Source organism: Marmota monax, unplaced genomic scaffold (assembly GCF_021218885.2).
Source record: "Marmota monax isolate L192 unplaced genomic scaffold, Marmota_monax_Labrador192_F-V1.1 WCK01_AAM20220418_F8-fsc00036, whole genome shotgun sequence".
NCBI lineage: Eukaryota > Metazoa > Chordata > Mammalia > Rodentia > Sciuridae > Marmota > Marmota monax.
In genome coordinates this window covers 6,537,614-6,609,702 of record NW_026694491.1, presented here as the reverse complement: position 1 = coordinate 6,609,702, position 72,089 = coordinate 6,537,614, and the positions used below count along the sequence as shown (strand labels likewise).

The following is a 72,089-nucleotide window of genomic DNA, read 5'->3' as shown; positions in this document are numbered from 1 at the left end:
GTAGGGCCTGATATCATCCCTGTTTTACAGATTGGGACATAGGTGTCAAGCAAACTCCCCTATCTCACTCAGCTAACTTGTGGCAGAGCTGGGCTCTTCTGGCCAAACCCTTCTGGCCTCAGGATGAGTTTATCTTTGAGGCATCCTGGAATGATAGGAGAGCTCTCCTGCAAATGGTTAATGGTGTCCTCTTCCCAAACTCTTTATAACAGTCCATTGTTTCCCCCAAATCTTGTAAATCAGAGGGGTCAAATTCAGCCCCTTAAATAAAGTTAATAAAGTTTCACTGGAATCCAACAAGACCTACTCATTTACATATCATTGATGGCTCTTTTCAGAGTTGAATAGTCATTACAGAGACCTTGTGGCCTACAAAGTGTAAAATATTTACTCCCTGGTCCTTTACAGAAAAAAAATTTGATGAATGCTACTCTGAATTTTAAAAAGAAAATAAAAAATATTTCTCATATTGTATACTTAATTGTATTAGACTTAGTTGTAGGGGGGGACGGGGAATCTTTAAAACTTCAGCTATTGGGCTAGGGTTGTGGCTCCGTGGCAGAGCGCTTGCTTAGCATGTGTGAGGCACTGGGTTTGATTCTCAGCAATACATATAAATAAATGAATAAAATAAAGGTCCATCAACAACTAAAATAATTATTTAAAAAAAAAACTTCAGTTAAAGAATCTTCTAAAGATAAGAAAAACAATTGCCTAGAAAGTTCCTCAAAAACACAGAGACACCCAAAATTTCATAGAAATTTTCAGTTCTCTAAAAGTAGAGAAAACATCTCTCCATAATTCTGTCTCTCTGATAATCAAAATATCTGCTAATCAGCCCTTTTTAGCTTATTTTGAGATAAGGTCTCACTAAATTATCCAGGCTGGCCTCAAATTTACAATCCCACCATCTAGTGGAAAATTCCTTTTATTTTTTTAAGACCATTCTTCTTGATTTTATTTTAACACTGTCTGAATACCTTAAACATATCAGAACTATGCTTAAGAACACTGAGAATGCATCTTAAATTTGTAACTCATGACCCTCATAGGCTGAAAATCAATGTTCAGATTATTCACAATATAATAAAAATACCTTTATATACAGTTATCATTTCATGAGGTTAAGAGTATTTTTAAACTAGAATATCAAATCCTGTGGAATCAACTCAAACATATATATATTTCTAAGGATTTTTTTCCTTAATAACTGGTGGAATCATTTTAAAATAAAACAAGCCAGGCGCTGTGGTACACACCTGGAATCCCAGCAGCTCGAGAGGCTGAGGCAGAAGGATTGCAAGTTCAGAGCCAGTTAGTGAGGCCCTAGGCAACTTAACGAAATCCTATCTCAAAATAAAAAATTAAAAGGGCAGGAAATGTGGCTCAGTGGTTAAGCACGCTGAGTTCAATCCTTGGTATCAAATACACATATATGATATGATATACACACACATACACACACACACACACATACATGACAAACATCTTTTCCAGGCCTCAATCCTTAAGATAGAGAGAAAAAATCATTTTAAAAGCCTAAGAAGTGTCAAGCCAATGGGACCTTCTTTTTAAATGACTGCTTACATGTATTGATGACAAATACTTAAAGAGATTAAGTATCATCATTGGATTTTTGTCCCCAGTTTTACAGTACCAGAGAACATTTTGTCCTTGAAAACTTCAGAGTATTTTTCTGCTTGACTGCAGCTGACATTTCTCGGAATCTGAGGCTGAATTGCTCTTTAAAAAAAAATGATTCATGTGTGGAAAGAGTGCTTTCCTCCTAGACATCACCAAAACCACAGATATCAAGACCTTAGATAGCGTACCTTGAAAGCCTTTCTGGGGATTGAAAAGGGTCCTTCTTGGGTTTAATACTTTTGGTCTTACTAAGGAAACCTTAGCATCTTGAAAAGAATCCAAGAGCTTTTGTATAAAACCTTTCTTATACTCAGTGAAAACTAAACTGAATATTTTATGCAAACCACAAACTTGACCTTTCATAGGTTCTGAATGTTTATGTTCCCTCAAAATTCACATGTTGAAATTCTAACCCTCAAGGTGAAGGCTCCGGGAGGTGGGGCCTTGGAAGGGTGATTAGGTCACCAGGGCAAAGCCCTCTTGAGGAAGGCCTGAGGGAACTCAGCTTCCCTTCATCCACCACAGGAGGACACTATAAGGAGGCATGAGCTCTGAGCCAGAAAGTAGACCTTCACCAAATGCCCAGCTGGCCATGAGCTTGATCTTGGATGTCCCAGCCTGTAGAACTATGAGAAATAAATGTGTTGGTTATAAGCCACCCCACTGGGCTGGAGTTGTGGCTCAGAGGTAAAGCGCTTACCTCACATGTGCAAGGCCCTGGGTTCAATCCTCAGCACCACATAAAAATGAATAAATAAGTAAAGATATTGTGTTCATCTACAACTAAAAAATATTAAAAAAAAAAAAAAGCCACCCCATTGATGGCATTTTGTCCTGAAAGGATGAGGACAACCTTGGTGTCTGAGAATCAGCTGATCAGAGCATTCTTGATTCTCAGCTTTAGCTTTGGAAAATTCCCAACTTACCCTTGAAGATCAAGTGTCTCTCTCTTAACTTTCTTAAACAGAACAAATCTCAAAGCACATGAACATTCCAGCTCATCTATTAAAATTGAGTTGGGAAGGAAAACAGTACACTGATCACCCATACATTAAAACTGACCAAATCTTGTAATGGGCAATCACTTGTTGACAATCATGATGTGACTATAGGGCCCATATCACTTAATCACCTTCAAATATACACAGTGACAAGTGATTTTATTTATTTTATTTAGTAATTTTATTTTCCTGATTCTGGAATGGATTTATCATCTTCTGTCCCAATTTCCATTATTGCTTAATCACGTGATCACGCATTAATAGATAATTCTATAGAATGTTTTGCAAAGGGTGCCCACTGACATCAAATTTTCATGGGATGCCTGTTAAAAATCCAGATTCCTGGTCCCCACTCCTTATACTAATCAGGGGATCTGATTTGTTCATGAATGCTAACATTGAGCAACCACAGGACAGATTTTTCCCCATTTTTGCTCCTCAGTGATCAGCAAAGATCCTGACACTTCGTAGGAGCTTCACAAATGTGGTTCAACAAATTAGCAAATAGTGTCACCAGTTTACCCCTGGGTTCTCCTGTGACATTTATAAAAATCAGAATATTAAACTTGTGGTCTTGATCTGTTTCCTGTGCTGACCCACCACCACGTGATGGTTTGGGATGTGTCAGCCCACTGGGCTGGGAAATTCCTTACACTTGGTCATTCTTGTTTTCCCAGAACCTAGCCCGGTCACTGGCATAGGTTGGGTGCTCAGTAAATGCTTTTTAAATGAATAGATGGACAGGTGAATAGATGGGCAGAGGGAGCCCCCTGAATACAGCCTACCCACTGCACTGCCTCGTGAATTGCGTATATTTTTCACTTTCCAGCCCTGAGTTTTCACAAGTTTCTTATCCTATCTTAATTTTTAGTGGGTGTCTCAGATATTATACAATTATCATCCCATTTATGTGAGGGCTCTAACTCGTATGAGAATCATCCAAATTAAGTCCTTTTGAAATGTATTATCCTTCCTCTTCTCTTACCTACCTTACCATCCACATCACCTAAGAAATCCTGACAAACCTCTCCTTAGGCCTCACTCCTACTGGTCTTCATTCTCAGTTTCAGAAGAAGGCAGCCAAAAAGCAAATTTACCGTTACATGTTAAATATCTTTTATCCAAAATTCTTGGGAACAGAAGAGTTTCCAATTTGAGAACATTTGCATAGACGTTACCAGTCGGGTATCCCTAGTCTAAAATTCTGAAATCCAATTTTTTTTTTCCCTGTACTGGGGATTGGACCCAGAGGCTCTCTACCGCTGAGTTACATTCCCAGCCACCACCACCCACCTTTTTTAGACCCCTCCAAGGATGAAGTTTATTTCCCAGTAAGTACTTTAAACAAGGCCTCCATGGCTCTTCACTTAGAGGCTTCCTTTTTGGGCATCAGATTTTTTTCTAGTGTTGCTTTTTTAAAAAAAAATTGTTGTTTTCAGCTAAATCTGACAGTAGAATATCTTTGGGCACATTATAATACGTGGAGTATAACTTATTTTAATTAGGATTCTATTCCTGTGGCTGCATATGATGCGGAGTTACCCTGGTCGTGTATTCAAATACAAAGATAGGAAAGTTATGTCAGATTAATTCCACTGTCCTCCCTCCCTCCCTTCCTTTCCCTTTGTCTAATCCAATGTATTTCTATTCTTCCCCTCCCAACCCTCTCTGTGGGTTAGCATCCACATACCAAAGAGAACATTCAGCCTTTGGTTTTGGGGGACTGGCTTATTTCACTTACCATAATATTCTCCAGTTCCATCCATTTACCAGCAAACACCATAATTTCATTCTTGAGACAGGATCTTACTAATAAGTTGCTGAGGCTGGCCTCAGACTTGCAATCCTCCTGAGATCACTTTGCTGGGATTATAGATATGCGCTATTGCACCTGGCAAGAAGTGTTTTAGATGTGTGTGTGTGTGTGTGTTTTATACATATATACATATATTATCTTACTTTGGGTGATGGTTATGAGTGTATTATCTGTTCAAAATCTCTGAATTAGTCACCTAAGATCTATGCATTTTTCTGTATGTGAAATATATCACATTTTTAAAACTTATGTTTTTACGTTGGCCAAAATATCAAAGTATATAAATCTATCTTTCATGCATTATGCTTTCATTTTTAGGACAATTTGGCAGATATGTAAGATCTGTCCATTTCAGAAGTGTCACTATCATGTTAGCACGGAGCCTCCTTCTTCCAGTCATTATAAAACCAAGGGATTACCAAACAACACTGTTCAATAAATAATTTACACAGTGCCTGATATCATCTGGCTTTTTTACATTTGCTAGTTCATTTAAATTGGACTTTTGAAAAATTTGCAGTGAGAATATTTAATACATGAGACTCAAGGTTCAGATAGGACAGATAACTTTCCCAAGGTCACACATGAATGATGTCACCAGAACTCAAACCTAGATCCCAAGCCCACACCCTTTCTCAGTGAACACAAAAACACATACCTGTGTATGCACATATGAAATAGCCAAATCACAATTCATAGGTTTCCCATTGTTTTATCATGGACTTATTTTAACAGTTCTTTCTGTGATATTCAAAAACAAGAGCCTTCATAAACGGCTCTAGAGCACATGGAAAGTTTTAAACCATCACTTGACTCACCACCCCTGACTCTCATTCTTAAACCCCTGTTTGTTCTGGAAACCAGGAACTGGAATAATCTACTGAAAGTAAAACTAAATGAACTTCAGAGTATTTGTAGAGCTTGCCAAGGACAAAAAAGGAGTTTCTTTCACTTTGCTTAGGTGTTAAATCATGATTCTTCATTATTCCAAACACTAACATCCTTCAGTATCTTTAGAAGGGAAATACACAGGTGGGCATAGTGGTACGTGCCTGTGATCCCAGCTACTTTGGAGGCTGAGGAAGGAGGATTGCAAGTTTGAGGCCAGCCTCAGCAACTTAGCAAGGCCCTAAACAACTTAGCAAGACCTTATCTCAAAATAAAAAAATAAAAAGGGCTGGGGTTGTAGCTCAGTGGTAGAGCACCCCTGGGTTCAATCCCCAATACCAAAAGTAAAAATAAAAAATGTGAACACCTTGTTTGCATTTTCAAATTTAAGAACTAAAAGCAATTAGTAGAAGGAAGAGAAAAACGTCTACTCTTTTTAGCCATGGACCTTAGGATATGATTTCTTACAAAAATTTTGCTCTCATTAGTTTTACTTGTTTTATAGTACTGGGAGTTGAATCCAAGGCCATGGGCACATACAAAGTAAACACTCTACCAGTGAGCTATATTCCCAGCCTTTTTTATTTTATTTTGAGACAGGGCTTCACTAAGTTGCTGAGGCTGGCCTTAAATTTGTGATCCTTCCAAGTTGCTGGGATTATAGGCATGCACCACCACAACCAGCTTGCTTGTGGATTTTAACAGTGAATTTTTCAAATACCCATATCTATTTCAAATTGATAATTGATCCTTAGAATTAAACTCACCCAAAAATGCTAGGAAAATTCAAGTGACTTCCATGCATATACTGAGATGAATATTCCCCAGAAATGCCCCCAGAATATTCCCCAGAAAATTCATTTCCCTGGCAAGGTTAAAAAAAAATCCCTGGGGGGAAAAATGATATGGTGTAAATAACAAAACAGAAGTAAACTGAATATCTGCTAATGTTTGTCAATGAGAAACTTGTTAACTGATGAAGAAAAAGAAAAAAGAAAAGGGGGTTTCTGATCCAATACCTTGTGTGTGTGTGTGTGTGTGTGTGTGTGTGTGTGGTGCTGGGAGATCCAATCTCTTTCCATAACCACAATGCTCTGGAAGTTATTTTGCATCAACCACATGAAGCCTTCACATATATCCTGTCAACAAACAGAAAGCTGGTTTTCAAGCTCAATTTTCCCTAAAAAAAATAGATCACACTTTAAAGAGCTCAGGACAGTAATTTCCTTTGAGGACATTTACATCTGTGACTGGCTTTTTGTAACAGATACAAACCATCTTAGATGTCAGCTATAAGCTGAAGAATCATATTCCTTTCTGTGGCTACAGAGCAGAAAAATAATAAAAGTGTGTCCCCAGATCCTATGGCCTTCTGAGTTCCAACCAGCAGGGAAGATGATTCCCAGGACTACAAATGAGTCTTACAGATCTTACATTTCCTAACAGATTTAACTTTTCAGCTACTAGCAATACCAGAACTATGTGCCAGTGTCCTTAAGATTTGGGCAAAACCGTCACAGGATTCAGAGATGCCATTCCTATGGACAGATGGCTTATCATATGGCTAGAAGTGGAAAAGCAATTCCAGGAGCATGGCAGGAATAAAGAGGAACAACTCAGCATAATAGAGGTAAAGCAGAATCATGTAGTAAAAATGCTAAGTTTAAAGCACATGATTTTTGACATGCAGGCAAATTGGGCCATGCAAGCCAAGGTATTTTTTTGTACTTTGGATTTCTCCAAAATGTAGAGCAGCGAAGGATAAAAGGAAAAGAGCTGGGAGGGTAGAAGGGCTTGGATACAGAAAATCTGGGTTTTCCATCCCTGTTCCGCTCTTCCTAAACCAAGAAAAGTGGGCAATAATAACAAGTAGTCTCTGAAATGTTAAGTTGTGGTAGATTATTCTGTTATATGGGTATGAACTCATTTAGTTCTATGAAGAAGAGAGATATGTACGTACAAGAAATTTAAAACTCTTTCCAAGTTACTAAGTATAGTATCCTGGGCAAGTTTCTCTTCTGTATAATGATTCTACAATGGTGGCTACCTCTTAGGTTGCTTGTAAGATATGATAAGTATAAATACTTAAAACAGTGTTTGGCACCAAGTAGTTACTCAGTTAATTGTTTGCCATTCGTACTTCCATCTTACAGTGAGGAAAGTGGTACAGAAAGTCTATTTGCTAAAGATGCAGTAATTAAGAGCTGGGAACATAGCTCAGTGGGTAGAGTGCTTGCCTTGCATGCATAAGGCCCTGGGTTCAATCCCCAGCACACACACACACACACACACACACACACAAAAAGATGCAGTAATTAGCTAGGCACAGTGGTACATACTTTTAATTCCAGCAGCTTAAGAGGCTGAGAGTTCAAAGCCAGCCTCAGCAGCAAGGGCCTAAGCAACACTTTGAGACCCTTTCTCTAAATAAAATATAAAAAATGGCTGGGGATGTGGCTTGAGGCTAAGTGCCCCTGGTTCAATCCCAGGTACAAAAAAAAACCAGTAATTATTATCTAACTAATGAACCTATAATACCTGGCACTTTTTAAATACTTCACACGAGGCAGTTATTTTTTTTATTCTATAATAAACAAAGAGATCATTGTTAAAACAGCTCTCCCAGGCTGGGGTTGTGGCTTAGTGGTAAGGTTGCTTGCCTGGCATGTGTGGGGCAGCCTTGGGATCCATCCTTCGCACCAAAACATAAAAAAATTAAAAAAAAAAAACTAACAAATAAACAAAACAATTCTCCCTTTGTTAATTTAAAATTGTTGTAAATAGCAGAAAGATCAGCAGAGTAGGGAGAAGAGAACAGGTGGAAGGAGGAGGGGAGGGGAAAGGGAAGTTTGGGGACAATTAGAGGAAATTATATTCCATGTTTTTATAATTATGCTGAAATGAATCCTGTTGTCATATATAACTAAAAAGAACCAATTAAAAAAAGAAAATATACACCTAGAACTATGTGAAACATAAGAGAAGATATACTTCCAGAGAGTAAACATCTGTAAATATTGTAGTAAAATTTTATGTAATGTTTATTTTTTATATATAACTTTATTTTGTTTATTTTTCTTAATGTGGTGCTGAAGATTGAACCCAATGCCTCATGCATGCCAGGCAAGTGCTCTACCACTGAGCTACAGCACCCCTCTGTTTAATGTTTCTTTATAATGTCTCAGCATTATCTACTAAATTAAGAATTTGGTGTATCATTATGGTAGTTTCATTTTCCTTGACAGAGTTCTACATTTAGCATTTTTTAAATATTTATTTTTTACTTTTAGGTGGACACAATATCTTTATTTTACATTTATGTGGTGCTGAGGATTGAACCCAGTGCCTCATGCATGCTAGTCGAGCACTCTACCACTGAGCCACAATCCCAGTCCTACATTTAACGTTTTTGTAGTTATTTTGTGACTAAAAATAAAGGAGATAATATCTCACCAAAAAAAAGCATAATAAACATTCAAAATTAAAATTGCACTTTGTGCAAACCTATCATAAAGAGTTCCTAGGAGCCTGGGGATGTAGCTCCTAGGTAGACTGCCTGCCTAGCATGCATGAGGCCCTGTAAAACATTAAAATATTTGTCAAGTTTATTATCTTACCCTTTATCTTGCATTCCTGGTCATAAATCCAGAGCATATTAATAAATTTTCCAGATGAATGGAGACCTACATTCCATAACTATTATCATAACTATTATTTCAAGGCATCCTTTCTTTTTCTTGGGGGATTGAATCTAAGTGTGCTTTATCACTGACCTTCATCTTAAGGCCTCTTTCTAATAATCAGTTTACTGATCTGTAAAATGGGAGACCCAAACATCCCCACAGTAGAGCATTTCCAGGGAAGATTCTTTCCCATTCAGCTTCTGCCTCACTAGATTCACAAGTTTGAAATTAAGCAAAACCCCAGCTGTCTCTTAGGGAGAGACTCTGTGTAGGAAGCCACAGTGCTCCATAATGGATGCATTTACATGGAGATGTAGCCACTAATGGAGACCTTAAAAGCAAACTCACCCCCTGCCCTTCTCCTGCCCCTCTGTCTCTTGCCCCTCATTCTCCTCCAAGGTAAATCATAGAAACCACAAGCCCTTTCTCCCAACACCAGCCATAAATCCTAGAACTATTACTCTACCCTTCCCCCTGACTTTCTGTGTAACAGTGGCCATAAAGAAATGAAGACCCTCATCCCTAAGAGTCCCACCACCACACCCACGAGAAACGCATGCCACACCAAGGGGCCAAGAAGAATCTGGACAGACAGCCTTGCTCAATCTCTTTCCATGGGCTCAGACCCTTTTTTGTCTTATCATATCTCTTTCCTTTTTTTTAAAGTATTCAGGATTTTTATGTTTGGAGAAATATTAATTTTCCCACATACAAAATATTTCTTTTTTTATCTGTTCTAATTAGTTATACATGACAGCACATATGTATATAGGGTAATAATGTCCTTTCATTCATCCCCTCCCCACTCCTCCTCCCCTCCCCTCACTCTCCTCTGCACAATTCAGAGTTCCTTCATTCTTCTTTCCCCGCCACCCACCACCCCAATTTTGGATCAGCATCCACGTATCAGAGAAAACATTTGGCCTTAGTTTTGGGGGGATTGGCTTATTTCTCTTAGCACAATATTCTCCAGCTGCATCCATTTACTTGCAAATGCCGTCATTTCATTCTTCTTTAAGGTTGAGTAACATTCCATTGTATGTATGTACCACATTTTCTTTATCCATTCATCTGTTGAAGGACATCTAGGTTGTTTCCATAGTTTAGCTATTGTAATTGAGCTGCTATAAACATTGATATGGGCTGCATCACTGTAGTATGCTGATTTTAAGTCCTTTGGGTGTAAACTAAGGAGTGGGTTAGCTGGGTCAAATGGTGGTTCCATTCCGAATTTTCTGAGGAATCTCCATACTGCTTTCCATAGTGGTTGCACCAATTTGCAGTCCCACCAGCAATGTATGAGTGTGCCTTTTCTTTACATCCTCGCCAGCACTTATTGTTGTTTGTATTCTTAATAGCTGCCATTCTGACTGGAGTGAGATGAAATCTTAGAGCAGTTTTGACTTGCATTTCTCTAAATGCTAGAGATGTTGAACATTTTTTCATGTATTTGTTGACCATTCATGTTTCTTCTTCTGTGAAGTGTCTGTTCAGTTCCTTAGCCCATTTATTGATTGGGTTATTTGGTTTGGGGGTATTAAATTTTTTGAGTTCTTTATATATGCTGGAGATTAGAGCTCTATCTGAGGTATGTGTGGTAAAGATTTTCTCCTGTAGGCTCTCTCTTCACATTATTGACTGTTTCCTTTGCTGAGAAGAAGCTCTTATTGATTCTTGATTTTATTTCTTGCAATTTAGGAGTCTTGTTAAGGAAGTCAGGTCCTAATTTGACATGATGAAGATTTGGACCTGGTTTTTCTTCTATTAGGTGGAAATTCTCTGTTTTAGTGACAAAGTCTTTGATCCACTTTGAGTTGATTTTTGTGTAGGCTAAGAGATAGATAGAGGCTTAATTTCATTTTGCTACATATGGATTTCCAGTTTTCCCAGCACCATTTGTTGAAGAGGCTATCTTTTCTCTAATGTATGTTTTCGGTGTCTTTGTCTAACATGAGATAACCATATTTAGGTGGGTTTGTCTCTGTGTCTTCTATTCTTTACCATTGGTCTTCATGTCTATTTTGGTGCCAAGATCATGGTGCCTCATCACATTTCTACAGGGCTGTCCCTGTTTCATCAAATCTGAGCATAAAATCAGAGCGCTTCCCCTGTGCCCTTGGGTCTTTACTCTGAAGTCTCCTATGATATATAAATTTTTGGTTTATTTGTTTGTTTGTTTTGGCACCAGGGATTAAACCCGGGGATGTTTAATCCCTGAGTCACACCCCCAACCTGGTTTATTTTTTATTTTGAAATAGGATCTTGCTAAGTTGCTTAGGGCTTCACCAAGCTGCTGAGGCTGGCTTTGAACTTATGATCCTCCTGCCTTAGGCTCCTGAACTGCTGTGATTACAGGCATGAGCCACCACACCAGGTGATATATAAAATTTTGATTAAATAAGTCTGTTGAGTTTTTCCTGTTCACCTGCCTTTTGTTATAGGACCTTCTGATGGTGGAGGGAAGATATCGTACACCCACACCCCACAACACCAACCAGGCCTGAAACGAATGAGTTGAGAGTTGTGTTCACTCCCTTCAGACCAAAATGCATGAGCTACTGGATTGTAATTAGAAGGTTACTTGGTGAATGTAAAAGCAGAAAGAATTATGCTGCTATAAACAGTGATGTGGCTGTGTCCCTGTAGTATGCTGTTTTTAAGTCCTTTGGGTATAGACGGAGGAGAGGGATAACCAGGTCAAATGGTGGTTCTATAATAAAATCATGGCATTTGCAGATAAATAGGTGGCACTGGAGAAGATAATGCTAAGTAAAGTTAGCCAATCTCCAAAAAACAAATGCCAAATGTTTTCTCTGATATAAGGTGACTGACTCATAGTGGGGTAGGGAGGGGGAGCATGGGAGAAATAGACAAATTCTAGATAGGGCAGAGGGGTGGGAGGGGAAGGGAGGGAGCAGGGGGTTAGCAAGGATGGTGGGAAGTAATGGACATCATTATCCAAAGTACATGTATGAAGACACAAATTGGTGTGAACATACTTTATATACAACCAGAGATATGAAAAATTGTGTTCTATATGTGTAATAGGAAATGTAATCCATTCCGCTGTCATTTTAAAAAATCAATAAAAATTTAAAAAAAGAAAAAGGAAAATAAAAGCAGAAAGAAGGTAGACTCAGCCAACTACAGAGTAAATCAGAAACACACGATTTGTAAGAAGGCCCGGTAGGGCTGATTTTTTGCTCTGCGGATAGTACTTCTCAGACAAAGGTGAATTTACTCCTTTCACCAAGGGTAATGAACCTCTTTCTGAAGGACACATTCTTTCTTTGTCTCTGTGAATAACCTGAAGTCAAGTCTTTGGGGCTGAGAAGTCACTCCATCCTTTAAGATAATAAAACTATATAATTTGATGCCTTTTGTGTTTGCTTCATAGATTAGCTCTCCCAAAAAGCAAAGTCTTCTCCAAAGCCCATAGAAAGGTACATCCCTTTTTCTCCCCAGTACCAAGAGTAAGATAACCACTTAGTCTAGCACAAAACAAACACTCCAAAAATTTAATCTTCTTTCTTAGTGTACCCTTCCACAAATCAGCTACAGTTGTATTTTTTTTTAAATTTTTTATTGTGGGTTGTTCAAAACATAACAGTTGTATTTAACTGTGGATTTTAGAAGTGCTTGTGGGAGGCTGGGTGCAGTGGCACATGCCTGTAATCCAGATGGCTTGGGAGACTGAGACAGGAGGATTGCTGGTTCAAAGCCAGCCTCAGCAAAAGTGAGGCACTAAGCAACTCTCACTAAGCAGTGAGACCCTGTCTCTAAATAAAATACAAAAGTAGGTTTGGGGATGTATGACTCAGTGGCCAAGTGCCCCTGAGTTCAATCCCTGGTACAAAAAAAAAAGAAGGAGAAGAAGAAGTGCTCGTGGGAGTCAGTGGTGGACCTAAGGGTGAGTTCATTGATTCATTCATTTAACTGATACTTACTGGGTGTCTCCTATGTGCTAAGCGCTGAGCCATGTGATATGAGTCAACAGAACATGCAAAAGATGTGGGCAATGCCTGCCTGCATCTCTAAAGTCAAGGAGATGGATACCCATCATTTCCTGAAATCCCACCAGAGAAGGTAAAATTAAAAACTGTGAAAAGTGCTCTACAAATGCAGTTCTTTGAGAAAACAAATATGCTGGCCCACTCAGGAGGTAAGAAAGCTTTCCTGAAGAAATGAGATGCTTGCCAAGGCTGAGAAGAAAGCAGTATTAGCCAGCAGGACTGAGAGCTGAGAGGGTTCAGGGGGAGGAGAACATTTAATCTGAAGGAAACTGCTCGTGCAGAAGTCTTAAGGCTTACAACAATGAGCTGCATGTGCATAAAGAGGAACCTGAAAAAGGCCAGAGAGGAGCCAGGTGCAGTGGCGCGCACCTGTAATCCCAGTGACTCTGGAGGCTGAGGCAGGAGGATGGAAAGTTCAAGGTCAGCCTTAATAATTTAGTGAGACCCTAAGCAACCTAGCAAGACCCTGTCTCAAAATAAAAGATAAAAAGGGATGGGGATGTAGCTCAATGATAAAATATTCCTGGGTTGAATCCCCCCCATACCAGAGGAAAATGGGGGTAGGGTAGAGAGGCTATGATAATGGGACAGAAACCTGAGGGACAAAGCAAGAAGGATTGTTGGGAAAGGGGCACAGGGGAACTTCTGAGGTGAAATCTAATTCATGTTGGTGTTTATTATGGAAATATGAATTTATCAAAATATATGTTTAAATAGTGCAATTTTATTGTATATAAAATATGCATCAATAAGGCTGATATTTTTTTAAAAATCAGTGTGACTTAATCATTAAGCACATGGATTTCAGAATTGTTAAGGACATGAGTTTGAATCACTGCATACTCAGAATGTCAATTAGCTGACATAAGCTTAAATCATCTCTGTGGTAAAATGGGGAGAAACGATGGCTATTTTTTTTTTTAGTCCTGCTGGAATAAATTTTATTTATGTTTTTAATTTACTTTGCATTACAAGCCTTAATACACCATTATACAATGATTTATCATATCTCTGATTATATATAAGGTATGTTGACACCAAATTCACATCTTCATACATGTATTTTGTATAATGATGAGGGAAACGATGGCTATTGTGAAGGTCAACTTGCCTTGTCCAGCAGATTGCCAAATACAAAGGCAAGATGTCCTATCATTCAAATTTCTTTCCTTGTTCCAGTGGGAGTAGCACCAAGAAATTAATATTTATTTATTTATTTTCCTTTTTTGCAGTACTGGGGATTGAACCTAGGGCACTCTACCATTAGACACATCCCTAGCCCTTTTTATTTTTTGAGACAGGATCTCACTTTGTTGCTGAGCCTGGGCTTGAACTTGCGATCCTCCTGCCTCAGCCTCCGAAGTTGCTGGGATAACAGGCATGCGCCACTACGCCCAGCTAAGTATTAACTGTTCTCGAGTTTCTTAGATATGTGCCAGGACCTTTATAGATGTTGTCTCATTTGATCCTAATGAAAACTCTCACAGATGGTCATTGTTCTTAAAACTTAGAAACACAGAGATCTCCCAGGAGATGGTAACTTGGCCAAGACCATTCACAAAGTGAACATGGAGCCCTGGGTCCTTGTAGCAATCAGAGAATGTTGGACTCAACTTCAGGGACCCAGAGTGAAATCTGAGCGTCTTCAAAGGGGATTTTTCAAAGCTGTGTTAAAGCCCAGTATTTTAGTCAGATTTTTTGCTACTGTGACTAAAAGGACCTGACCAGAACAACTGTAGAGGAGGAAAGGTTTATTTGGGGGCTCACAATTTCAGAGGTCACAATCCATAGACAGCAGGCTCCATTCCTCAGTACTCAAGGTGAGGCAGGACATCATGGTGGAAGAGTGAGTCAGAGGGAAGCAGCTTACAAGATGATCGGGAAGCAGAGAGAGAGATGCCACTCTCCAGATATAAAATATATACCCCAAAGCCACACCCCCAATGACCCACCTCCTCCAGCCACACCCCACCTGCCTCCTGCTACCATTCAGTTAATCCCATGAGGGATTAATTCATTGATTATGTTAAGGTTATAACCCAATCATTTCTCCTCCAAACCTTCTTGCATTGTCTCACATGTGAGCTTTTGGGGGACACCACACACCAAATCATAACACCCAGGTAGTCTGGGAGATCAATTGAGAGATCATTGTAGGTGCCTTGCTATTGAGGGGTTTTTTTCTTCTTCTTCTTCTTCTTCTCCTTCTCCTTCTCCTTCTCCTTCTTCTTCGGATGCTGAGGATTCATACTGAGGCACACACTTTACCACTAAGCTACATCCCCAGCTCTATTATTTTGCTTTTATTGTGTTAAGTTCAACTAAGTTTGGCCTGAGATGGTTTCATACTTGAGTCCTGGAGTAAACTAGTGGATCCTTAGTAGGTCAGCTAACTGCAAATGTAACAGGAGAATGCTTTTGTGCACATAGCTGAGTCTCAGCCAATCACAACAGCCAGCTTCGGTCAATTACAGGTGGCCAAACAATCAGGCCATATTCTGCAAAAATAAAAGCGAAATTATGAAAGCAACCTCGAAGAGCTTTACAGAACACAGTCCTAAGGCCATTAGCAGGACACTTATGCACCATTTCAGCAGCTGCCTGGAATGTGAACTTTGGGAACCTCTACCCTTTGACCCAGGGGCCTCTGGACAACCAAATAATTACATTGTACCCAGAAACTCAAGCTGCAGACCAAAATGTTATCAGACTTGGCTTTTATGCACATTTCCATTCTATTTACCCATTCATTTTCTTCTGTGGGTCTTGGAGCCCCTGCTCCTTCTCAACATTCTTTCACTTACATAAGCTGCCACTTTTCCTACCTTCCTCAGAAAAACTGATTCAGAGCTGTCCACACTTGTGTCTCCCCAGTTGCGATTCCTAAGACCTCAAATAAAGTTCTTTTTACCTTTACAGTTTCTCTGTTGGGTCGACCGATAATTCAAATGAGGTGAATGTCACACAGTAACCGATATAGCCATTTCTGTACCTCCCTTCCTTTTTTCTCCACAAAGTTATCTGACCATGTTGAGCAGCTGAGCTCTCTGAATTTTATGGACACTGATTTACATTCTAGATCTGGGGGGTTACCCAACCCACAAATCCTTCCTTGCTCCATCAAACTCTGCAAAATGTAATTTGCCTAAAGCTTTCATTTTATCGTTTTATTTTATCAATTGCATGTTATTAGTGACCCAAGTTAAAGTGACCTTCCAGTTGATAGTGGTTTTCTACTTATGGCAATCCACTTTAAATAAGTTTCAGTTTTTTTAAAGTGAGTCAAATTAAAGAAACTATGAGGGAACTGATAATCCAGGCGCTCTATGGATATTTCAAACTTCCAAGCCTGAGCCCTAGAGAAAGAATAAAGATGGGGAAGGGACAGGGACAAGGAAGGAGGGGGAGGGGACGGAAAGGAGGTTGCAGCTAGAGATGCAAGTGGAGCTGCTCTTGGTGCCATCCCAGGGACCACAGTGACACTCTGTCCACCCCTCCTAGGGCAGCTCTGTGGGAGCCGACAGCTTATAGCTTTTCTTAGAGTCTCATTTTCCTCTCTCCACGAGGGACTGACTATCTTGCTGTAAAATGATCATTTTCAGAAACAAAAGAATTCAAATAATGGGTCTTCTTGTACTTCCAACTTCTCTGTCACTGCCACAGGTGGCCCTGGCGATGAGGCAAGAGACAATTGAGTAATTGTTCCTAGAAAAAGACAGTGACTTCTGCAAGCTTAAACCTACTGCCTCTTACACCAGGCATTGTGTTTCCACAGGAGAATCTTGGCAGGACAGCTGAACAGCCCACATGATACACTCTTCTAAGTCAGAACTAGTGGTTTATTTTTTCTTAGCCTCATAGTCAAACTAATCTTTAGAAGAGTTTTTAAATGCTTATGGAATTTATTCTAAAACCATGATTTTCTCTCATGTTTGTCTCAGTGACCCCAGATATTCTAGCTTGAGATTTGGTCAAATCACTTCTAAATAAAACCCCTAAATTCTGCATGTACCACCATCATCCCCAAAAACACACACACCATCTGTGCACAGAGATGTTCTGGAAAGTTCCCATCTTCCACTAAGGAATGAACCAGATCAAGAAAATGGAAGAAGCCCCTTTAGACCTGCAGGTCTTTTGTACAAAGGAAGAGGAGGAGAACAGAGATTGACAGTGAGAGGGGCCAGGCGTCAGGACTGAAGTCTGGGCCCCCCCCCCCCCAGGAAGAATATCAAACTCACACACTATGAGTGGAACTTCCAGGTAATCGAAGAAAAGAATTATAAACCAGGGGCCTACAGGTTCGTGAGAGGTGGTTTGGGGGGGTGGGGCACTGGCTCAAAATGGACACTGAGTGAAGGTTTGCTGATTGAATCAATATTGTTCGAATCAGGGCTGCATGAATGAAGGCCTAAGGAGAAGACAGGGAATTGGTCAGCAGAAGCCGCTTTTAGGCTTTTCCAATCTCACTCAAATTTGGGTCAATGGATAGAGGACACATTGGGGTGACATAGGAACCCTTTGTCCAAACCTGTGTGTTAGACTGTTAAAGATATGAAGAGTCCCCCAAAGACTCATGTGTCCCGAAGGCAGTAATGTTCACAGGTGGGGCTTGGGGGAATGCTTGGATCACGAGGGCTCAGACCTCATCAGTGCATTAAGTCACGTATGGATTGATACTGTGAATGGACTATTGAAAAGTAATGGAGGGCGGACCTGGTTTAAGGAAGCAGGTCTCTGGAGATGTTTCCTGGAAGGGTATTTCATACGCCCAGGCCCTTCACCTTGCCTCCTCGCCACCCCTGTTCTCTCTTCCTGGTGCCCTGAGCTGATCAGCTCTCCTCTGCTGTACCCTGTCTCGTGATGCTCTGCCTCACTTCAGGCCCAAAGCATTGGAACCAGCCAACCATGAACTGAAACCTCTGAAACCCTGAGCCAAATCAACTTTTCCCTCTTTTAAGTTACTTGTGTCAGGTATTTTGGTGACAGCAACAAAAATCTGAATAACACATAGACCAATAGGAGACACAGCACCTCTCCTCCTACCATTCACAATAAAGATCATGCAAGTGGGCTAGAGACGTGGCTCAGTGGTAAACTGCTTGCCTAACAAGTATGAGGCCCCAAATTAAATCCCCCGCACCACCAAAAAAAAAGAAAAGAAAGAAAGATGATCATGCAAGCTCCCAGGCCTTTTTAATATTAAAGAAGATGAAATTCACCAAGGGGAAGAGAGATCAGAATGTGGTTCATAATAACTTCTATAAAACTAGTTAAAAGAAAAATTCATTTAGTGGTTGTCATATAAAGAAAAAACATCTTGGTTTCAGGGCATATTTACTGAGCAGCTACTACATACTTCATGGTTGATGCAGGACAGGTGGTTGGTCCTGAACCGTGGTGTAGTGGACAGAGAGCACCAGAAGAGCTAGGAAAAAATATGAATCCAAGTCCTGGCTCAGACACTAGGAGGCTTTGGGAAGGGTCATTCCGAGCAGAAAATAACTTGCGAGAGACAAAAAAAGGGTATGAGTTTTAGAAACTATAAACAGCATGGTATTCAGTAAAAACACCAGACAGAGATAGTGAGACTTTGGGCTGATACACAGGAAGTGTTTCATAATTATTTGTTGAATGAATGAATGGATGAATGAACAGGAAGTGGGCAGAAACAGATTACAAAGGACCTTATATTCACTCTTTGCCAAGAATCTTGGATTTGTCTTGTACACAACACACTAGCCTGAGAGCACTTTACTCAGACTTAGGATGTAGCTAGATGCTGTGCTATATGAAAAATTAATTGAGGGGAACAAAAAAAATGACATATACCAGGTAAGAGGCAAAGGTCCTGGAGAGGTAGAAGAGCGAATGACTTGTTGAAGTCCAAGCTGAAATTCATCCAGATGGTGTTGGATGGGTGATTAGATGAGGGGTAAAGTTGAATTGTGGGCTTTTAGGATGACCAATGCTTGATAAGACCACCAGCTTACACAGAAACTTCCTGGAGAGCAAGTACCTATGACATCGGCTCTGTACATGCAGGTGGGAAAAAAAAAAAAAACCTGATTAACATTCACCAAGCCTTTTTGACACATGTTGAATTGGTTTAACCTCACCATAGTCCCTGGAGGTAAGTGCTATTATTAACACATCTTTTAAAAGATGGTAAACAAGGTATGGAATTTAAGCAACTTCCCAATGTCACACAGTTAGTTAACAGCAGAGTCGGATTTAAATCCAGACATTCCACCTCCACATCCTATTCTATTAACTTCTGTGCAAATGAGACTGTATTTGCCATCATAGTGAGATCCCTGAGCCCTGATTTTATCTCTTGTCACAGAAACGAAACACAGAAAATAGATTAAAGTGATGGTTTTATTTTTTCAAGCAGGTAAAATTCAAGAATTCTACCCAGCAACTCAGAGGACTGAGGCGGAAGGATTGCAAGTTTGAGGTCAGACTTTGGAAATAAAAACTAAAAGAGGGCTGGGAGTATAATTCAGTGGTGAAGTACCCCTAGGTTCGATTGCCAGTAATATACCCACACACACAGAATTCGAAACAGTAAATCTTGAGTGCCATTATTGTTGATTCTGTAACACAGTTAAGATTAAACCCTTTTTTTTTTTTTTTTTTTTTTTTTTTTTTTTTTTTTGGTACTAGAAATTTAACCCAGAGGTGCTTTACCACTGAACCACATCCCCAATGCTTTTTGTTTTTTATTTTGAGACAGGGTCTTGCTAAGTTGCTTGGGGGCTCACTAAGTTGCTGAGACTGGCTTTAAACTTGTGATCCTCCTGCTTCAGTCTCCTGAGCCACTGGGATTACAGGTGTGCACCATCACGCCTGGCTTTGACCTACATTTTTATATACATCTGATGTCCAAAGCAAATGAAGTATGTTATTTTTAAATTCATTCGTCAAGTCATGCTTTTTTCTGTAATTTATTTAGATTAAATGAAATAGAAATATGTCACTTTGTAAGTAGGGAAAAGTTAAAATTGGCCTTTATATGTATGTAAATATCATTACAGAACATATCAAAATATATTTGAAAATCAACTGTTTGGATTTAGAGGGGTTTTTTCCCCTGGTTTTGTTGTTGAGGGTTTTTGTTGTTGTTGTTGTTGTTGTTTTGTTTGTTTTGCCTCCAACATTCTAAGCAAGTGCTTTACCTTTGAACTATACCCCCAGACTTAAAATATGTTTGAATATAATATTTAATAAAATACCTCTCTTAAGTTGTTTTTTAACCCTAAAACCACTTCGTTCCTTTCTAATTATTTGCAAAAATCGTTTGTTTGTTTTTTTAAGTTTCTAAGGGGGTTCGTGAAATTATTTATTGCTATGAAATGAATTTGCGTATAAAAGGTCACGAACTACTGCTCAGGGCTGGGGATTTGGCCCAGAGGTAGAGCTTGCCTAGCATGCACAAGACCCTGGGTTTGATCCCCAGAACTGTGTTTGTTGTTGTTGTTGTTGTTGTTTTAAAAACTACTGCTCAGCACCAGGATATCATTTCTGACACTTCAGGGCATATTCTATAACCCACCAATCCCCATGAACAACTTCCACAAGAACAAACTTGAGATCTTTTTCATTCCAAGGTTTTTGGTGGAGGGTTCAGCTCTGACTTGGCATCTTCCTGGGTGACTAACCAGTACAGGGACATAGCTCATGACCTCATGGACATGCTGAGCTGATGAGCTGTTCTGTTAGATCAATGCTGTTGTCCTTTGGCCCTCATACATCAAGACACAGCCTCTGTGCAAGGCCAGGTTTCACAGGGATACATTCTCAGAAATGGAAGAAAACACATTCAGCTTCCTTCCTTGACTACCTAGGACTCTGGAACTTACTGTAATCTTAAGAGCAGCCAAAAGGAAGGTCTTTCCTCTTGACCCTTGGCTGACCCTTCTTTCACTTCCATGAATTTTCTCCCTCTTTCTGGCTGTGGCAAAAGTTTTGTTCCCCTGAGAATCAGCCCTCAATGCAAGCTGAGTTCAGGCAGAATAACAGAATGCTCTGGAGAGCTCATTCATGACTAATAAGCACTTGAAATATACTACAGTGATTGTGAAACTCTGTTTTTAATTGCATTTTAATTAATTTAAAATTTAATTTTAAAGCACACTAAAGGGACTGGGAGTGTTGTTTAGTGGTAGAGTACCTGCCTAGCATATACAAGGCCTTGGATTCAACCCTCAGTACCGCAAAAAAAAAAATAAATAAATAAATAAATTAACACACACCATATTTAGTTATTGGAGAACTTCCTTCTACATTTGGAACAACTTGGGCATGTGTATTGACATTTTCAACCATAAATTTTATTAAATCCAAATGAAAATTCGGTCTCCAAAGTGAGATGTGTTGTTCTGCACAAAGACCAGATTTCAAAGACTTAAGGCAGAAAAAGAACACAAATATCTCATTCATGATTTTTTTATATTTATAAAATGTTGAAAAAATAATATAATATTTTGGCCATATTAGGTTTGTTTGTTTGGTGACCGGGACTGAACCCAGGAGTACTTAACCATTGAAACATATCCCAGTCCTTTTTCTTTCTTTCTTTTTTTTTTTTTTTTTTTTTTTGGTACCAGCATTGAACCCAGGGGTGATTAACTATTGAGCCACATCCCAAGCCCTTTTTTTAAAATATTTTATTTAGAGACAGGGTCTCTCTGAGTTGCTCAGTGCCTTGCTAAACTACTGAGGCTGGCCTTGAACTTGTGATACTCCTGCCTCAACCTCCTGAGCAGCTGGAATTACAAGTATGCTCCAGCACACCTGTGTTAGTATAAAAAAAAATATTATTAAAATTAATCTCACTGGTTATTTTTACTTTTTTAATGTGGTCATTATTGCTCACTCTTTCTAAGAGCTGACACTGATCTACAGCATAGGTAATGGTGCCAGAGACTCAGTTCCTCCTTTAGCTGGTTGTATGATTTTAACCAATTTACTTAACCTTTTTAAGTCCCTGTTAACTCATCTGTAAACTGCTACTATTAGCCAGGCATACTGGCAAACCCCTGTAATCCCACCTACTCAGGAGGCTAAAGCAGGAAGATCACAAGTTCAAGGCCAGCCTGGGCAACTCAGTGAGACACTGTCTCAAGATAAAATTAAAAGGGCTAAGGATATAGTTCAGTGGTAAAGTGACCTTAGCTTCCATCCCTAGTACCACAAAAGAATAAAAAGTGGGTGGGAGAAAAAGAAAGCAAGAAAGAACAGAAACCAATGAAATTGAAAACAGAGAACAGCAAAAAAAAAATCAATGAAAATAAAAGCTCATTCTTTTAAAAGATCAGTCAACAACCTCAACAAAACTGACAGAAAAAAAAAAAAAAGAGAGAAGATACTAGTTACCAATACTAGGAATGGTAACTTGTAACTAAACAACATTCCCAGTCCCTTTAGTGTGCTTGAAAATTAAATTTTAATTTAAAGCAGGTGAGTGCCCTTCCTGGTGCACTTAAAGCTTCTTTGTTCGTTTGGTTTTGAGACCATTGTCTCCTTATGCTGCCCTATGTACACCTCTATCCCTGGCTCCCTTGCATATCTTTGCTGTGACACTTATTGCGGTTATAGTTTATTATGTTACACATATCACTGTCTAAGGTCTGTGATATGTCTAAGGTCTGCCTCTCCCTGTAGGCTAAGCCATAAACTGTACTAGGACAGGAAACTGGGCTGCTTTATTCATCCTCCATTTCCGGCTTAGGGCCCAGTGCCAAGGATCTAGACATTGTTAGCTCAAGATACATTGAGTATATTAGTCAGGGTTCCCCAGAGAAACAGAACCAATAGGGTGTGTGTGTGTGTGTGTGTGTGTGTGTGTGTGTGTGATATCAAATCAGAATAGATAACCTCAAATCAATAACCTAAACAAACTGATGCGTGCATGCGTGTGTGTGTGTGCGCGTGCGCACAAGTATGTACACAAAGGCCTCAATGAGAAGGAATTGGCTCACATGATTACAGAGACTGATAAATCCCAAGACCTGCAAGGGGAGATGGCAAGCTGGAGGTCCAGGAATGCTGAAGGTGTAGTTCCATTCCAAGTCTAAAGTCTGGCAGTGGCAGGAAGGAGACCCAGGAGAGCCAAGGTCAAGCCTAAAGGCAAAAAAATGCAGATGTCCCAGTTCAAAGGCAATCTGGCAGGAGGAAGTCTCTGTTATGTGGAAGAAAGTCAGCTTTTTTCTTCCATTCAGACCAAAACAGATTCCATGAGGCCTGTGCACATTCAGGACAGTCCACCTATACAAGTTTATCTCATCCAAAAAACATCCTCCTAAGAACGCACAGAATAAACTTTGATGCCATGACCCAGTCAAGCTGACATAAAATTAACTATCATGTTGAGTTAACACTAAGTGATTAGGGGAAGAGGGAAAAAAGATTCACTTATACAAATTTATGACTGCGGTAGCCTGTAGTCAAAGTTTACTCATATCTGTCAGCTGAAAATTATACAGCAGCTAAGTCCATCAGCGAATTCATAGTCAAAGTAGATAGGCATTGAACTTGAAGGATATATAATCATCCTACAAATAAATGGAGTATTTTTCTTTGTGACTTTTATCTGTATCTTTCTAGCAACTCTGCCAGGCTTAGAGAGATTATATCAAGATGATACAGGTAATGGCAAAGCCATGACAAAGCTCAGGTTTGTCTTCAGGCAGGCTGGAGCTTAAGATTTTGTTTTTGTTTTTTGTTTGCTGTTGTTGGTTTGGTTTTTTTGTTTGTTTGTTTGTTCTTTTTTCTTTCTTTCTTTTTCTTTTTTTTTTTTTTTTTTTTTTTTTTGCAGAGCCGGGGATCTAACCCAGAGGCCTCACACATGCTAGGCAAGTACTAAGCTAGCCCAAGATGCTACCTACTTCCATGCTTCCAATTAAGAAAAGGAAGCCACTGGGAGTGTAGCTTGTTCTGAGGATTGAATGCATGCAGTAGGTCCTGGGTTCAATCCCTAGTGCCGCCTAAAAAAAAAGAAAGAAAGAAAAAGAAGAGAAGCAAGCAGTAGAATTTCTGCAAATTGAGGAACTATTTTCAGCTCAGCTATTTAAACTTTGAGCAGCTATTTAACCTCATCAAGCCCCAGTTTCCTCATTTGATATGAAGAGGTAAATGCGTCCTCTATGGAGTTGCTAAGGAATTCATGGAGCCCATGAAGAGCAAGCCCTGAGCATCACAGCTGGAACACACAATAGACTGAGTAAACGCAGCCTGTGACAGCTGTCGGCTCGAATTCCATGAGCTCATAGGTGCGTCTGCTTCACAGGCTCCCAGCCCCCTGTAAAACCCTCCTTGTAAAACCCTCCTAGAGCTTTCCTGCATCCCTCCCCTGGGATTGGAGGGCATCAGGGAAGAGGCATCCCAGTCCACCTGGTACAGCAGGTCTGGAGCTACAGCACTCTGCCCCTCAGCCTGGCTCTCCCCAACACTTTCCCCTTAGACACACCTATTCCACCCCTCAGGAGCACATTTTATTTATTATTTTTTTTATTTGAGACAGGATATCACTAAATTGCTAAGCTGGCCTCAAACTTCTGAGTCCCTGGGATTACAGGCACGCACCATCTCACCCACCACCTCTGCCTTCCTGAGGTTAAACACATTCTTTCAAAGTTACACGTTAATGAGATGCTTGTAGAACAGGTAACGCTTTCCCACTGACTGTCATCCTGATTCCACGGTGTTTTTAATCATTGTTTCTAATCTCTCTAGGCAACAAATGACCTGTGTAGTGAAGCATTTTTTTAAAGTGCACAGTCTCCGTGCCCACACCTGTATCGCAGCAATGGGGAGGCTGAGGAAGGAGAATTCCAAGTTTGAGACCAGCCCCAACCAGTTGGTGAGACCCTAATAAAAAGAACGGGGGGCAGTAGTTTAGTGGTAAAGTACCCCCTGGGATCAATCCCCAGTACCCTAGAAAATAATCAAGCAGAGTACGCAGTCACTCCACCTCTTGTGTTTTCATTCAGAGGGGTATCTAAACATGGCCTTCCCCTTGCGGTCCCCAAGCTTGCAGACCTGCTCTCAGTCTCTTGTCCCTTGCCGGCAGCTTCCAGCTTCCGCTGCGCACGCTCTGCCTTGGTGGCTGTTTTCTGGCTGTGTTGGTCAGTAACAGAATGGGTGGCTAAATCACGGACCATCTTCTCACAGTTCTGGGGGCTAGGGGTCTGAGGTCCAGTGTCAGCAGGATTGGCTTCTCCTGAGGCCTCTCTCCTTAGCTTGGCCACGGCCATCTTCTCTCTGAGTCTCCACGCGGTCTTCCATCTACCCCTGTCTGTATCCAAATTTCTTCTTCCAAAGTTCATGTTGGGTTAGAGCCCACCCATATTTTTTCCTTAAGCATCTATCTAAAAGTAGTCACCTTTTGAGGTACTAATGTAACAGGGGTCCACTTGATGCTTTGACTATATCCCTTGTCACTTTGAAACTTAACATGTTTTTTTTTCTTTTTTCCCAACCTTCTCCTTCCTGATCTCCTCCTCCCTGATCTTCTTTTCTCTAACCTTTTCCCTGATCTTCTCTGATCTCCTTTTCCCTAACCTTCTCCTCCCTGATCTCTTTCCCCTGACCTTCTCCTTCCTGATCTCTCCTCTCTAATCTCGTTTTCTCTGAATCACCTCTTTAAAACCTGCCTGTTCCTGCTGATGGACAGAATCACAGCCTTTAGGTCAGGAGTCCCCTGTGTTTCCTGCTTTGCTAGCAAAGCAATAAACCTTCTTTTTCATTTTTCTAAAAATCGTGTTCTCGTTATTGGTTGGAGGCAAGAACCAAGTTTTGGCAACACTAGAAGTTAGAGCTTCATCATATGAATTCTAGAGGCTCAAAATTAAGCCCCTAATGCTGGCCAAATAAAAACATACTTGAATTTCTGCCTAAGAAGGAAGAGGAAGGGAAAGACTACTATTCCTAAGAATCTGTCAAAGTTAAGAATCACTCAATAGAAAGGTAGTTTTGTTCTAAAGCTTAATTGTCTTAATTCCAATAACGAGGACATGATTTTTAAGAAAAAGGAAAAAGAAGGTTTATTGCTTTGCTAGCCAAGGAGAAACCCAGGGGACTCCTGTCCCAAAGGCTGTGATTCTGCCCATCCGCAGGAACAAACAGGGGGCTTTTAAAGAGATGAATCAAAGGCTTCATTCCACATGATCTCTGTTGGAGGTGTAATTCACTTGTTAATTTAGAAGATAGTCACTTCTGAGATCTTCTGGTGCCATCCCCAAAGTCTGGGTGACTTCATTTTGATGGGTACAGATAAATCTGCCTAAAATGGGAAAGAAAGATAATCCTGTTTCTCCTGAGATTGGGGAGGGGGAGAGAAAGAGAAAGAAACAAGTCCATTTTAAAAATAAGTCGAAGTGGAGGAGCAGCAAGGGCTATATTCAAAGCATAAAGTGGACCACGGTTACAGTTTTCTGTGGATATCTCATCTCTTCTCTCCTCTGGAGACCATAATGCAGTGATTCCCAAGCTAAGGGTGCAGCTGGATCACCTAGAGCACCAGAGTGGATGGCCAGCCCCGCCCCCAGCGCTTCTGAACCACCAGGCCAGGGAGGGACTGAGAATTTGCATTTCTGGATATTTATTTTTTGTTTTTGTTTTTGTTTTTTTTTTGGTTTTTTTTTTTTTATTTTTTGGTACTGGGATTGAACAAAGGCCTGCCCCAGTCCTGATTTTTCATTCTAAGACAGGGTCTCACTAAGCTGCCCAGGCTGGTCTTGAACTTGCCATCCTCCAGCCTCCCAAGTCACTGGGATTACAGGCAAGTTCCAACATGCCTGGCAAGAATTTGCATTTCTAATGAAGGAAGGTGGGTGTCGAAGACCATGCCTGGGGCTGCAGCAGTCCTGTGGAGCTTCCTGTGGGTTGTCCTCACAACACACCTACAGACCAGGAAGAGGAAGCACAGTCATTGTCCTTAGAGAGGAAATAAGTCCAGTTCCACCTGAATTAATCAGTGGCAGAGCCAGGGCAGGACTTATCTGTTGGCCTTACTCCCTCCACTGACGCATAGCTGTCAGCACAGGAAAGAAAACAAAATGGAAGCTGATTTGTTTTTCTTTGTTTGTAAACAAGTTCCTACTAATAACAATCATATCTATTCCCCGCTGTGTATTCATTACTTTCCAAGCACTGTTACATTTCTCTTGCTTTGTGTAATTTAATTCATTCAAGCACATGAAGTAGGTTTACAGATGAGGAAACCAAAACTCAAGTAGTATAAAAAAAATATATATATATACATATATATATATATATCTCCAAGGTCACACAACCAAACTCTGATTCTGGAGCTATGTGCTTAGCCATGACCCTCTTTTATTTTATATTTAGAACAGGATTGAACCCATTGAACTTTTTTTTTTTTTGAGACAGGTTCTTACTAAGTTGCTCAGGGCCTCACCAAGTTGCTGATGTTCGCTTTGAACTTGCAATCTCCTGCCAGGACCCTTGAATGGGGGGGATAACAATGGTCTAAACTACCTTGGGCCTGTGGATCCAGGTAACCTTGTCAAGGCTGAGCCTTGTAACACAGAGGCACCAGGAGCGCGCGAACAGCTAACTCATTGTCAAAGCTGGCCCTGGACAAGGCAGCTGGAACCCCCAGATAAAGGATGCATGCTGGGTGCCATCCAGGGAGGCACCCGGGCCTGGACACTTACTTGTCACACCCAAAGCCAACCAGGTGTCAATCCAATATTAGTGAATCGAACTTCCCTTGCTTCTGGGTCTTGTTTGGAATGAATCTATTTCCTTGCATTAATTGTCTGGTCACCTTTTCATAAGCCATTTTCCTTTATCAACTACTCCCAGGCCCTTGGATGTTTCTGAGAAATAGAGGCTTAAGGGCTACTCATAAATTTCTTTCTTTTCTTTACTTTTTTTTTTCTCCCAATACTGGAGATGGACCTAGGGATTCTCTACCACTGACCTACACTCCCACCCCCTTTTGTTTTTATTTTGAGACAGGGTCTCAATGAATTTCTGAGGCTGGCCTCGAACTTGTGATCCTCCTGCCTTAGCCTCCCCAAGATACTGGAATTACAGGTGTGGGCCACCATGCCTGGCTTTCCACATTTTTCTCTTCTTTTCCAGCAAGACATACTAGGTAGGATAGTAGGTAACCTCGAGTTCCATGGGTAGGCTCCCAGGTAAGCTCTTTATTTGATTCCCATGACATTGTCTTCTTAGGTCACCTACCAACTTTAGATTCTCAGAGCTGGTGATTCACACACACGTAACATTTCCATCTCTGCCTTCTTGATGGCCAACTCCCAATGAAAGCGTCACTTGGCACAGATAAAGGGTTAATTTAAGAAGGGAGATGTTTGCCAGCGCCTGCTCTAAGCCAGGAGGAGTGCTAGTGATTTATATATTCTGCTCAAATTCCGCCTTCCTGAACTCTCCCGGGATTAGCATTATCCCCCTTCACAGAAAAGAAAGAACAGGATTAATGGACCAGTCCCGGCCACATGGCCTCTGGCCTCTCCATCTCAGCTCCACAACCTGGGGTTTCCTCACCATCACATCCACACCTGTCCTCTACTGGGGTCAAAAAGAAGTTGTTTCAGCATGCTACAGGGACACAACCATATCAGTGTTTACAGCAGCACAATTCACAATAGCTAAACTGTGGAGCCAACCTAGATGCCCTTCAGTAGGTGAATGGATGAAGAAACTGTGTTATATATACACAATGGAATATTACTCAGCATTAAAAGAGAATAAAATCATAGCATTTACAAGTAAATGGATGGAGTTGGAGAATATCATGCTAAGTGAAGTTAGTCAATTCCAAATAACCAAATGTCCAATATTTTCTCTGATTTAAGGATGCTGATTCATAATGTGGTGGTTGAGGGGGAGCATGGGAGAATTAGGTAAACTCTAGATAGGGCAAAGGGGAAAAGGGGAGGGAGGGGATGAGAGTAGGCATGGGTGCTGGGAGCCATTAGCCAAGTAGGTATGACAATTTCCTTGCCAGCGTACCCCATGTTGCTTAGTGGGAGGACTCGTGGAAATAGGACATTTTGCAGTGATATTGCATGTAGGTGACCTTGCTCAAGGACCAGGGCGGATCTGGGTTTAGGGTGTTCCCGGTTTATAATCCGGGTTTAGGGCGTTCCCGGTTTAGGTTCCAGGTTTAAGGTTTAAGGTTATTCCTGCTGGGAATAGGGCATATCCTGCTGCCTGAGTTCCCCTTGAGTTCTCACGGGATTCAGACAGTATTTTTTGGGAGACAGAAGCCCAGTGGATGTGGATTTGGGCAGAGAACGTGGATTTCCCCAGAACGTGATTGTAGACGGCTGGTGTGAGTTCGGGAATAAAGAGTTGCTGTTTGAATCTACAAGCTGTGTGGTGGCTAGTGATTGTGTGCCCAGCCAGACTGCGGCACATGGGGGTAGGAAAGACGGTGGAATGAGATGGACATCACTACCCTAAGTATTAGGGTATGAAGACACAAATGATGTGACTTTACTTTGTGTACCACCAGAGATATGAAAAATTGTACTCTATATGTGTAATATGAATTGTAATGCATTCTGCTGTCACATATGACAAATTAAAATAAAAATTTTAAAAAATATATTTAAAAGAAGAAGAAGAAGAAGCTATTTCACCAGATACCATAAAAAGTAACTCCAAACCTGGCCTGGTGATGCACACCTGTAATCCCAGCAACTCAGGAGGCTGAGGCTGGATGATTTCGAGTTCAAGGCCAGCCTCAGCAATTTAGTGAGACTCTGTCTCAAAAACATTAAATAAAATAAAATGAGCTGGGGAGGTAGCTCAGTGGTAAAGTGCCCCTGGGTTAAATTCCCACTACTTAAAAAAAAAAAAAAAAATTGACTTCAACACCCAGGACCCTTCCTCCTTCTTCTTGGCACTTGACCAGTTTCAGTATCATCTGCAATCCTTTTTCTTAGAAAATTTTTTAATATTTATCTTTTAATTATCGGCGGACACAACATCTTTGTATGTGGTGCTGAGGATCGAACCCGGGCCACACGCACGCCAGGCGAGCGCGCTACCACTTGAGCCACATCCCCAAGCCCCAAGCAATCCTTTTTCTGAACAGAAGAGGAGAGTCCAATTCCTCATAGACTTTCCAATACCAGGACATCATTCAATTCCTTCCAGTTCAATAGCCATTGAGCATCTGCTCAGGGCTTCACTTTGCACTGCAATCAGCAGCTCTGGGGCCCCACAGTCTGCAGGGAGGAGGAAGAGCTGGAGAGTCAAGCTCTTAGGCAGTCCACTGCCCAGGCAGGGTCCTTGGGGCAGACTAAGTGGCAGCAGCAGATGAGGGGAGATCACTCTGATGGACCTTCGGAGGGGTGCGGAGAAAGGCCATTCCACTGAGGTAGCGGAGTTTGTCATCTTCTCCCAGGGAGTCACTCTCCTCCCAGCTCTTTACCCTTTAGTAGAACATTCATAGGGGAGCAAAGCAGATGCTGACGGCTGAGAAGAAATAGCCAGATGAGAGCTAACTGGAAATCAAAGATAACTTGATCAAAATCAACTATTAAATGTGTGAAATACCAAAACCAGACACATGGCTTCAAATTCCACCTTGGACAATTGCAAGTTGTGTGTCCTTGGCCACCTGAGCTAGCCTCTCTGTGCTGCATGTTCTTATCCATAGAATGGAATTTATGTAAGCATCTACCTGTAGAACTGAAGATTAAATGTGTTAATACACATAACACTTTGAGTCCAGTGTCCAGCATGTGGTTGGACCTCAATAAATGTTATGTAAATATTCAGATGCTTCTTAACTCACCATGGGATTACCTTCTGATAGGCCTGAGTTGAAAATATAATAATTTTAAAGTGTATTTAATACCCCTAACCTACTGAACAGGCCCAGGGGTGCATGCCCCAAATCCCAGTGACTCCAGAGGCTGAGGCAGGAGGATCACAAGTTCAAGGCCAGCCTGAGCAACTTAATGAGATCCTGTCTCAAAATAGAACAAAATTTTAAAATAACTGGGGACATAGATCAGTGGTACAGCACTTGCGTGGTATGTGTAAGACCCTAGGTTCAATCCCCAGGGTAAAAGAGAAGAAAAAGGAAGAGACCAGAAGAGAAGAAAACAAGAAGAGAAGAGAGGAGGGGAGGGGAAGGGAGGGGAGGAGAGATAAACAGTACATCATGGCTACTGTAAAGGTGAAGGACACTTGAGGAGATTAACCTGCTGTAGAAGAATTCCAAACATTCCAGTCAACTCCTTTGTGCCAGAGCAGCAGGAAAAGGTAGGTGGGACAGACCGAGTGAAGGCTACGGATACAAGAGCTAACCGGCAGCCGTATGCCTTTCAATACCTGTTTAGCACGGATTTTGACCAGTAGCCTTGGCATGACCAATAACTAATTATCATAGATTTTGACAAATAGCCTTAGTGCTTTTCCAATATCTGATCAGCATAGATATTGATCAATGCCCCTACCCAGTAGCTATATAAGCCCCTAGACTGGTGCACTTAATGGCAACCCCTGTTGGGTCCCCTCTCGCCCTGTGGGACTTGGCTCTTTTCTCCTCTGAACAAATCCTGCTCTTCTACGCTCAGTCTTCTGTGCATTTCGTTCTTTGAATTCACAAGAACCCAGAAGGAAGTTACAGGCAGATGGCTGTTGTCTGCTGCAATACTCCAGCAAAAGAGCTGAAAATCCAGTTTCAGAAGGAAGAGGAAGTTTTCTCCACTGCAGCCCTTAGCCCTGTTTTCCATGTCTGAGAACTCATATGATGTGATGTGGCCTAAGTGTTGAGTCCCATGAAAGGGGTTTGTCCTCCTCATGTTATGAAATAATAATTTAAGTCAAGGCAAATGGTAGAGCAGTAAGTTTGGAAAGAGGACGTGGTTCTCTTGTTTCTTCTTGCTTTGCTCCAGTTGAAGCTCAGAAAAAAAGAAATAGAATTCTGTTTCTTACCAAGTTCACACTTCCTCTCAGTGCACCAGTTGATGTGGTGGGCATTGGCCACTGAGGGCAGATCCAGCCAGAAACTCTGGTCTCCAAAAGTCCCAGACTTGGCTGTTGGCAACACACGGGACAGTTGTATCCTGCCTCAATGGGTCCTGGGAACAGAGGCATCCCCAATGGGAAAGGTCACAGTTGAGATCAGGTGAAATGACCCTCCTACCTTCAGAACCCTGTGTACCTCCTCCCTTCCATAGCACCCACTCAGTGCCAAACACTGGGTAAGTACTTGACACACATTAACTCATTCGCCTGCAAGATGCCTGTGAGACGATGCTAACGTTCATCATGGTTAAGTACAACATGAAATGTAAACTACAAAATGGAGTGAAAATATTAACACTGAAGTTAAAAAGACAAGAGGAACTGGGTTCAGACACACTATCCTTGCTCAAGCTCAAGACTATGAAGGAAAAAGTCAAACTCTCACAAAAATATTTTATCTCATTCCACCTCTTATTGGTTATTGTTGACATTTTTTATATACTTTAATTTTGTTTGTTTAGTCCTGGGATTGAATCCAGGGGTGTTCTATACATCCTTAGCCCTTTTTTTGCGGGGCAGAAGGGTATTGGGAATTGAATCCAGGGGTATATTACCACTGTGCTATACACCACCCAGCCCTTTATTTTTTATTTTGAGACAGAATCTCACTAAGTTGCTTAGGGCCTCACTAAGTTACTGAGGCTGACCCCTCGACTCATGATCCTCCTGCCTCAGCCTCTTGAGTTTCTGGGATTACAAGCATGGGTTTACCATGCCCAGCTTTATTTTTTATTTTGTGACAGGGTCTTGGTAAGTTGACAAGGCTAGACTCAAACTTGGGATCCTCCTATCTCAGCCTCTCAAGTAGTGCAGCGCCATGCCCGGTTTGTCTTACTTCTTTTTTTTTTTTTTAAGAGAGAATTTTAATATTTATTTATTTATTTATTTATTTTAGTTTTCGGCAGACACAACATCTTTGTTTGTATGTGGTGCTGAGGATCGAACCCTGGCTGCACGCATGCCAGGCGAGCGCGCTACCGCTTGAGCCACATCCCCAGCCCCCGGCTTGTCTTACTTCTTAATGCACATAATTATATATATTTGTTTAATACAGTATGATATTTCAATAATGTATACAATGTATAATGATCAGATCAGGGTAACTGGTCTATCCATCACCTCAAATATTCATCATTTCTTTGTGTTGGGAACATTCAAAATCCTTTCTACTAGTTATTATGAAATGCACAATTATTGTCAACCATAGTTGTCCCACTTTGCTATAGCCCATTAGAAGCTTTTTCTTCTATTCAGCTGTTCCCCATAACCATCCCCTCTCCATTCTCCCCCCACCCCACCCTATCACTCCACTTCTTTTTTTTTTTTTTTTTTTTTTTTTTATGATAAACATTGATTTTTATTTCTTCAACTATAAGTGAAATATAATATCTTTTCATACATATTGTATAACATAAGCAAAGATACCATAAGTAAAACTAAAATCAAATTAAAAATTCTGAGAAATTAACATGTTTAACAGACAACAGGCATATATCCTTAATATATAAAGTGTTCTAAAAATAAATTCAAAACTTTCAATACTGTCAATACTGTTTTTATGCTAATTCTTTTCAGAGTTATTACACAATAACTAGTTAATCTAACTATTAAAATTTTTAATACGGTATTCTTAATCTGGTATTTGCAATTCTAGGAATTTATCTCATTGAAACTTCCACAAATAAGCAAAGAAACATTATGATACAACATAAGAAAGTAAATACAACACATAATACCAAAATTCCTGCTCTATTTCCTAGTTATATTAACCATGGCAGCTTAATATCCATAAATTCTAGCTTTTATTCCTTATCTCTAAAAAGATAATTAAATAAATCTACATACAGCTCTTGTAAAAACTCAGCATACCATAAACATTTTTTTAATCATTGTTTTTTATCATTATAAAAATATTCAGGAATACTATACATAGGTGTTTTTAAAATGAAGTATATCTCTAGGTAGTAACATGGAAAACCTCCAGTTTCTGAGATGAAAATAGTAACATGCCATTATCCCATGTTTGTTTTTAAAAAACATCATCACATATCAATGCTTATAAAGAGACCTTTGGGGTTTTTTAAATATAAAATAAATCAGTGCTGAGAGAGATAAAAAACAAAACATACATTATCCCCCACTTCCTTCCCCAAAGAAAAACTGAAACGTATCCAAAGTTTCTCACAACAGGTAGAAAGCATGACGGGACCTATCACTCCACTTCTAAGGTACCTCAAGGAAACTATGAGAACTAGAACCATTAAAAACTTATAATGGCCCAGGCACAGAAGCACAAGCCTGTATTTCCAGTGACTCAGGAGGCTGAGGCAGAAGGATCTCAAGTTCAAAGCCACCCTCAGGAACTTAAGGAGACCCGGTTTCAAAATAAAAATTAAAAAAGGCTGGGAATGTGGCTAATGGTTAAGTGCTCCTGGGTTCTATCCCTGGTACCAAAAAAAAAAAAAAAAGAATTATGGAATTGTTATATGATTTAAATATTCGGTGTCCCCCAAAAGCTTATGCATAGGATAGTGCAAGAAAGTTCAGAAGTGAAATGATTGTGTTATGAGAACATTAATCCCCAGATATGGATTGACTGAGTGGTGACTGTAAGCAGGTAGGGTGTGATGGGGGAGGTGGGTCGGGGGCGGGCCTTTTAGTTTATATTTTCTCATAGTGAAGAGATCTCTCTCCCTCCTCCCTCCCTCACTCCCCCTTTCTCTCTCCCCCTCCCCTTCCTAGTCCCACATCCTAAGCCACTTTCCTCCAACGTTCTGCTTCACCTCAAGCCCTGGTCACAGCAGCAAAAAAAAAAAAGAAAAGCTGACTAAAACAGGAATTAACAATAAATGGGATGTATTAAATATCCACTGTGTCCTGAATTGCAAGTGCTTAACATTATTTCTGCATCACCTAGAGCTTAAAGGGAGACTGTAGACTCACACTGCTTAGATATAGCAGGTCTGTGTGTATTAAAGAATGCTGGGAGCCGGACGCAATGGAGCACACCTGTAATCCCAGCTGCTTGGGCATCTGAGACAGGGGGATCACAAATTCAAAGTCAGCCTCAGCAACGGTGAGGTGCTAAGCATCTCACTGAGACCCTATCTCTAATAAAATACAAAATTGGCTGGGGATATGGCTCAGTGGTCCAATGCCCCTGGGTTCAATCCCTGGTACCGCCCCCCCCCCCCAAAAAAAAAGAATGTTGGGAAAATCTCTACCCACACCTCAGTTTCCTCCACCTGTAAAATGGGGATGTCAGAGTTATTTACATCATATGGTTGTTGTAAGAATTGAGTAGTATGTGGGAAAAGCTCAGAAAAATGCCTTGCACTCAGTAAATTAAGTGCTTGCTGATTACGATGAAAATCTCCTTAGTACACATATTTATATAAAAATAAAACAGAGGCTTAGACCCAAACATATCCCAGGAGACTCACCCAGAACCTGGATGAGATAAGGGTTCAAACTCAGGTGTGGCAGATTCCAGAGACTGAGCTCTGAATGAACCCATGGTGACCTTCAACCCTGGCTTGTAGCAGAGGAAAACAAATACTAGCTGAAGGCCAGAGCCAAGGCCACGGCTGTGCCTGCCCAGTTACAACCCACACTCTCTGACCTTTGCCCACTTGGGCAGCCAGTCCCACTGCTGCCTGGCATGAAGGGGCCCGGACTTTTTGGTTGTGATAGCAGTGAAAATGGGTCAAACAAATTCACCTGGGGGTTGGGTGGCTTGTTTATCACTAAGAAATCAGTGCTAAAGGTTACTAATGTCAAAAATCAGAACTCCCTTGTTTCTAAACAAACAATCCCCGTGGCTGCTGGATTGGATTTGTACTGCCAGGGCTGGGGACACAGCTCAACAATATTGTACCTGCCTAGCATGCTTGAGGCCCCGGATTCGGTCCCCAGTGCTGCAAAAAAAAAATGTACAACAGGACACCTCCCCCCCCACACACACACACACACATCCTGGGGGCTAGAGAGCCCTCAGGCAACAAGCTTCAAAACTAGGAAACTACTCTCCAGGCTGGAGGAGAGAAGGTCAGTGATACAGACCTTTCCTAGAGGAAGCCTCTTAAGGGATGTCTGAGCTACAGGAAGACGGATCCAGTGCCCAACAATTTGATGACTCCTTTTTGACACCTGTCACCCATCTCAGAAAAGCTAGCCAAGCGGTAAACTCCACGTGCCACCCTCAAAATGCCTCTGGAGTCCAGCCAATCAACAAAATGGAAGAGACACAGCATGGGACCTCTTAGAGTACACACACAGTGAGAGAGCTCCACTGGTGAGTTTCCTCGATGTATGACTATTGATTTTGTGATGCGTTGTTCAAAAATGTGACTTTAAAACCCAATAAAATCCTTGAGGCATATCTCCGTTTTCGGTTTTTTTGTGTTTTTTTGGAGGGGGGCGCGGATACCAGGGATTGAACTCAGGGGCATTTGCCCACTGACCCTCATTGCCAGCCCTATTTTGTATTTTGTTTTGTATTTTAGGGACAGTGTCTCACTAAGTTGCTTAGCACCTCGCTTTTGCTGAGGCTGGCTTTGAACTTGCTGAGGCTCATGTCTCAGCCTCTCAAGTCACTGGGATCACAGGTGTTCACTACTGAGCCCAGCTATATCTCTGTCTTGACTTGTCATTAAATATTGTATCCAGTATCTTTCTTGGGAAAAAAAAAAGGCCTAAGTGTTGTTTTGTTTTGTACCAGCAATTAAACACAAGGATGCTTAACCATTGAGCTACATCCCCTGCCCTTTTTATTTATTTATTTTTTTATTTTGAAACAGGGTCTCGCTAAGTTGCTGAGGCTGGCTTTGAACTTGGAATCCTCCTGCCTCAGCCTCCTGAGTCACTGGGATTGCAGGAATGCACCACCACACCCAGCACCATCAGTTATTTTTGCACTTTTATATGCATTGGGAAGTACTTTATTGTAACTTTAATAACAAATGAACTTTGGATTAAAAAAGAAAAAGGGAGTTCCCCCTTGCAAACTCCCATAGAAGGGAGGGAATAAAGAGAGGGAGACCCTGCAAACCAAAATAATTGCTATAAACCAAGTATAAGGTCCTTGCTTACCATCTGAATGGCCATCTTAAGTGACAGCCACCATTTTAGGAAAAAGTTTTGCTTTCTTGCCCACGGGAGTTCCTGAGAAAGGCTCACCACTCTTTCATACCAACCTAACCCCTAACCCTGGCATTAGGACCCCAGGGGCTCTGATTCCTGGAACCTCCCCCATAAAAGTCCCAGAACGCAAGCCTGTGTTGCCTCTCTCTGCTGTAGAGAGATGGCCTTTATTTGTCAGCTCTGACAAATAAACTCTTGTGTGTATCTCTGCCTGGTCTCCGTCTTTCATTTCTCACTTACCCATCTCTCATTCCTAGCTTTCCCTTCACAAAGCGCCGTGGTGCACACCTGTAATCCAGTGATTCAGGAGGCTGAAGCAGGAGAATTGCAAGTTCAAGGCCAACCCTCAGCAACTTAGTATTTATTTTTATTTCAAAATAAAAAACAAAAAGGTTTGGGGGCTGGGATTGTGGCTCAGCGGTAGAGTGCTTGCCTAGCACGGGCGGGACCCGGGTTCGATCCTCAGCACCACATAAAAATAAAGGCATTGTGTTGTGTCCATCTACACCTAAAAAATAAATATTTAAAATAAATAAATAAATAAATAAAAAGGTTTGGGGGTTGTGACTCAGTGGTAGAGCACTCCTGGATTCAATCTCCAGTACAACAACAACAGCAAAAAAAAAAAAAAAAAAACGAGAGAGAGAGAAATAATTGTTGTGAATCTTTCTTTCTTTAATCCCTGGGGAGGCACAGTGGATGTACTCCAGGCTCAAGCCCACTCAGAAGGACCTGGATTGAAGTTCTAGCTCCAGTGCCAGGTGCCATGGAACACGCCTATAATCTCAGAAATTTGGGAGGCTGGAGCAGGAGGATTTTAAGTTCCAGGTCAGCCTCTGCAATTTAGTGAGACCTTGTCTCAAAGTTTTAAAAACAAATAAATAAACAAATTCTATCTCCATCCATCCTAAGTGACCTTGGGCAGGTTTCCTAAGATGGCCTCCTTTGTCTGCAAAATAAAGATAAGAGTATCTCGTTCTGAAAGCTGTCTTGAGAAGACAAAATAGGGACTAATCTTATGTATGGCCCAGTCTCAGCTCAAAAATGGAAAATGCCTTTTCTCTCTTCTAAACCCCACCTCCTCTTCAAACCTCTTCCCCCAAGATAGAATCAACAGCCCCCCCCCCCCACACACACACACACACAGTGCACAGCTGAGTCATTGAGAGGAATACTTTGTGTCCCTGGAGCTGACAGTAGTATCCAGCCAGTGGTAGGTGCTTGATCTCTTCATCTGAACTTGGTGATGCCAAAACCTGTGTGCTTACTGAGAGTTCCCAGGGACAGTGTCCCCTGGACAGTGTCCAAAGAGAACCTAGTACATAGGCCACCCTCAGTGACATGGTTGCATTACTACATGTTGCCCTAGCCACTTTGCAAGGTACACAACATGTGTCTTCAGCAGCCAGGGAGGTGACACAAATTAGCTGCATTAAGATAACAAGTGTAGTGAAGTCTCAGACCGGGGACTGTCCACCTCTAAGGCATTCCCACTCAACAAAACACCCTTTTCTGGCCAAATAAAACAATCTGCCCACAGGATCTGCCTCTCTGGGCATAAATTTGCCTCCATAAAAATGTTTCATGATTCACAGTACTTTTCTTACACGCTATCTCATTTGATACTTTAGCAATTGGCTGAAGAAAGTGTTGTTGACATCAGAGAAAGAAAGAAACTGAGGCTCAAACCACTGATTTGTCCAAATCAAACATAGCCAGTTAGTGGACTTGCATCTACCTCCTCTGACATCTGTGGGGGCTTCTGCTTCACTTTACACCACATACTGCCTTTACTGGGCTGCTGTTTTTTTTCACTCCCGCAGATTTTCTGGAACAAAAACTGAATGCAATCACATAGTGAAACCTGCAGTTGGGTCAGGAGGATAACTTGAGTTCAGGAGTTCAGGACCAACCGTGGGCAAGACAATGAGCCTCTGTCTCAAAAAAAAAAAAAAAGTTTAAACTTGTATTGGGTTTATGATTGCCATGGGTCACCATTTATCTAGAGCACTCTAGAGTCCTGAGACAAGGGTCCCTGGCTTTCTTTGCAAGTAGAGGAGGAGGCCACAGGCATGGAGAGTCAGGACAGAAAAGGAGCAGGGCAGCAAGAGGAGGAAGAACTCTGCCCACTAGCAACAATGAGGAAGCAGCTCCTCCTATCAATGTGAAGGATCTCTAGAGTTTATTCAGAGGGCAAGAAAAACAAGATCAACTCTTAGCAACTGGAATAAACAAGCATCTGATTTCTGGAGGCCAGTGTTGTCCAATAGAAATAAAATGTGAGCTACATAAGTAACTTCAAATTTTCTAAGTAGTCCCATTTAAAAAGTAAAAAAGAAACTGGAGAAATTTATTTTTTTATCTGTTCTTTTTAGTTATACATGACAGTAGAATGTATTTTGACATACTATATGCACATGGAGTACAACTTTCCATTCTTCTGATTGCACATGATGTGGAATTACATTGGTCATGTATTTACACGTGAACATAGGAAAGATAGTAGAATGAATTAATTTTGTTGTTGTTGTTTGGTTTTATTTTGGTACTGGGGATCAGACCCAAGGGTGCTAAGCAACAACCTCAGTCCACTTATTTATTTATTCATTCGTTCATTTTGAGACCTGGACTCACTAAGTTGCTGAGGCTAACTTCAAACTCATGATCTTCCTGCCTCAGTCTCCCCATTGCTGGAATTTCAGGTGTGTGCCACCGTACCCAGCTAGGAGAAATTAATCTGAGTTATTGTTAGTCTAATACATTAGTCACATTAGTCTAATACATACAAGATATTTCTTCAACATGTAATCAATTAAAAATGTTTTCATGTGGCGCACGCCTGTAATCCCAGCAGCTCGGGACAGGAGGATCACGAGTTCAAAGCCAGCCTCAGCAAAAAGCGAGGCACTAAACAACTCAGTGAGACCCTGTTTCTAAATAAAATACAAAGAAACAGGACTTGGGATGTGGCTCAGTAGTTGAGTGCCCTTGAGTTCAACCCCTGTATCCCCCACAAAAAAATGTATTCATGAGCTGTTGTACATTTTACACACAAAGTTTTTGAAATGCAGTGCATTTTGCACTTATAGTTTCATCTCAGCTGCACTAGCCATATTTCAAGTGTACAGTAGCCACATATGGCTAGTGGCTGCCATCTTGGACAACACAAATCTACACCAAAGAAACTGCTAAAGGTCTATATTACTGGCATAGTGGATATCAATGATGTCGTGCTCTCAAGGTCAGAGAGCCCTCAGTTCCCACCTTACCAGTGCAATCTCAATACTTGCTTTATGGGGCCAAACTTTGCCTCTATCTGAGGGCAGCTGGGTCAGTTTCCAGCCGGTGGCTCTGCAAAGCCAACCAGAGGCCATTGTGTTTGGCTCTCTGTTTTTTTGCCTTGCAACAGTGCAGTCCTCAGCATGTCCCCTTTCAAATGCCTTTTATTCTGGCGTTGTCTTCTGTGGTGCTATGATTGGCAGTGATGAGGGTGACATTTTTTATGTGCCTGAGTTCACAGAGCAAATTACATAGCATGAGTGACCTGGTGATTAATGGCTGTGTATAAAGACTAGAATCGCTACATTTGCATGTCTCTGAATAATGAGATTCTTATCTCCATTATATGGCAATGAGGTAGAAATTGATAGCATTATTAACTGTTTACACAGTAAGCACAATTTCTATTCTATCTCTGTCTGTTTCTCTCTTGCTCCTGGCTGGTTTCAAAGCCAACAGCTACCCCATGAGCCCTCCAACAATCCTCCCAAATAGAAGTTTTCCATAGCAAGAGATTCCATAACCTCCTCCATAAAATTTTCTGGCTGCTTGCCAGAGGTTCACTCATAGAAAATCCAATTCAACCTTGATTTCTTAGGGAAGAACCTATAATATAGATGGTGAGATTTCTGGAAGATCACACAGATAGAAAGAAAGCAAGAAAACAGGACTTTGACAAGATCCATTCTTCCTCCAATTCTTGTCCTCTGGCATCTGGCTGGATCTTTGGGATGAAGGAGTCCCATCTTCCAGTCTAATTACATATCATGCATTCTGGACATACACCCAATTTTCAGCTGAAGAGATGAAGAAAACAACTGAAATCATAATTTGATTCTCCGAACACAAAGACCTTTTCAGTTGACTATAGAAATGAACCCAAAACTAGACATCGAATGAGCAAACATCCATTTTGGCAGCAATGAAATAAATGTGTGGCGAGAGAGCTGCAGTGACGGCGGATTATTAAACAGGGGAAGAGAAGGCTGTGATTAAATGTTTATGTGGCTCTGCTCCTGGCAATGCCACATTCATCCATCAGTCATGTGGTAGTGACAGATCTGATATCAAGGTCAAGAGCAAGCTGAATTAATATCCAAAACGACACTTTAAATAAAAATAGATACTAGTGTAATAAGCTAAAAATGCATGTGGGGGAAATTCAGCATTATATAGGGGGAAATTTCCTTCAATCAAATTCTAACACATCAGTGCTTTAGTGGTAGAATAGCAATCACAACAGCATGAAGGTTAACTGCCTCTGCATAGAAGAGGAGACCGAGGGAGGGGATTTATCAAGCGTTATGGTGGCATCAGCTTAATGTCTGTGGGAGTAAAATGCACGCATGAGCAGCTGTAATGCTCACTTCAGCTAATAAATGTGATGGCGAAACTGCCCAAAGTGGAGCATTATAATTTATTATGAGCTGAAATGAACTATTTGTTTGTGATATATCTCAAAAGTATAGAGTGACTTGAAATAGCTAGAAGGTCCCATTACCTCCTCACCCCATCAACAGGCAAAGGCCTCATGCTAAGGATAGAAGTTGCAGGTGCTTCTGGCAAGGATAAAGCAAAAGAGATCGGAATCTGATCAGCAATGGATGAAAAGGTTGTGAGGCCCCACATGTTGACCCACGCCTGTAATCCCAGCAACTTGGGAGGCTGAGGCAGGAGAATTGCAAGTTCAAGGCCAGCCTCAACACCTTAGTGAGGCCCTAAGAAACTTAGCAAGACACTGTTTCAAAATAATATATAAAAAAGGCTGGGGATGTGCTCAGTGGTTAAGCACCCTGGAGTCAATCCCTGGTACCAAAAAAAAAAAAATGACCATGTATCTTCAGAGTACCTGCTAGGGGTTAGGCACCAGTGCTAGATGCAGAAGTTCCAGCAAAGAACAGAACATACTGCCATCTTGGTTTTTGTTTGTTTTGTAGTACTGGGGATTGAACCCGGTGAACTCTACCACTGAGATACATCTCCAGCCCATTTTATTTTCTGAGACAGTGTCTCTCTAAGTTGCTCAGGTTGATTTTGAATTCATGTGGCTAATTTTGAACTTGAGGGGATTACAGATGGGCACCACTGGGCCAGGTTGCCATCATGGAGTTTACATCCAATATGGGGAAATGGACCCTAAACAACTAAGCAGAAGATTTGATTTTACATGATAATGCACACTTTAATGATCATTTTACGAAAAGAGAAAGCAAATGGGTGAAAGACTGGTCAGAAAAATTTTCCCTGATGAAATTAAATGAAGGAAACCTAAATATTGAGAAGTTCTGAGGGAGGGATATCCAGGCAACTGGAAGAACAAGTAGAAAGGCCTTGGGTGGGAACAAGTGGCTGTGGGTAAGAGGCAGTGAGGCAGGGGAAGATGAAGTCAAGGAGGCACATTGGGGCTGGATCACCTGCTTGGTACATAGTAATTACCAAGTAAAGACTGACTTTATGAATGAACCAAGGGACACATACCTACAAAGGCAGGTAAGTGACAGGGTTATAACCGGGATACAAAAGGAAAGGCTGAAAATTTGAAACTTCAAGAGAATCACATCTGAAAAGTAAGATTTTGTATTCTCTGGGAACTCACAGAAAATGAAGGTAAATTATTCAAGGCAGTGTACATTAGACCCCAAATTGCTGCAGAGGAATGTTAGGTGAAGGGAGTTAAATGCAGACTGACATCATATGGGCCAGGTTCCAGAAGGCAGGATGTGAAGTAGGCTCTGAATCACACACAGAAATGCGTTAGGTGGAACCATCAGGGAAGGGAGGGCACTCCATGGACTCAGTCTTCATTGTGCTAATCCTCTAGAGCTGCCACCTGTATTTCTAGGAGGTTATGTAAGTCCACTCTAGGCGTGTTTCCACAGGCAGGGGGAGAACCGGTCATACATGGAATACAAAAGTTGGTCAAAATTTCTTTTTTATACTTTAAGCCCAGCTTGCACCTTTGACATTCACAGGCTTCACCTTGAGGGAGGCGAGACCTACATTCAGCTGATTTTATGGAGAATTGATGAGAGCAGTGGCTGTGTAACATATATTCTAATTTTCTCACTTTTGGGAGGCTTACTCACCTGCTGTTCTTGTCATTGTGGTTTTGTTCGTCTTGGCGCTGTGTTCATTCAACCCTTTTGGAAGTTATGCAGGTAAACCGAGCTCCTACTCTAAGGTCTGTAAGCTCTGAATCAAGCATTACCACTCAACCCATGGGTCCCCACTGGAAACCAGGGATCATTACCCCTCGGTACCCCACCCTGCTCTAACCAACCAAGTCCCTTCAATTCTAACTTGGTACCGGAGGTCCACTCCAGGGTCTCACTCAGCTACATCAACACCACCATCCAGTATTATTGTTTTTATTTTCTTATTTATTTATTTATTCATTTTGGTACAGGGGATTGAATTCAGGGGCACTCAACCACTGAGCCACATCCCCAACCCTATTTTGTATTTTCTTCAGAGATAGGGTCTCACTGAGTTGCCTTGTGCCTTGCCGTTGCTGTGGCTGGCTTTGAACTCGTGATCCTCCTGACTCGACGACCTCCCAAGCCCCTGGGATTACAGGTATGAGCCACTGTACCCAGCTAGTTTTATTGTTTCATTAATTAATTAATTTATGGTACTAGGGATTGAACCCAGGGGTGTTCTTCTGCTAAGCCACATTCCCAGTCCTTTTTATTTTTTATTTTGAGACAGGGATTTCTTAAGCTTTTGAAGCTGGCCTTGAATTTATGATCCTCCTGTCTCAACCTCCCCAGTTGCTGAGATGACAGGCGTGCACCATCACACCTGGCTCATCCAGTTCTTGTTAAACCTTCCTCTCCACTCCCTCTGACCGCTCTAGCATATTACAGAGACACACCCTTCACCATTTGCCTATTTTTCCATTCTCATTTCCCTTCATGCTTCCCAAACATCCTGAAGTCAAGAAACCAAGCCACCCCAGCACATCAACAACACACACACACACACACACACACACACAAAACCTCAAGAAATCGGGTCATGTACAGTTCCCCCAAAGTTTCATGTGTTGGAAGTTCCATCTCTTGGTGCTTTCAGTTTTCCTGCCTAGAAAGCCCTTGCCCAGCCCTGGATAGACTCCTCTGACTCATCCTTTCAGACACAGCTCCAATAAAAACCTACTCTCGAAAGCTTTCTCTGATTTCCACTAGCAAGATAAAGCTTTTGTTTTCTTCTGCAGATCCTGCAGCACCTCAAAGTTCTATTTTAATATTTACTACCTTATTGTAATTAATAGCAGACACATGGATCTCACCTCTTGAGGACTATGTTCTGGCTATGTTTATACTCCATCCCTATAATAGCATGAGTAAATACTTGCCTTATTACAATCACCCCACCTTGTCTATGATTATACCTTATCTGTGATTTCAGTTACCTATGATCAACTGTGGTTTGAAAATATTAAATGGAAAATCCAGAAATAAACAATTCATAAGTTTTAAGCAATTTTATTATAATATATTATTATTGTTCTATTTTACTATTAGTTATTATTAATCTTTTGCAGGGGTGGGTACTGAGGATTGAACTCCGGGGAACTCAACCACTGAGCTACATCCCCAGCTCTATTTTATATTTTATTTAGAGACAGGGTCTCATTGAGTTGCTTAGCTCCTCGCTTTGCTGAAGCTTGTTTTGAACTCGCAATCCTCCCGTCTCAGCCTCTCGAGACACTGGGATTACAGGCATGTGCTACCATGCCTGGCTTTTTATTAACTTTTTACTGTGAACAAAGTTTTATTATGGAATTATATATATAGAAAAAAATGAAGTATACAAAAACCTGCTTCCTGCAGTTTCAGACATCCACAGAACATCTTAGAACTTACCCCCCTCAGATAAAGTGGGATGACTGTATGGATGAAATAAATCATGAGCTGCTTTTATGTTGTTGGTATAACATGATATATGCCTAGTCCTTAACCACTACAAAAACAACAACAACAACAAAAACCACCACCAGACCCTGGAATTGATGTTAGACTCCCCAGAAAGGAAGTAAAAATAGAGTACAAAGAAGTCATTAACCCTCCTTCTCCCTAAGACAGTATGAATCCCAAAATTCCTTTGAAAGTTTTGCCCCATGATAATGGTGTGCAAAAGATGGCCTGGCTTTTTAAAGGTTTCTTTAGCAGTGGGTGGATGATCATGAGGTGATCCTATCTATTATGGACAATGATCCTGGCTCCTGTGGCCACTGACCAGCAAGGAAGTCCCACAGCAGTCTGTACATGTATATCACTCTATGAGTCACCTGTTCAGAAATGTTCCAGGCCCTTGGTTCAAAGCATTTGTAGCATAATGACAGGCTAAAGACCATAGTTCCAAGCATGTGTCACAAAGCAATTAGGACATTCTTGCCATTATTTTGAAATCCAGGACTCAAGGTGTGAAGGGCCAGACATCTTCAACAGCCTAAACAAGGTAGCTTCTTTATTCCAGAATAAAATGAATTCTGTTATTTGGTGAGATAGGATTTGCACTAAGGATTTTGTGAAAGGCAACTGTTTTGTGAGGACTTACTATGCTGTGGGTACTTTTCTAGGGTAGTTCATGCGTGCTATCTTATTTCTGTCTCACAATGCCCGTCTTCCAGAGCCACCCCATGTACTCTTCCTGCCTCACCTCTGGGCTCTGCTCACCAGGATGCTGCCCTCCAGCAGGCCTTGAATGTCCTCAGCCATGAACAGACCTTCATGTCCTCAGCCATCTCTTGCCTGAAGGTCTCACGCACACTATTCCCTCCACCAGAACCCCTCTCCTGTCCTCATTACCTGGCCAACTTCTGCTCACCTTTCAGTTCTCTGCTTTGCCCTCCGACTTCTAGGGAAAGCTCTTTGGCCACCCTGCCTGGATTGCAGCGGGCGGGGGTGGCGGGGGGTCTCCCTGTATTCTCCTATAATAAATTCTTGTTTCTCTATCATGGACCTCTTGTAACAGTGGTCCACTTTATGCTTTGAATGTAGCCCTTGCTGCTCCGCCCTGGACATGTTTCTTTCTCTTCCTCTCTCCCCCTCCTGAATCTCAGGGGAAATAGGATCACCTTTCTTCCCCATTTTAGGCAGATTTTTCTGTCCTTGCGTATACACCCACCATAAGGATGAAGTAATGCAGACTTTGGGAATGGTACCAGAAGATCTCAGAAGTGACTATCTCCCAAATTAATAAGTGAATTACACCTCCAACAGAGAACACATGGAATGTAGCCTTTGATTCATCTAAAAACCCCCTGTTCCTGCGGATGGGCAGAATCACAGCCTTTCAGACAGGAGTCCCCTATGTTTCTACTTTGCTAGCAAAACAATTATAAGGTCCTTGCTTAGCATCTGGATGGCCATCTTAAGTGACAGCCACCATTTTAAGGAAAAAGTTTCACTTTCCTGCCCAAGAGCTTTTCTGAGAAAGGCTCACCACTCCCTTATACCAACCCAACCCCTAACCCTGGCATTAGGACCTGCCAGGCTCTGATTCCTGAGCCCCCCCCCCCCACAAAAAAAGTCCCAGAGCTCAAGCCTGTGTTACCTCTCTCTCTTATAGAGAGATGGCCTTTATTTTTCAGCTCTGACAAATAAACTCTCATGTGTATCTCTGCCTGGTCTCCGTCTTTCATTTCTTGCTTACCTGTCTTTTGTTCCTCGATTTCCCCCTTTTTTTTGGTGCCGAAAACCGGAATCGGGTTCCCCAGTGTGCCCGCTCCCCTCTTCAAGGGTCACTGAGCATCCCGGGCCCTGATCCGGATTCCATCAGGGGACCAGGCCCTTGGTTCTGCCGAATGCCCTCTCTGCACCCACCGCCAGACATATCAGGTAAGACCCTTGTCTCTGGCCGAGCTAAACAACCTACAGTCCCGGGAAGTGACTTTGATTGTCCAGTATTCCCAGGGTCACCATATGGTCGGGGGTACCCCCAGCCACAGCTTTCACAGCTATGACTGATCCCTACTGTCAACCGGGTCTATAGGTGGTCTTTTATTTGGGTCCTGGGTTTTGAGAAAAAAACACTGAGGATAATTGGGAGTTGTTCCTGGTGAGACTTCTCGGCCTTGGGTTAATCTCTTCAGGTTTCTGCCCATTCTATGGGCTTCTGCCCCTACTACCTAGTCCCAATCTGGTGCCCAAGTGCCTCTATGGGCTCTGCCCTGATGCTTACCCAACTGTGGTGATGACCCCTGAGCATAATTGTCCTCTCCACTGGGTGATACTAGAGACTGGGGAATGCCCCACCTCTAAACTTACCTCCCACGTCTCACCATGGGCAGCTCCTTGTCCATTCCCTCCCATAGTCCCCTAGGATGCCTCCTGGCTAAACTAGGGTCTCTCTCTCTCTCTCTCTCTCTCTCTCTCTCTCACCCTAGACTTAAACTCCAAAAAAATTATCTGTTTGTGCAATCAGATGTGGCCTCAATATCCTTTGGATAACAACTCTAAATGGCCACTTAATGGCACTCTAGATCCCAATATTATCAGGGATCTTTTCAACTATTATAAGCACTCGGGAAAATGAAAAGAGATATTATACATTCAGGCCTTCTCCTCTCTGCGTTCTAAGCCCTCTCTCTGCAACTCTTGCTATCTTGCACAAGTCCTCTTAGCTCTCACCTCCCCTACACCTGCTTCCAAACGGACAGAAGATCCTACCCAGGACACCTTCTCCTTCGACCCAGAGGATGAGCCTCCACCATACCACAATTCTCTTTCTAATGAAGCCTCCGCTGCAACTGTCCCCTCGGCCCCTCCACCCTTCTCTCCTCCTGTCACATGCTCACGGGCTGCCTCTACCCAACCCACATCTCTGTGTCCTCTAGGCAAGGTGGCTGGGGTAGGTGATGTAATCACAGTTCATGTGCCTTTATCTTAGTCAGATCTTTCACAGAAAAGCAGGTTGGGTCCTATACTTCAGGCCCCACTACATGTATCAAAGAGTTTCAATATCTGACTCAATCATATAATTTGACCTTCCACAATGTCCATATGATCTTACCTAACATCCTCCTGCCCGAGGAGTGCAGGCGAGTTTGGGAGCAAGCTAGAAATTATACTGATGAGGTACATCAGACCTCCCCTGCCCATCCAATTTGCACTGAAGCAGCCCCTGATCGGGACCCCAGTTGGAATTATAATTCACCAAGAGGAATAACTAGTGAAAACCAATTCATTACTTGCCTCATGGAAGGACTTAGAAAGACAGACCATAAACCTATCAATTATGAAACGCTCCAGAAATCTCCCAAGATAAGAATGAAAACCCGGGGCTGGGGATGTGGCTCAAGTGGTAGCATGCTCGCCTGGCATGCGTGTGGCCCCGGTTCGATCCTCAGCACCACATACAAAGATGTTGTGTCTGCCGAAAACCAAAAAATAAAATATTAAAATTCTCTCTCTCTCTCTCTCTCTCTCTCTTTAAAAAAAAAAAAAAAAAAAAAAGAATGAAAACCCTTCAGCATTTTAGACCACCTGAGCAAGGCTTTCTTACAATATACTGATCTGGACCCTGAAACTCCAAATGGGAGACAACTACTAATGACCTACTTTTTCTCCCATAGTTCCCCCAATATTAAAGCCAAACTAAGGCACCTCTAGAGGGGGCCCCTAACTCCCCAAGCCGAGGTTTTGGGAGGCTTTTAAGGTATATAACAAGAAACACGAGAAGGCCCGGAAGCAGAAATATCAGATGCACTCTCAAGCCATTTGTCCTGCCTTAGCATCTGTCCCGGCTTCCACTGGCCCATGAAAAGGTCCCTCGGGACCACCCAGACCCAGTTTTAAATGTGGTCAGGTGGATCACTGGGTTCATACATGTTCTAAGCCTTGCAAGCCTTCAGGCCCTTGTCCTAAATGCCATCAGAAGGGACACTGGGCCTTTGACTGTCCCTGAGCCTATAGTGGCCTCCAGCCATCTGGCCCTACTGGTTCCCTTTTCCAACTCTTAGGACTGGCTGCAGAGGATTGACAATGAGATCCAGGTCCCCATCACCTGACCACTACCATCATTCTGCGGGAACCCAGGGTAATACTCTGCATATTTCAGGTAGGCCTGTCTCCTTCCTCCTAGACACTGGGGCTACATATTCAGTCCTCAAGGAGTTCTGGGGACCTGCTACTCATTCTGTGACCTCTATTGTCAGGGTAGAGGGTAAACCTTACCAACCCTTACAGACACCTAGCCTTGTTTGCGCTTTTGGCTCTAATTTTTACCTACTCCTTTTTGGTCATTCCACAGTGCCCTGTTGCCCTTATGGGAGGGGACATCCTCACAAAGTTGGGGGCCATGCTTTCCTTCTCCCCTCATATACACTTCCATGCAGACTCGCCTGCCTCTCCCCTGATCCTCATTCTCACCTTAGGACCATCCCCTATTCCGTCTGCCAGTGCCTTCCCATAACGCCTTTCCGAGGTGGACCCTACTGTCTGGGATGTCTCAAGTCCTTCTATCGCCTCACACCAGGAGCCCATTCACATCCATCTCAAAACCCCCTCCACTTCCTGGCCTAATCACAATACCTGCTCTCCCTCCTTGCTGCTGCTCTCCCTCTCTTTGCAGAGCAGCCTTGATCACATTCTCCCATCAGCTTCGCTCTCCCCTCCTGGGATTTAAGCTGCTTTGTGATCCTGGCCTGAGGGCCCAGGACAATTGCCACACACCTCCTTCCATTCACCTAGTGCTCTCCTTCTCCATCCACACACCAGCCTCATTTGATAAGTGATTTTGCCCTTCCCCTCCTCCCCACGAGTCTACCCCCTAGAGACTGCAGTGACAAGTCTCCTCTCCAGAGACAAAAGTTAACTTAGATCTTGGCCCAGCACCAAGGTTCTCGAACTTCCCAACCCTTCCCCTTGGTGAGTTCACTCTCAGGTCTTGGTTCTCAACTCCTCAGCAGAGCTCACCAAAGCCCTGGCCAGGCACCAAGACTCTCTACCAGCAAAGCCCGGGACTAGGGAAGTAGAAAGGCTTCAGCCCCAGGGCCAGTGAATTGTGTGGTGATGGCCCCTTTTCACTGCTGTCCTCTCTCTCACTCTGGTTTGGCCTGGAGCCAGGGGACACTGGCCTCTAGCCACTCCAGCACTCCAGCTCGCCATGGGGAACTCCCAGTCCAGAATCCCATTTGACTCACTCTCGGCTGCTTCCTCGCCCACTTAGCCCCACTCCATTTGGATCCTGAATAATTCAACTTTCTACTCAGTCATGGCCATTCTAAGACTTGGACAAAGGCCACCTAATGGCACCTTTGATTTTACAGAATCTTCATAACTTTTGTGAGTGCTCAGGAAAACGGAAGGAAATCCCTTATGTGCAGGCTTTCTCCTTTCTCCACTCTAAGCCTTCCCTTTGTTCATCTTGCTCCCCTGCCCAGCTTCGACTTGCCACTAAAGCTCTGGATTCCTCCAGAGACCCTACTTCTAGACAAACAAGGGACCCAGAACCCTCCTCCCTTCTTCTATTGGCATAGTACATTGTAAAGCCCTAGGCAGCAACATCCCTGGCCAAGGCCACACTGAAGCTAACATTGAAATTCAAAGGGCAGACTCAGCAGGCTTGATAAGAAAAAAAAAAAAAAAGTGTCAATTTAACTTTTCCTTTGGCTACAACACAAAAGAATGACTTCAAAACTTTCTCTCTCTCTCCATCTCCCTGACCTCACATGCCCATTTCACCTTTACGTGGCTAAAAAGCATGAATTTGCTCTAGGGGTCCTCAGACATATGCTGGAGCCAACCTTTGCCCCTGTGGCTTTTCTATGGAAGGATCTTGACCCTACTGTTTGGGATGGGCCCCTTGCCCACCAAGGTTGGCTGCAGCTTAACCATTGGGGCCCCACTCACCATTCTGGCTCCCCATCACCTAATGGAACTCCTCACCTATAAGGGCTTACATTCCCTGCCCCCCTGTCACCTTTTTTCTCTACAGGTTTCCCTGGTGGAAGATCTCAGTCTTACTTTCTACATGTGCTCACCTTTAAATCCTGCTACTCTTCTTCCCACTGCTCAGGACTCTTCCACCTTTTGTCCTCTTACCCATTCATGCATTGAAACTCTGGAGGAGCTTCTTCCACATCACTCCCACATACAGGGAGGCCCCTTGCTCCAGACAACGTACACATGGTTCAGATGGCTCCTGCTTCCTTCAGGAGGGAGTTGGTCAGGCAGAGCATGCTATAGTCTCTGTTACCTCAGTTGTGGAAGCTGCTCCCCTCCCCAGTAATACATCCAATCAGCAGGCCGAACTTGTCGCCCTCATGAGAGTCCTCACTTTGGCAAAGGGAGCCTCCCTCAATGTCCACACTGACTCTAAATACGCTTTCCACATATTTCTTTCCCACTCTGCTATTTGGAAGGAGCGTGGATTCCTTACCACCAAGGGAACTTCAATTACTAATGTCCTCTTTATCTCAGATCTCCTTCAGGCCTCAAAGCTTCCCACTGCCGTTGGAATCTCACATTGTAAATCCCACCAGACAGACACCACTTTTGTGACACTCAGCAACAATAAGGCAGACTCTGAGGCGAGGGCCACTGCCCTCCAATAGCCTACTGCACCTTCGGTCCTCTGCCTTGCTAGTCCCCCGATGGACTCTTCCTCACCTGACACTCAACAGATGCTTACCTTCCTTCACAACCACTTTCACCATAACACCACATCTTTAAGACAATTTCTCACTTCCCACCTTAAACTCTCTCCAGAGGACTTACAATTTCTCTCTACCCTCTCTGCCTCCTGTGAAATCTGCCAAAAAACCAACTCCACCTCTAATCTCTGCCCATCTGCCTTCCCTTTACACCAGACAAGAGGACATCTCCGTTGCTCTGATTGGCAGCTGTATTTCACCCAAATGTCCCCAATCGAGCGGTACAAATTTCTCTTGGTACTTGTCAACACCTTCTTGAGATGGGTCGAGGCTTTTCCTACCACCAATAAATGTGCCCCGATGTGGCCAACATCCTCACTGAACACATTCTTCCCTGATTCAGCCTCCCCTCCTGGCTCCAGTCTGATAATGATCCCATGTTTATGGTCTTTAGCTAAGGCACTCAACATCTCCTGGCATTTTCATGTTCCCTACCATCCCCAGTGTTCTGGCAAAGTGGACTGTACCAACCACACCTTGAAGAACATTCTCACTCACTTGAATTACATTTAGGTTGGACTAAATTCCTTCCCTTGGCTCTTCTTAGGTTACAAGCCCTCCCAAAGAAGCCACTCAACATCTCCCCTTTTGAGCTTCTATATGGATGGCCTGTCTCCCTGTCCTGCTCACCACCCTCTGATTCTCCACTACCTCTTGCTCCTCATCTTTTCTGGCCCCTTCTTGTGTACATTAGGAAACTTCTTTGGCAATACAGTAGTGCTGTTCTGGCAAAGCTTAGTTATGCCTCTTCTCCTTCTCCCACTCTTTCTCCTGGTGACCTGGTACCTCTCAAAGAGATGCCCCCTCCAAGAGGTACCCCCTCCTCCTCTCAACCTCTCTGCAAAATGGACTGGACCTTATCGGATCATTCTTACCACTCCCTCAGTGGCCTGCCTTGAGGGCATCCCATATTGGGTTCATAACTACTCCCATTTAAAACAGTCCTCTCCACCCTTTTATACAGTGAGACCCACAGGTCCTCTCAAGATGGTTTCTCCAAGGCTGGAACCCCCAATCTTCCTTTGGTCTCTGAGGACCATGAGGACACTGCAGAACCACGAGCACCATCCTTCCCTTTTTCAATTTTGCCCTCCTCCCTCATTCTGCACTCACCTCCCAGGGGGACTACTACCAGGTATTATCATTCCAATTTCAAAGAGACTTACAGCAATTTGCTCAAACCATAATAACTATACAATCCCAGCTTGATACTTTAGCTGCTGTGGTTCTGCAGAATCCATGGGGCCTTGATCTTCTTATAGCTGAAAAAGGTGGACTTTGTCTGTACCTACAGGAGGAAAGCCAGTTTTATGTCAATCAATCTGGTACAGTAAAGGACAAGACAAAACAACACCAACAGGACCTTGGACGTCAGAAACAACAGCTCTCCTCTGCTGAAGGAATATCAATCCCTCACCAAAATTGGGCCACCAGGGAGAGCATTCCACCACCACACAACCCTCATCATTGTTCCAATGATTCAAACACTGCCCCTTCCCAGAAGGAAGCAGTTATAGAAGATTGACCTATGTCCCTGATCCCTAAGGTGCCCAATAAAAACAAAAAAGTGGGGAATATAAGGTCTTTTCTTGGCATCTGGATGGCCATCTTAAGTGACAGCCACCATTTTGAGGAAAAAGTTTCACTTTCCCACCCAAGGGCCTTTCTGAGAAAGGCTCACCACTCCTTCATACCAACCAACCCTTAACCACCTGCATTAGGACTCACCCAGCTCTTACTCTGGAGCCTCCCCCATAAAAGTCCCAGAACTCCAGCCTGTGTTGCCTCTCTCTCTCCTATAGAGAGATGGCCTTTATTTGTCAGCTCTGACAAATAAACTCTCGTGTGGTGTATCTCTGCCTGGTCTCTGTCTTTCATTTCTCACTTACCCGTCTCTCATTCCTCGCTTTCCCTTCAGCAATAAACCTTCTTTTTTCTCAAAACTGTCCTCATTATTGGATTGGCAACAGGGACCAGGACCAAGATTTTGGCAAAACTATCATGCTGCAAGGCAATCTCTTGTCATAGTGCCTTCTCTCCCAACTTCAGCCACCATGTGATCACGACAGTTACCCATCACTTGACACAAAGTCAGACATGTGTTAAACACTTAATAAATATTTGATGAAGGAAGAATTCTAAAAATGAATGAATTGAATAAACTTTGTTCATCATTGTTCCTAGATAGAGAACTTTTAAGAAAGTGTCAAAATGCCGCAGTCCGGCTGCAGCAAAATAACCGGGGGGTGATGAGGAACTTGTGTAGATTGATACAGCAGGAGTGGGAGCCATTTATTGTAGGACAACAGAGGTATTTATACATTCCACACAGCTTATCTTAATTAACATAAACTAGATACATCAGTCAACCAATAAGAAATCTCCACACTTAAGGGCTTGCTGGCGCCACCTCACAAACCACTCCCCCTGGCAAAATACCAGGCGCCATCCTGACTTGTTTACAGACTCTAACATCAAAAGAATCTCTAAGATTTCATCAAAAATTGATGAAATCTGGGGCTGTGGTTCTGGCTCAGTGGTAGAACGCTTGCTTAGAATGTGTGAGACACTAGGTTCGATTCTCAGTACTGCATATGAATAAATAAAGGTCCATTGACAAAAAAAAAATAAAGTTGGTGAAGTCTTCTCCCCTAGCAAATATAAAGAGGACCCTGGAATTCTCTAGCTAAGTTACAAGGCTCCAAGACCAAGCCCTCTGAAGATTTCCTTCCTCATATATCTAGCTCTGAACCCAAATATCAATTATCAGATAGTATCTGGGATGCTTCTGAACATAGTTAAAGCTTTTCGAAGCAAGATCCTGATACGGCTCTGAGGTGAACTAATAATTCTGATGCACTTTTTAAAAAAAATTTTTTAGTTGTAGATGGATACAATACCTTTATTTATTTATATATATGTCACAACCCCAGCCCCTAATTCTGATGCAATTTTAAAAATGTCTGGGTGCCATATGGCTTTGGGCTTATCAACTTGCTATTTTTCATTTTATTTTCATAAGTAATCCTCCATTGTTGCTAAACTATGCAAATGACCTTGCCATTCCTAACAAGCACTCTCGGTACTGCACAAGATGTCCCTCAAAAGGACAAATATAGAAGAAAACTTCCACAGAAAGTTGAAAGAGAAACAGGCTTTGCATAATGTTATATTCATTTCTCTTTCTGAAAGAGAGAAGGTGAGAACTATACCAGATGACATCTGAGGTTTACAGTTCTTAATATTCTGTGACCCCAGGAGGTCATGAGGGAAGTACCAGAATGTACTAATACCAAACAAACATTCTGGGTGGAACTGTGTACCCCTAAATTGATATGTTGATGTCTCTACCCCCAGTACCTGAGAATGACTCTGTTTGGAGATATGACCTTTAAAGGGGTGATCAAGTTAAAAATGAGACTATTAAGGTGGGTCCTAATCCCATCTGACTAATGTCTTTGTAAAAAGAGGAGTTAGGACACAGACACTGAAGAAAGACCTTGTGAAGACATTGAGAAAGCAGCTGTCTGCAAGCCAAAGGGAAATCTCAGAAGAAACCAAATCTGCCCACACCCCGATCTTGGATTCAGCCTCCAGAACTGTGAAGTTTTTGTTTGTTTGGTTGGTTTTGGTTTTGTTTTTCTGCAATGCTGGGATTGAATCCAGGGCTTCCCTTATGTTGAGCAAGTACTCTACCACTGAGCTACACCCCAGCCTAAGAGCAAATAAATTTCTGTTGTGAACCACCCAGTCTGTGGGAATTTGTTAAGGCAGTCCTAGCAAACTAAATACAACCAACAATTTACAAATGTTATCGTGATATTGGAATTGAAGGGCATGGCACATTCTAATCTGCCATTTTGAATCAAGATGTATTTTTTGATTCAGCATTTTAGAATCAATATTTTAATTAAAATAATACTGATATTTATTAGTTTTGTTAAGAAATAGTTTCTAAGTCAGGCATAATGGCACGCACCTGTAATCCCAGCAGCTCAGAAAGCTGGAAAAGGAGAATCACAAGTTCAAGGCCAGCCTCAGCAACTTAGCAAGGCCTAAGCAACTTAGTGAAATCCTGTCTCTAAATAAATGAATGAATAAATAGGGATGGGGATATGGCTCAGTGGTAAAGCATGCCTGGATTAAATCCCCAATATTAGAAATAATAGTAATAATAGTAATACCAATTATTATTATTATTGCTTCTGGTACGAATGCCATTAAGCCAACTTAATTTTGCAGCATTTTCTATGAAGAACAGCTGAAGCACTTCCAGTTTTGTTATTTGTTTTTTGCTTTTTAATTTTTGCCCAACTGAAGTCTGAATGATGAATGCAAACAATTTTATTCAATCCACTTTTTCAAAGTAGATTTCGCAAAAGAGCATGATTCATTGATCAATGTTTTGTCCAAATAGAATTTTATCAATCATAGCATTTTATTTTCTACTGTGTAGAAAATTTGATTATTTCATTATTTGGTTTTAAATAACAGCTTTATTAATATGGAATTTATGTACCTTAAAAATTTATCCTTTTGAACTATACAGTTCATTGATGTTTATAGTATTCACAGGGTTATGTACCCATCACCACTACCCAATTCCAGGCTATTTTCTTCACCCCAAATAAACACTCCCCATTTCTTCCACCATGGCCCCAGCCTCTGTCAACCATCAATCTACTTTCTGTCTTTTGATTTGCCTGTTCTGGAGGTTTCATGTAAATGGACTCAAATTAAGCTTATGTGTCTGGCTTCTTTCATATAACATGGTGTTTTCAATCTTCATTCATGTTGTAGAATTCATATTATATTCACATTTTACTTATCTATTCATCAGTTGATGGATATTTGTGTAATTTCTACTTGAATTTTTTTCCTAAATGAAATTTTTTTCCTTTAACCATTTCCCCAATTCCCTCGTAATACCATTTTCTCTGTACTTCTGAGTTCAACTTCTTTTAGATTCCACATATAAATGGGATCATGCAATTCATATTTGTCATTCTGTGCCAAGCTTATTTCACTTAAGATAGTGTCCTTCAGTTTCACCCAGTTAGCCACAAATGACAGGATTTTCTTTTTTCTTTTTTAAGGCTAGATGATATTCTTTGTGTTTATATTCCACATTTTCTTTATCCATTCATTCATTCATGGACTATTAGGTTGATTCCATATCTTGGCTATCGTAAATAATGTTGCAATGAGTAAGGCACAGTGGCACATGCCTGTAATCCCAGCAGCTCAGGAGGCTGAGGCAGGAGGATCTCAAGTTTGAGGCCAGCCTCAGCATCAGCAAGGTGCTAAGCAATTCAGTGAGACCCTGTGTCTAAATAAAATATTAAAAAGGGCTGGAGATGTGGCTCAGTGGTTAAGTGCCCCTGAGTTCAATCCCAGTACCCACCCCACCAAAAATAAATAAATAAATAAATAAGAACTGGGGATGTGGCTCAGTGTTTAAGTGCCCCTGTGTCCAATCCCTAGTACCACAAAAAATAATTAACATAATAATGTTGCAATGAGCATAGAAGTGCAGATAACTCTCTGACATATTGATTTCATTTCCTCTGGATATACACCCAGCAGCGGAATTTCTGGGCCATATGGTAGTTCTATTTTTTAATTTTTCAAGGAACCTCCATACCATTTTCTGTATTGGCTATCCTAATTTGCATAATAGTGTGCAAGGGTTCTCTTTTCTCCCCACCTTTCCAGCACTTGTCCTTCAACTTTTTGATAATAGCCATTCTAATGGGTGTGAGGTATCATCTCATTGTGCATTTAATTTGCATTTCTCCGATGATTAATGACTTTAAGCATTAATGAATTTTCACATATTCTTGGCCATTAGTATGTCTTTGTTTGAGAAACATCTATTTAGATCCTTTGCCCATTTTTTTTAATTGGATCATTTGTCTTCCTGCTCTTGAGTTGTTTAAGTTCTTTGTATATTTGGGATATTGAAACCTTATCAGATGTTCGCCTTGCACCTACTTTCTCTCTTTCATAGGTTGTCTCTCCACTCCACTGAGCATTTCTTTGGATTTTGCAGCCTTTTACCTTATCATAATCCCCTTTGTCGATTTTTGCTTCTGCTGCATGTATTATGGGTTCCTTTCCAACTTTGCAAAGATCAAAAGCAGAGTTGCACACCATGTCGCAGCAGGCGCAGCATATGGATCCTGAGCTGTGAGGGGTGTTGAACGAACAGATCTATTTTTTTCTTTGCTTCCTTTAGATCATGTTAAATCATCTTTTTCTGGAACAAAGTTTCCATTTGTCTGGGTCATTTACCTCCTCATTTTCTCATGCCATTTGGGTCTTCCATTTTTTAAGGCTCTTCTATTATCTTGAAAGTCAATAGTCTTCCCTGGGATCAGTCACAAACAATGAGCTGGGTAATGCCAAAGGCTCCTCAAGACCAGAGCATAATCCCCAGCAGGGACTGGAGTTATCCAAAGGTCAAGGAACAATTCAAGCAGGGTTACTGGTCAGATATCTTTACTGCGCATCATAAGCATGGGTGGTAACCCTTCCAGGGACTGGAGAGAAAGGACTATGGCAAGGTAACCTGAGTGTCACTTTGCCTGTCTTCACATACCTCATTTACTTAGTGTTCACACTGGGGTGTAGCTCGGCATGAGAGCATTTGCCTAGCATGAGCAAAGGCCTGGGTTCATCCCTAGCACCAAAAAAAATAAAATTCTAGAAGAATACAGTGTTCCTAAATGAAAGTTCCAGAGCGTCAATGATAGATATTATTAATGCTGCGAGGGACCACTGAAATAGTTTAATCCAAGGATTTCAAACTTAAAGGCTTACAGTAGCTAGGTGGATCAATTAATAGAAAGAAGATAACCAGGTAGAGCCCGGAAAAACAGCAAAGAACAAACTCCGCAAAAGATTAACTGATACTCATCTCAGGGTGGCATTGCCAACTGGCATATATAGCCTCCTGATATGCCAGAACTTTCTTTTTTTTTTTTTCGGTGAGTAAACTGATCTTTAATTTGTTGACCTGGAAGGCTTTGCTCTCCAGTGTGGGTATGAGCCGGGGCTAGTTGAAGAAATCATTATACAGTGTTTACAACAAGATGCTAGACATGGCATCAATATGGATAGGCAAAGTTGGAGTAAGAACCAGCTGGGAACACATCTCTGAAACTAGGTGTAAGCAGAAATCTGAAGGTGAGGATACAGGGAAGAGTAAGGGCCAAATCATAAAGGAGGTTGGTGAGGTCATCAGGAGGGAGGAAGAAAAGGTATCACACAACCTGGGGTGCAGAGATATGAGATAAAAGAAAGAAACCCAAAATACCTTTTTAGTTTTAAGGAAAAAAAAAAAATTCTACCACAAGCTACCTCTCTGAGAATAAAGAAGGCAGTTAGAACCTTTCAAACTAAATCTTATACTTCCCCTACCAAAAGGCAATTCCTTTTTAAATTCTTGGGCAGGGGACTGAGAAGGTAACAAAGATGCACAGAGACAGAATCTTAAATTGACTTGACAGATACATTACATCAAGAGAGACTCAGAAAATGAAAGAGCAAAAGAACAAAACCTCAGGCATAGCTGGATATTAGAATCATTCTATTGGCAAGTCATCTCTCCCCACCTCATCTTCCCCAAAGCTCCTCCCTTCACCCCAAAATCTCTGGATTTGAACTTCCATCAAGAAGTAGAGTTATGATAGTGGAACATGGGGTCAGGGGCTTTATCTAAAGATTCCATCTCACCGATTTAGGTCCCCTCCTAACCCTATCCCAGAACGTCAGGGCTTGAGTCATACGTAGCCAGGGACAGATTAAGGTGAGAATAGATAGAATAGAGGACACAAGACCACAAAAAAAAATCCCAGGGCCACAATCCCGGAGGCCTAGTTGGTTCAGTGGAATGAAGAGCTCACAGGCATTTCTGATCACACCCAGCAGAAGAAGGAGATGACTCTGAAGAAGCCAAGCTGGGAGCAGACTCAGAGCTGAAGCTTCAGAGCCAGTGAGTGGGGCAGGCCTCTTCCTGGAATCTCTGGTCTCCCAGATCCCCCAGTTTCAATTCCTCCTGGAACTCCTCCTCTGGAACCCTTCATTCACCAGCTACAAGCTGAAGACTCTTGTTTGATCAGTAAGTAAATCTCATAAGCATCGCGGCTCAGATTCACGATGAGGGAAAACAGATCTGAATGAACGTTGGGTTCACTTCTCCTGATCCACGCGGGGAGCTAGTCCAGGCTTTTCAGGCCACAGGACATTGTCACAGGTGAAGTATAAGGCTCGATTAAGGTGGCTAATAGTGATGCTGAATCTCAGGCCACATCTGATGAGTGCCCAGTTCTCTTGGCTGACTCAGGGGTGTCTGCTGAGTTACCCAACAGCAGAAGCTTTCTTCCAAGGCTCAGATGACCCTCCAGTTGTCAATTCAGTTTCTGTAACTCAGGACTTTCCTCGTGTCTCAGCAGCACATGGCCCAGAAAGGAGTGGGCTGTCCTACACCGCCACTCCCAGACTCTGAGCACTGAGCCGACCCAGACATCAAGAAGAGAGGCAGTGTCCAGGTCTTTCTTTTCAATAATATTTTTTTTAATTTTTTTTTAGTTGTAGATGGACACAATATCTTTTTTTTTTAATTTATTTTTATGTGGTGCTGAGGATCAAACCCAGGGCTTCATGTGTGCAAGGCAAGTGCTCTACCACTGAGCCACAACCCCAGCCCCCCATCCTTTTTTTTTTGGTGATACTTGGGGATTAAACCTGGGCATGCTCTTCCACTGAGCTACATCCCTGGCCTTTTTTTTTTGGTACTGGGGATTAAACCCTGGCATGCTTAACCACTGAGCCACATCCCAGAACTTTTTATTTATTTATTTTTTTTCGGAGACAGGATCTTACTAAATTGCTTAGGGCCTCACTAAGTTGTTGAGGCTGGATTTGAATTTGTGATCCTCCTGCCTCAGCCTCCCCAGCCACTGGGATTACAGGCGTGCACCACTGCACCCAGATCTTCAAGTCTTTTTAAATTGTATTGAGTGTTTTATTGTTGTTTAGCCCACTTTAAATGATGGATGCTGCCAGGCTTGAGGGCATAGGCCTATAATCCCAGCGACTCAGGAGGCCAAGGCCAGAGGATTACAAGTTCAAGGCAGCCTGGACAATTTAAGAGACACTGTTTCAAAATAAAATAGAAAGATCTGGGGATATATGTAGGTCAGTGATAGATGGACTCAGGGTTCAATCCCAAATACTGCAAAAAAAAAAAAAAAACACTCACCACAGTCAACACTTAATTTGTCAGAGGTTCCAACTTTTCAAAAATTCATGACTGGACTTGGTGACTTCTGGGGGGAAAGTCCAAAAGCCAACAACACAGGATAGAGTCAGGAACTTTCTAAAAGGAACTTTCTGTGTCCACGGCCTCTTTTCTTTCTCTAGAGGTAGAAAGAGGAGGCTGAAGATCTATTCATTATCAGCGAACAATGGACAAAGAAAAGCCTGTCTGCCCCATTAGTCATTGCTTGAGGTCCCTGACTTCTGCTTACACTACTGCTCTCTACCCCCAAAGTGACTTCTCTTTGATGCTATTTATGAAACGGAATGTGACCCTCCAGCTGGGCAGGGCCGAGGGCATGTGGGGGACATGAGGGGGATATTACAGCTATATTTCTGCTCGGGGTTGGCATGTGGATTCCCAAGAGTCCATACAGCAGTGAGAACTTGGAAAAGGCTGTTATTTGGGGTACAGCTCTCTAGGGAGGAACAACGAGAAACATTCTTAAGAAATGGCAAACATGTAAAGATATCCAGCTTAGAAAAGGGGATGGGCTTTCTCCTTCTGGGAAAGATTCACAACCTGACTTGCTGATTCCTTGGGGAATGAAGCATTGCTTTGTGTCCCTAACTTGCTTCTGCCCCTGTTTCTCTTCCTAACGTTGGAGAAAGTTACGGAGATGCAAAGTTTCCTGTCTCGCTGATTGTGCCATTTAATTGCACTAAATTGACATGAATCACACACGCATGACCTTCTGCCAGCTCTATTTCAACTCCAGTGGCCTTTGCTGGTCTAGGAGTTAAGAGTTGAAGGAGAGTTAGAACAGAAGCTGTAAGAATTGTAACGAACTGAGCAACCTCATTCAAACTCATTTGTTCCTAGAGACCAGTGGAAAGTTCTGATCACCTAGGGCAAACCATCCACCAGCAACTGCGAGCTCTGAGGTTACTGTTGCTGAGAACGATGCCATAGCCCACTTCCCTTAGGCCTAGAGGCTGGGAGGGGTGTCAAGGAAAGTTTGAAGGGATAGCTGACAATTTGAAAAAGCACTTGGACAGTTATTCAGATAAAACTGCTCCCTTCAAGCCAGGCACAGTGGCACACACCTATAATCCCCATGACTTGGGAGGCCTCAAGCAACTTAGTGAAATCCTGTCTCAAAATAAAAATATAAAAAGGACTATGGAAGTAGCTCAGTAATAAAGTAACCCTGGGTTCCATCCCCAATACCAGAAAGAAAGAAAAGGAAGGAAGGAAGGAAGGAAGGAAGGAAGGAAGGAAGGAAGGAAGGAAGGAAGGAAGGAAGGGCCAGCCCCAGGTTTAAAAGCATTTTATTTTATTTTGTTAGATATTTGGTTCTGAGGATTGAACCCAGGGGTGCTTTACCACTAAGTTATATTCCCAGAACATTTTTAAGAATTTTTATTTTGAGACAGAATCTGACTAAGTTGCTGAGGCTGGCCTCAAACCTGCAATCCTCCTGCCTCAGCCTTCCAAGTTGCTGGGATTACAGGTATGTGCCACTAGGCCCGGCTCAAAAGCATTTTGATTTATATTGCCTGATAAGTTATCAAAATTTAGTCAGAAATAAGTCTTTATTCCAATCTCCTAGTTCAGAGCAAAAGCCAAGTGTCATTCATCTTTGGATTCCCAGCATTTAGTGTAAAGCTTGGCTCAGGGTAGAGCCTCCAAGCCCCAAGTTGACTCCTAATCACACATGAACTCATTGGAATGCTGAGCCACCATGTGTGCAAGGCATTGTCCCAAAGACTGGGAGACAGCTGCATCAGGTCCCTGCTTCTCAGGACACTCACAGCCTAGAGAAGCTTCACTTCCTACAAGAAGCTTCCCTCGGCAGATCTCACCCAAATGCCTCCCAGACAATCCCACACTATCCCAAAGGCCACACCTACAAGGATAATATAGTTACCTGTGTGATTTTTTTTAAACATTGGGTTTTTTTTTATTTTTTATTTTGAGACAGAGTCTTACTAAGTTGTCCAAGGTGGCCTCGAACTTGTGATCCTCCTGCCTCGGCCTCCTGCCTGGACTTATTTTTTTTTTTTTTTAATTTTTTATTGTGGGTTGTTCAAAACATTACAAATTTCTTGACATATCATATTCCACACTTTGATTCAAGTGGGTTATGAACTCCCACCTTCACCCCATACACAGATTGCAGATTCACATCAGTTACACATCCATTGATTTACAAATTGCCATACTAGTGTCTGTTGTGCTCCGCTGCCTTTCCCATCCTCCACCCTCCCCCCCTCCCCACCTCTCCCCTCCCCTCCCCTCCTCTCTCTCTACCCCCTCCACTGTATAACCCTGAGGGTCTCCTTCCATTACTGTGCAATTTCCCTTCTCTCTCCCTTTCCCTCCCACCTCTCATCCCTGTTAAATGTTAATCTTCTTCTCCTGTTCTTCGTCCCTACTCTGTTCTTAGTTACTTTCCTTATATCAAAGAAGACATGTGGCATTTGTTTTTTAGGGATTGGCTAGCTTCACTTAGCATAATCTGCTCTAATGCCATCCATTTCCCTGTAAATTCTATGATTTTGTCATTTTTTAATGCAGAGTAATACTCCATTGTGTATAAATGCCACATTTTTTTTATCCATTCGTCTATTGAAGGGCATCTAGGTTGGTTCCACAGTCTTGCTATTGTGAACTGTGCTGCTATGAACATCGATGTAGCAGTGTCCCTGTAGCATGCTCTTTTTAGGTCTTTGGGGAATAGACCAAGAAGGGGAATAGCTGGGTCAAATGGTGGCTCCATTCCCAGCTTTCCAAGAAATCTCCATACTGCTTTCCAAATTGGCTGCACCCATCTGCAGTCCCACCAGCAATGTACAAGTGTACCCTTTTCCCCACATCCTCGCCAGCACTTGTTGTTGTTTGACTTCATAATGGCTGCCAATCTTACTGGAGTGACATGGTATCTTAGGGTGGTTTTGATTTGCATTTCTCTGACAGCTAGAGATGTTGAGCATTTTTTCATGTACTTGTTGATTGACTGTATGTCCTCCTCTGAGAAGTGTCTGTTCAGGTCCTTGGCCCATTTGTTGATTGGGTTGTTTGTTCTCTTATTGTCTAATTTTTTGAGGTCTTTGTATACTCTGGATATTAGGGCTCTATCTGAAGTGTGAGGAGTAAAGATTTGTTCCCAGGATGTAGGCTCCCTATTTACCTCTCTATTGTTTCTTTTGCTGAGAAAAAACTTTTTAGTTTGAGTAAGTCCCATTTGGACTTCTTGAATACAATGCTGTGGATGATTTGTCTTTGTAATCTCAGAGCCCAGAACAGAGTAACTGATCCTGAAGGCATTCCTCAGTTGCTTATAACCACCAAGTTCAATCAGAGAGGAATTCCACCCAGGGTAGACTGTGTAGTGCGTTCTGGGGGTTATCCCTCAAGCTAACCAGCTGCTTGGCAATTGCCCACTTACTGATGTGGCTGCCCCCTAGGCTGCAAGGACCACACCTTATTCACTGTCTTATCGCAAGGCACAGCAATAGTAGGTGCTCCATAAATGTTTCTTAGATCATTGAACCAAGAAGTGAATCACTACTAAAGGGAAAGGTGATTAGATAAAATCAATACCCAATTTTAATGATAGAGTCCTAAAGAACTATAACATTATCCCGGTGTCTTTGATATGTGATTGGAGAGACAGTTGTGATACTCCTTGGAGCAAGACCTTGCCAGAGGACATGTAGAAATGTGTCAGCAGTTGAATTCTTACGGTGTCCAGGACCAGCTCATCAGTGAAAACACTTTAACCCTCCTCCACTGCACCAACTCCTGATTAGAAGGTCTCTGTGACTTCTCTAAAACGCACTCCCTTGTCACCAGACTCCCATGGTTGAAGGTGCAGCTGAAAAGGTCTTCAGTTGCGTCCCAATGTATCTGCTCCCCTAGGCCCACATTGTGTGCTTCCCAAGACTCGGTTGAGATAGTTTCTACTCCCAGTAGATCCTCTGTAATTGTTATTACAATTTGGAAATTTAAATATTACATAAACTGATGAAATTGGAATATAAAACAAGAGTTGCTTCTTGTTTTATTTTTGTTTGTTTTGATATTCGAGATAGAATCCAGGGAGCTCTAACATTGAGGTGCCTTTCCAGTGCTTTTTATGTTTTGTTTTGTTTTTTTGAAACAGGGTCTCACTAAATTGCTGAGGCTGGCCTCAAACTTGCAATACTCCTTGCCAGGCACAGTGGTACATGGGTATAATCCCAGCAGTTTGGGAGGCTGAGGCAGGAGGGTCACAAGTTCAAGGTCGCTTTAGCATTTTAAAGAGGACTTAAGCAATTTAGCAAGACTCCATCTTAAAATAAGAAATAAAGAGGGCTGGTGTTGAGAGCCACAGCTCAGTCGGGATGGTGCCTAGCATTTTGCCAGTAGGAGTGGTTGAAAAGTGACGCCAGCGAGCCATTAAGATAATAATTAAGTTAAGCTGTGTATAATTGCTGTGATTCAGTTGTATATAGACCGGCAATAGGGCGGCTCCTGCTGCCTTGGGCGCTCGCTACTTTTGAGTTCTCGTGGAGTTCCCCTTGAGTTCCGGTTGAGCTCTGGGTGGGGGGCGGGATTCCTGGAGAGTTCGTGTTGGTCGCGGGAGTTCCGGTGGAGGGAGTTCCGGTTGGGGTGTGGTGTTCCTGGAAGGGCCGTGTGGGTGGCCTTCGGGGGAGTTCAGGAATAAAGGAGTTTCCTGTTTGAACCTACAAGTGCCTCGTGGTGGCTCCGTTATTTTGTGCCCAGCCAGACTGCGGCAGGCTGGGATGTAGTTGTAGGTCAGTGGTAAAGTGCCCCTGGGCTCACAACATGCCAAGGTATGTTGACACCAAATTCAAAACATAATAATAAGAGTAAAAATAGTAATACATCAGGAAGTTTCCTGAAATCTCATCCTCCTGACTTTCTACCCTAAAGACCATATTGATATAGGATGGTTCCAGTCATATTTCTTTCTTGCCATTTTCTTTAATGTACTGAGTAAGGTAGAGAGTCTAACCAACTGCAAGGCATTGAGATGTATATTATCGTACCTTTCTAAAAGGAGTTTTCACTCTAACATTGCAAGAAACTATTTTCTTAGGCAGAAACCCTCTCTAGATAATATATTTTCAGAAAGAGAAAATGGGGAACTGACTTTGCCAAGTTAACTTCAAGAGCAAGTACTTTTTGTATCTAATCTCATGTAGTCTTCACAAATACCCAGTGAGTTCCGGTACACTGGCCCTGTTGGGTAGATGAGGAAATTGAGCACCAGACAGGTTAAGCAAGGACACACAGTCAGTACTAGAGAAGTGACATATAACTCACTATAAACCCATGTTCTTTCCCAGACAATTTGCCCAGATATGACATTCCATTTTTTCCCCCAGAAATAAGCCTGTATAGTGGCTTTTCAAGATGTTTCAAGTCACTTTTGGTTTCGTTATTGACATATGTCCAAGATGAGCAGCTCCCCTGAGCTCCTCCAGGACTGTCTGAGGCTGCAGAGGACCTATAAGAAATCCCCTGTGCCCTGCTCGGGGCTCTGGGCTGCTTTCCCTTCTTGAGTGGGCACGGAGCCCCAGCATGCTGGTTCAATAAATCCCCCTTCTGCCAATTGCAAAAAAAAAAAAAAAAGAAATCCCCTGTGATATGCTCTGCCATGTTCCAGCTGCTCTAGAAATTATTCAGGCTACCTCCCGCTCCCCACTTTCTCTCTCTCTCTCTTTCTCTCTCTCTCTTTGAATTATGACTCCCAAAAAGGTATGGAAATGCTGTGACTGTGACCCCATTTGGAAATAGGTGTTTGCAAATGATCAAGTTAAAATTAAATCATTATCTGGGCTGGTGTTATGGCTCAGTGGTAGAACACTTGCCTAGCACGTGCAAGGCCCTGGGTTCGATCCTCAGCACCATGTAACAATAAATAAATAAAATAAAGGTATTGTGTCCAACTACAACTAAAAAATAAATATTAAAAAAAAAAATTGGGGCTGGGGATGTGGCTCAAGCAGTAGCGCGCTCACCTGGCGTGCGTGCAGCCCAGGTTCGATCCTCAGCACCACATACAAACAAAGATGTTGTGCCCGCCGAAAACTAAAAAGTAAATATTAAAAAATTCTCTCTTAAAAAAAAAAATTAAGGGCTGGGGATGTGGCTCAAGCGGTAGCGCGCTCTCCTGGCATGTGTGCAGCCCGGGTTCGATCCTCAGCACCACATACTAACAAAGAAAAATGTTGTGTCCGCCAAAAAACTAAAAAAGAAATAAAATTCTCTCTCTCTCTCTCTCTCTCTCTCTCTCTCTCTCTCTCTCTCTCTCTCTTTAAAAAAAAAAAAATTTAAGTTATTATAGCCTGGCACAGTGGCACAGACCTGTAATCCCAGAAGCTCAGGAGGCTGAGGCAGGAGGATTGCAAGTTCAAAGATACAGCCTCAGCAATTTAGCGAAGCACTAAGCAACTCAGTGAGAACCTGTCTCTAAATAAAATATTTTTAAAATGCTGGGGCTGTGGCTCAATGGCAGAGCGCTTGCGTAGCATGTGTGAAGCACTGGGTTCAATTCTCAGCACCACATATAAATAAATAAATAAAATAAAAGTCCATTGACAACTAAAAAGATATTTAAAAAAATAAAAAATGCTGGGGGGCTGGGGCTGTAGCTCGGTAGCAGAGCACTTGTTTAGCATGTATGAAGCACTGGGTTAGATCCTCAGCACCACATAAAAGTAAATAAATAAAATAAAGGTATTGTGTCCATCTAAACTAAAAACTATTTTAAAAAATGCTGGGGGGCTGGGGCTGGGGCTCAGAGGTAGAGCACTCACCTAGCACATGCAAGGCACTGGGTTCAATCCTCAGCATGACATAAAAAGTAAATGAATAAATAAAATTAAGGTATCATGTCCAACTACAACTAAAAAAAATATTTTAAAAAAACATGCTGGGGATGTGGCTCAGTGGTGAAGCATGCCTGAGTTCAAGCCTCAGTACCAAAAAAAAAATTAAGTCAATATGATAGACCCAACCTGATCTTTTCTTAAAATTGGGAGCAATCTCGCCACAAAGCCATGAAAAGATAATTTTGGCTTTACTATAAATTACTGCAAATTCTGAACCTGCTTGGAATGCCTGCCCGTGCCTTGAACTCACCCATGCCTGGCTCTCTGACCAGATAGCAGCCCTCTCTGAAACTTTAGTGACGCCTCACAAATCTTGGCCTTCCCTGGCCAGACAACGACCCTCTCTGGGGCTCTAATGGTCCTCATAAATTCTGATGTTGAGTCCAGTAAAAAATGTAAACTACCATTAGTGTTATGCTCGTCAGAGTTCTGTTATCTGTAACCCCCCTTTGTGTAACTTTCTGGGCTATAAAGCTGGGCTGCAGGAAAGCTGCTGCTGCTGTCTAGTTCCCGCTGTTTGGGAGGGACAGGCAGCCCGGCCGGTCGAAATAATAATCATGCTTTAATTTGATTTTAATTGGAGTCAGTGGTCTTTTCTTGCGTCCTGGTCTAACAAATACAGTGGCCCATCCTGAAGTACAATCCCCTGGGAAGCCAGCAGTTCAATTTCCAACACATCGAGGTCTTAACCCTGGTCCAGCTCCCCAGGCTTCCATCTGGGGAGAGGTGAGCCAGAGGAAGGGACATTGGATAGAACTAGGACAGTCGTGTGGTTTTCTGCTGGTTTGGTTTGGTTTGTTTTGTTGGCTAAGGATTGCAATGCCCAGCAGACACGCTGTCTAGAACGCCCCTCCCCCCCCCCCCCCCCCCCCCCCGCGGCTAAGACTATTATCCAGGCTGTTCTTGTTGATCTAAGACCTTCTGTTTTGTGTCCCCTATTATTATCGCAAGGTCAGGATCCAATAAAGCCTTTCCCTGAAGTTGCCAGCAGAATCACTACATTAATCTAAAGCTGCAAAAACACTCATCAAGTTTCTATCACAAAATTCTTCGGTGTCATCTGAACTGAATTGCTCAAACATTCTCACTGTGAAGTCAGGAGTGAGACATAAATCACTGTCACCACACCACAGCACCCTAGGTTTTAGTGTTTAATCACTTATCATTTGAGGGATGTCCGAAGTAGCTCTAAGGCATCCCACACTGGGGCTTGAACCCGGTGCCTTGCACATGCGAGGCAAGCGCTCTACCACTAAGATGTAGCTCTTGCCCTGAGTGTGCCTTTTCAATCACCCCACCTATTCCTATTCTTAGTTCTTTTAAATGCAGTCAACCCATATTAATCAAGCACCTGACAAGCGGCACAGTGGCAAATAAGATAAAACCCCTGTTCTCCCAGAGATTATTGTGGCCAAATAGAGGTAGACAATAAACAAAAATATACAAAATTGTTCAGGGCATATAAATGCCATTGGAAAAAATAAAACCATAATATCTGTCTTCCCTTTAGATAATAACCTACATAGTCATGATGGCAGTGACTATATCTAGCTTATGCTAAGGGTTATTGGGTGGTTGGATGGATGGATAGATGGACAGATAGAAACATGGATAAGTGAATGAACTGACAGATGAGTGGAATCCAACATTCATTAGAGATCCTAAGAAACCATATATATCCTTCAATGAAAAGTCATTGGTTCAACTATACATTTAATAGTCAGGTGTGGTGGTGCATACCTGTAATCTCAGCAGGGATTGAGTGGCTGAGGCAGGAGGATCCAAATTGGAGGCCAGCCTTGGCAACTTAGCTGGACCCTGTCTCAAAATAAAATAAAATAAAATAAGGTTGGGGATGTAGCTCAGTGGTAGAGCATCCCAATACAGAGGGGAAAAAATTTAGTGAGTCCTCATTGTGAGCCAGCACACTGCTAGATCTTGGGGATAAAGTCAAATAAGAATAAGTCCTGCCCTCAGAGAGCTCACACACAGATTTCTAAAGAAATCATGGCCCCTGTGTTCTGTGCTTAATTGGTGGTGGGGAGAGGAGAGAGTACCAGCAAGGCATTATTTTGGTAGAACTGGTACCCAGAGAGGAGTGGTGGGAAACCACATGTTGGTCCACCTCATCTGTGCACGTCACCCCTTTCATTGCGGAAATCTGATGAGTTTATCAGACCATTTCTAAAGGTCAGCGGAGCTGAATGATTAGGGACATTGAAGTTGTTAGTAAGTTGTTGCCTAGAAACCTTGTTCAGCACAAAAGTGTCCTTTTTCCACACTTTGTTTGTGCTCTGGGGTGTCAGATTCCGTGTCCTGCTGTGACTGAGACCTGCAGAGCTGTCCTTTGGGGCAGGCACAGTAAAGCTGCTCCAGCAGTCTGTCTGTCCAGCCACAAGTAAGTCATCCGAATTCAGATCTGCTCTGCTCCCCATGCACTGCACCTCGTGGCCACAAACCTGCTGTGCTGGTTTACGCTCGCTGGCTTCTTTCAGAAAGGGGAAACATCTAGACACTACTGGGGTGGGGGCGGGAAGTGCTCTTCCTGTTTCTAGTGTTCTGCCCACAGCGAAATGAACAGTGTCCTGAGGTCACTCATACTTCACCGTTCACAGAGAAAGAGCACCTTGGTGAATTTTATTTACTTGTGAATCTCCAAATTTAATTGTTTCCTACTATTTATAAATAAGATTAGCTTTTCCAATTTAAAAGGAATGTGTATGCCTTATAGAAAATATGGAAATTAAAGAATAAAATGAGGTCTGGGGTTGTGGCTCAGCGGTAGAGCATTCACCTTGCAGGTGTGAGATCCTGGGTTCGATCCTCAGCACCACATAAAAATAAATAAATGAAATAAAGGTATTGGATCCAACTAGAACTAAAAAATAAATATTTTTTAAAGAATAAAATGAAATGATAGTTCCAGGATATATAAAGAACTTGAAAAACTTAACACCAAAAAATCCCCAAATAACCCAATCAATAAATGGGCTAAGGAACAGAACAGACACTTCACAGAATAAGTACAATTGATCCACAAACCTATTAAAAAATGTTCATCATCACTAGCAATTAGAGAAATACAAATCAAAGCTACTCTAAGATTTCATCTCACTCCAGTCAGAATGGCAATTATCAAGAATATAAGCAATAATAAGTGTTGGTGAGGATGTAGGGGGAAAGCCGCACTCATACGTTGTTGGTGGGACTGAAAATTGGCGCAACCACTATGGAAAGCAGCATGGAGACACCTGAGAAAACTTGGAATGGGTCCATATTTGACCCCGTTATCCCACTCCTTGGCATATATCCAAAGGACTTAAAATCAGCATACTACAGTGACGCAGCCACATCAATATTTATAGCAGCTCAATTCACAGTGGCCAAACTATGGAACCAAGCTAGATGGCCTTCAACAGATGAATGGATGAAGAAAATGTGGTACATATACACAATGGAATATTACTCAGCCTTAAAGAAGATTGAAATGATGGCATTTGCAGGTAAATGGATGGAACTAGAGAATATCATGCTAAGTGAAATAAGCCAATCCCCCAAAACCAAAAGCTACATGTTTTCTCTGCTAAGCAGTTGCTGATCTGTAGAAGGTATGGGGGGAGAGAAGAATGAAGAAACTTTGGATTGTGCAGAGGGGAGTAAAGGGAAGGGTGGGGCAGTCAGGATGGGAAGGACAGTAGCATGAGATAGGCATTATTACCCTATATACATGTATGATTACACTAC

General features: G+C 42.2%; 1 pseudogene; it reads right to left on the bottom strand.

Annotated features, from left to right (window-relative positions):
- Positions 1-53,391: 53,391 nt before the first annotated feature.
- Positions 53,392-70,780, bottom strand: LOC124075721 (peroxisomal membrane protein 11B-like; annotated as a pseudogene).
- Between the last annotated feature and the right edge of the window lie 1,309 nt (positions 70,781-72,089).